At 40.7% G+C, this 63,294-nt stretch overlaps 1 protein-coding gene across 1 annotated transcript; it reads right to left on the reverse strand.

Annotated features, from left to right (window-relative positions):
• Positions 1-13,426: 13,426 nt before the first annotated feature.
• LOC122559372 (V-type proton ATPase subunit S1-like) lies at positions 13,427-59,780 on the reverse strand. Its single transcript, XM_043708822.2, has 10 exons — positions 59,665-59,780; positions 44,044-44,170; positions 43,878-43,946; positions 31,896-32,077; positions 27,714-27,754; positions 24,128-24,213; positions 21,915-22,156; positions 18,285-18,347; positions 16,643-16,880; positions 13,427-14,280 (listed from the first exon to the last, which is right to left on the reverse strand). Exons 1-10 carry the CDS (start codon positions 59,772-59,774, stop codon positions 14,071-14,073), a joined length of 1,368 nt encoding a protein of 455 aa, XP_043564757.2. The 5' UTR covers positions 59,775-59,780; the 3' UTR covers positions 13,427-14,070.
• Between the last annotated feature and the right edge of the window lie 3,514 nt (positions 59,781-63,294).

A 63,294-nucleotide genomic window follows, 5' to 3' on the forward strand; every position in this document is an offset into this window, starting at 1 on the left:
GCATATAAGTGTTAGCAATGCTTTTAACTTTCCATTCCCCTTCAAAGAATGTCTTCCCTCTATTTCGTCGTTAAATTTTGGTACTATTGCTTTGTAATATCTTACTCATACTTTTTCTGCATTTTTAATTAAGACCATAAGACCATAAAACATAAGTGAAGAATTAGGCCAGGTCTCTGGCGCTGTGAAGCAACAGTGCTAACCACAGTGCCACGGTGCTGCCCTTAGGAAGGCAAATACAATGTTAGAATTCATTGAGAGGACTAGCATAGAAGAGCAGGGATGTACTGTTGAGGTAGTATAAGCCTCTGATCAAACCGCATTTTGAATAACCAAGGGAAGTTTAGATTAGTTTACTTACAGTATGGAAACAGGCCCTTCGGCCCAACAAGCCCACATCAACCCACCGAAGTGCAACCCACCCAGACCCATTCCCCTACATTTACTCCTTCACCTAACACTACTGGCAATTTAGCATGGCCAGTTCACCTGACCTGCACATTTTTGGACTGTGGGTGGAAACCGGAGCACCCGGAGGAAACCCACGCAGACACGGGGAGAACGTGCAAACTCCACACAGTCAGTCGCCTGAGGTGGGAATTGAACCCGGGTCTCTGGCGCTGTGAGGCAGCAGTGCTAACCACTGTGCCACCGTGCCTCAAAAAAAAAGGGCAAAATACGCCTCTTAAAGCCATAGTATTGTCACATATTTCAGAATTTAAATGTTTGACAGAAATGGATCTGATTAAATTGTCCCAAAAGGCTAGGTATTGAATGTGCCAAACTATTTTTTTTGAGTGTTGCTTGAGTGTGCCAACATTTAGTTACCTCAGCCTCTGACTATTCCCCTTTCATACTGCAAAGCACCCACTGTTGACTATGCATGTGACTCTGAAATACAACTGCTTTGTTAACTCCAGTCACCTATGATGGGTTATCTAGAACTAAGAAATGATCACTGAGAACACTTAGGCATGATCCTGCACCAAAACACACTATTGGCAGGATACGGAAATTTTTATTCTTTTTTGTAATGCATTTTATCATAAATTTGAGATTTTAGCTCCCTATAATTCTCAGCATATCACCTTCTAGTTTCTCACTGAGGCAGAATCTGAATTGTACAACCTTTGATTTGACTCCCTTCAGAGTTTCAAAGCCAATTTCCTCTCCGTCATTAAATCTGCCTAATTCCACAAAAACAACAATCTCTGACATTCCAACTTTGTTCCATCACTGAAACCCTTGTCTACACCTTTATATAGAGGCTCAACTTTGCCAATGATCTTCTCAATGGGTTCCTGGGTTCTATTCTATATTAAATCCAATTCATTCAAATTTCCACTGTCCATGCTATTCCTGTGTAAACTCTCCAATCCCTATTACCTTTTTCCTCACTAATGTTTGTTGGATCTTTGCCACGCATTGAGTTTGAAATCTTTTATCCCACCTACTAATTGCTCTATGTCATATCCCTTCATTTCTCTGCAACCTCCTCGACTTCTGGCTCCAGTAAATGCTCTCTCTTCTTCAGACTCTATCGTTCTTCATTTTTCCACATTCCTCAACTGTACTTACAGGAGTGGACTGATTACTCACATTGATTCACACTTAAGAAATTGATCTTTCATGGTCACTGCCTTGCTCCTTATCTAGAAATGTTCCCTCAACATTAACTACTCTGACTTACGTTCAGTCATGTTTCCTAATTCTATGACTTTCCTCTGTCCATTTTACTTCTGCAGAACCCCTTGAGATGTCTTTTTGCTATGTCTGAATAAACCAATATCTACTAGTGGAGAGCATTCTAAGATTCTTGCTGCTGTCTTGATGCTCCATAATTCCACTCTTAATTTCCGTGGAAATTCAAAAATCACTGGTCTTGCTGAATAAGATGTTGTTTTGTTTCCTTACCCTCCTCCTCTGCAAAGCACCCCATCTCCACCAACTTCCAACAAAACACATGCTCACTCTCGTGGGTTGCACACAGAAAAACAACCATTGAGCTGGAGAACCTTGCCCCGCTAAGGAGTTCATGCTTTTGTGGTGAAGGGAAGAATTTGATGCACAATGAATTTAAGTCAATGATACAGAATTACAGGATTAATAAAGCATCCTTGACCTTCTCTAACACAACCAGAATACAAGTAAATAGTGTAAGCACAGCTACCATTGTGAAGAAAAGCCAGCATTGTGTGCTTTGGTATATGTAACAGTGTCATTATTTTGGTATAGCGCTATCTTGTGGAACCTATTTCATTCCTGAAACATAATATACTACAAGGTCAATTGGAATTTCTTTCAAGGGAAATATTTGATTAGATATTGCTGTGAGATAAATGAGAATTTTTTTTCACCCTGGATATATTCAGTTTTCACAAAAGAATAGCTCTTTATTTGGTCGAACCTGAAGACTGAACTGACAAGCCTGAGGAACATTCAACATTTTTTCAGAATTGGCCAATCTGTGGATCAATCTTGAACCAGACCAGTGTATCTCAAACAAATCACATTCCAGGAATAAATGGAGGTTCTGACTGCAAATCTGGATGATAATTTCTGTGATACAGGGCTCTGAAAAATAATAAGTATAAAAGGAGGTGAGGAAAATACTCGGTAGGTCTAGCAGCATCTGTGAAGACAGAAACAGAGTTAATGTTTCAAATACATTATGGCTTCTGTTTGGAACTGCAGCTTTGCTTTTATTTTCTGTAAAAGGTGTCTTACTTCAGTATCAGGAAATAATTACAACTATTATACCAGGCTGAACTTGCTTTAAGACGATGAAAGGGTTTTATCAGATACAATGGAGATATTACTTTTTGTTCCAGAGTTCACAACTAGAGGTTAGTAATGTAAGATAATCATGAATAAACTTAACAAGGAAATGTAGAGAAACAACACTGCTTGGAGAGTGGTTAGAAAATGGATCCACTTGGGGTAGTTATAACAAAGGTATAAGTCTGCTCCCAGTGACCAATGGTGGGCAAGATAACTTAATGGGATGAATCTAAAAATTACACTCTTGCCATCAAAATAAATTGGAGCAAGTAAGTCCTCCCGCCTCAGAAGGTGAGTCAACCTTCTTGCCATCAAGTGGTGAGAACCTAGTCACATGTCATTAATTGTACAACTTGCTGGAATTAACTTAGTATTCCAAATTAACTTCTTCCTAATCGAAATACTTGATCCTTCAGATACTTGGTCAGATTTGGTGACTTGTTCTTCAACTTCCAATCTGAGTAAATTCTCTGCTGTTTCTGCCATTAGCAAAACAGAGCAAGGGTTCATGTTTTTCAATTTGATTGTAAGTACTACAACTGCAGTAGTTGTATCCAAGGGTTTCAAGGGTAGGAGGTGTCCCTGGGCACAACTGAAGAAATGGCCATTCGTCAGCTTGAGACTTCAAGAGGGGGCTTAGCACAGAAGACAGCACCTCGTGACTGTAGTGTACAGTGTGACACTGATGCGAAAGGGTGGTTATTGGTGGCTGAAGTTCATGGTGCAGCTTCAATGTCAGAGACTATTGTTTGTGCTTGCAGAGCACATGGCAAATTACAAGTATAGCATGCAATTGGGAAGGCAAATGGTATGCTGGCCTTTGACACAAGAGGGATTGACTAAAGGAGCACAGAGGTTTTACTGCAGCTATATGCAGCCTTGATAAGACTACACCTGGAGTATTATGGGGCCTTGGTAAGACTACGCCTGGAGTATTTCATTCCTGAAACATAATATATTATGGTCTCCTTACCTACGAAGAATACCTGCCAAAGGTTCTCCAGAATGATTAGGAGTTAGCAGGTATCTTATATGAAGTGGGATTGGGTTGTCTGGGCCTGAATTCACCAAAAGAATGAGAGGGGATCTCATTGGCACATACAAAATGTTGACAGGTATGGACAGACTGAATGACAGAATGATGTTTCTCCTGACCAGGCCAGGCATCAGGCTCTCAGGATATGGGGTTGGCCATTTCAGACTGAGATGAGGAGAAATTTCTTCCCTCACAAGGTGGTCATCCTTCTCAACCACAGAAGGCTGCAAGAATGAACTCATGGGATATATTTCAGGAAGAAATAGATAAATTTCTAAAAGCTATTAGTGTCAACGGGCAAGGGCAGAGTTTTAAACATTGTGATTAAGTGCCAGCTATGATTATTGTTGAATGAGGAAGTGGGCTCAATAGTCTGAAAGATCTACACCTGCTCGTATTTTCAATGTTTCAAATACAATGTGTGCACTTGAAAAGCATGACAATATGTGAAGGTGAAAGGAGACAATTGGCTAGTAGATTGAGGATGGTCTCCTGGCAGTTGGTGGATACTACCATCAATCCAGGGAGTGAGCTATTTCTAAATTGAAAGGTCATGGTTAGTCAGGCAATGCGTTGAAATCAAGTGCAGGGCGTTAGCACTAATTCAGTCCAAGATATGGGCCACAATCAAACATGGGGAAAGGAGCAGAAACCATGGGGGGTATGGGGGTTTGTAATGTCTCTCCATGGGGACAAGGTACTGCAGTCAGTTTAAATCTGCTTGTATTAACAAAGGAATGGAATCAGGTCAGATCTGGTTGAATGGGGTGGTGGCTCATTAAAACTCCGAATGACTCTGGCTTTGATCTGGAGAAGGTACAGGGCTGACAAAAGCATATATACCTCGATTTTGAGAGCTACCAGGGTGAATTTGAAACATTGATCAACGCATAAGGGAGATTAACCAAAAAGTGGGGAAGGTGAGGATTATCAGGAAAACAGGGATTATGAAATAGTCAGGGAGGTACAAAATGAAAGTGATCTTTTGGGTCATGGGGCAACCTGTATATCTGCAGCGAATACAAATTCTGAAGCTCAGATCAATTACACTGAGCACTTATATTGTCAAGGCAACACAGAAAATGGGAGGACTAAGTAACATGTTCTTTTCTATATGAGGACAGGGTTGATGGCTGCAAGGTATAACCAAATGAGGGGCTATTTCAATAAGCAGTGATTAATCAACAGTCAATGGATCAGGGACACTCACACAAAGCCCTATCTTCTCCATAGGTGATGACAGACCTTCATAAGTAACTGCCTCCAAGCATCTGTGACATGCGACAAAGGGGCTGTCTTCTCAAATTACACAACAGTACAGAATCACATGGAGTGCATGCTGGTCAGGAACTTGGGCATGTGCAAAACTCACTTCTTGTAAGGGCGTAACCTACAGATAATCAGGGATAAGCTATCCTATTAATAGAATGGTGTGGTCTCACTTACTGTTCTCACAGATTTCCTGAAAATGAAAATGTGCCAAGATTCTTCGTGCATTCCTACAGCTCCACAGGGACCACTCTTGAAGGGTCCTGAGAGAACGGTAGCAGTAGCCACCACTTCATGCACAACCGATAGAGAGAAAAGGGGAGGGATTCATAGATCTGATGCAGCTGTCTCTAGATGAATGAGAGTCGATATTGGAGGAGCCTCTGGGTGTCCTGAGACAACATCTCATATTTATGTCAGCTGCTGAATGTGGACTTGCAATCATATAGACTGGATGGCAATTCATTTCCAGTAGTCCTAAACATAAAGGACCCCTTAATTTCAATACATCGGACCACATATCCTTCAACAACCACCATTGAAGAACAGATCTCCTGAAAATCAAATTCTGATGTCTGGATCATTCATCCAATATGATGCAGTGTATCCATTCAAGATGTGCAGCATCATGGCAGTATGTTGCACCATAATCACCAAAGGGAAAGCAACAGGAAACCTCTGAGGAAGATGATGTGGTGGAACCTGAGATGGGCAAGGAGGATTGTCAAAGAGATATTAAAAAGGGTAACATTCCAATGAGCCAGAGGGAACAAAGACAACCTTTTAGTGATCCACTTCCAAGATAACTAAGCTGCCCAGAGACAATTTCTGCACATGCTCTGTTCTGTTTATGCAGTTTGCTGCCAAGCATTTGCTTGCTGTATTCAACAATGCTCCTGGATTTAGATAAATTTTCATTTGCTCTATTTCTTCATTAAAAGCATAACTTTCATTTTAACCCATATTATGATCTCATCCTCTCTGAGGGGTAAAGTGCAGGTACAGACCTTGCCATGGACACATGAGCACTAATAGCGGCTGGGATTTATTCCCCACTTCTGTGACCATCATGAATAATATCAAGCTGACTGACATCCCAAAACTGTTCCTTCTGCACCTGATATTCTGCCTATCCCTGCGGTACTACGGAATGCAATCAGCCTTTGTTTACCTTAGCAATGCCTGAGCATCCTTAACAATGTTTCCCTCCTATCGAGTACAAAAGCATGTGCTATTCCCTCCAATAAACTCCAAAATTATGGTCATTGCCAATTCAAACCCTTAGGTTTTCTATTATGATTTTGAGAAGCAAGTCAAAGGACAGTCCCTTCCCTTCTGGAGCCTGATAGTTTCAAGCTGCTGAGCGTGGGTAGGTGAGCGTGTGAATTTCTTTGAAGTATGTCTTAATTAGAGTGACATAACATACATAAGCCTGTATTACAAATATATTTCAATCAAGAGGTGGAAACTCAAGAATGGAGCTAAAACAATTAGTCAAGATAAACTCAACCTCAGGATCTTGTCTTTCCTTATGACAATCCCAATGCTTTCTTTTCTTTTATTTATAGCAAGTCCAGAATTTATTGCTGAACCTTATGGACCCTCAAGAACACAGTGGTGAGTTAACATCTTGAACTGCTGCAATCTATATTGTGGAGGGACACCCACAGTACTGCTGGGGAGGACGGTTTGCATTTTTAAGCCAGAGGTAATGAAGTTGATATAGTTAAAAGTCAGAACGGTGTGTGTCATGAAAGGGAACTTTCAGGTGGTGTGTTCCGATGGGTCTGCTGCTCTGGTCTTCTAGGGGGGGGTTTGAGGTCTCAAGTTTGGAAGGTACTGTCAAAGGCAGCTCTTTTTGTACAGCTGCTGGAAACGAAGGAGTGAATGTTTAAGATGGTGGATGGGGTTGATCAATTGGACCATTTTGTTTTGGATGGTGTCAATGTTCTTGCACATTTTTGAAGGTCCATTCATCCAACCAATTGGAGAATAATCCATCACATTTCCAGCTTGATTTTTGTGGATGGTAAATAGGCTTTTGGTGGTGGGTGTCTGGAGGTGAATTTCACACTGCAGAATTGTGAATCGTTGGAATTCTCTACCCTGAAGGATTGTGGATACTTTTGTGTAGAATGTAGTTATGGCTGAGATAGACAGATGCTTGATCTTTCATGGAATCAAGGGATATAGAAAGAGGAGGAGCAAATATAGGTGAAGCCCAAGGTCAACCATGATCATATTGAAGAACAGTGCAGACATGATGAGTGACATGGTCTTTGCCTGCTTCTCTCTTGTGTTCTCATGCTGTGTCCTGAGACTGAGAATGGCCTCCAGTGATCATTCTGTGCATCAGTGTACAGGGTTATTATGTGAAAAACAGGAAGTCATTTTGCAAGGCTCACTTTCTTGGATGGAAATAGCAGCCAGACAAAAAAGACCATAATACTATCTGACTAATTCAAAGATGAGCATTCCTATTAGCATGGTTCAACACTGGGGCTGTGTTTTTTTTTAAATGATATCTGTTGTGTTATCATCTTTTTTTGTTCTTTCATTCAATTTACTGTTAACATTTATGCTGCTGACACAAGGATGATAGGACGGCAACAGAAATGAAGCTCCTGTTGACTTACTGTTTTTATTCACTGCCTTGCAGAAGGAAATCCAATACAAGAGTTAATAGATGGATCTTATGTTTATATCAATGAGCTTCTGTTGAAGACAGTGAAATTTTAACAGAGATTTTGGGCTTTTATGGAGCTCTCAGATAGGTAGGGGAGGGAGTGGAGGTAATACATCTGTCACCCTCCTGCTGCCAGTTGCCATTTTCCTTTCAGCAGGTAAGGTAACAGATAAGCCTTCCACCCAGCCACAATCATTAAATTTATTGCCTCAAGTTCTCCAAGTAAGGAAGCACATCTTCCTGCAGCAATTGGTATTTTACCAAACAGGTCCTTCACCACATGGGAAGGTTAACAGATATACCCTGGTGGGCTTCTTGCAGGTGGGAGTGGGCCCTCCTGATTGGTTACCCTGGGCCCCCTGATCACCTGTACAACTGTAGTGCCTGTCTTCAGTAATTCAGATCCTACAACCCCGTCCCTAACTGCACCGTGTGTTCTTACACCACATGGCAAAATGTCTTTGAAGAGGGCAGCTTAACACCACTTTCTCAATTTCAGTTGGCAATAAGCAATAAGTATTGGCCTAGTCAATGAAGTCACATCCTACGAATGAAAGAAGAACCACCCCTCTCCTTGCCAGGAGGTATCTGACTACACTGACTTCGAGGAGCTTGGCACTATTTACTTCGGTCTGTTTAATCACTGCAGCTCCTGCCTTGTTCAATGTCAAGGAGGGATCCAGAACAATGACGTGGTAGAACGAGCTCACCAGCCCCAGGAAGACAGAGGCTAGGTCCACGCCTTCTGCTTGCCTGTCCTTGTAAAACATCTGCTGTAGCTGTGTCAGACTACAACAATCTGCTGTTGTACCTCTTCCTGATGGACTTTCCCATACAGATGATCTATTATAAATGCTGCATACTTGCTCATGTTGAGCCCCTGGATGCTACTACTGAGCTGTGTGTCCTTAACTGATTCTTCAATTATTGGATCATTGAGTGTTTCCATTCTCCCTCAAAATCTGCTCATCTTCTGCAAATGATATCCAACAAGGATTGGCACTTTCTTTCTTCACAATGTGAAGAGAATACACTTGGGGAGTCTCTGGCTGGATTTTGCCTAAAAGTCTGATTTCCTTCACCAATGCCTGGAGCAATTTCTGTGGGATCTTGTGGGTTTCTGTATTTTACTGGCATTAGGTCTCCACAAGCATCAAGAGGAGTTGTGGTTAAAGTGGGAAACAGAATATCTGCAAAGAATTAAGCTGTTACTTCATATCTGGTTGGGAAACCCCTTTGTTGATCTCTCTCTCTCTCTCTCTTTCTCTCTCTATGTGATCTCTTACTGACAAAGATACTCTTTCTTCCATCAAGGGTCCACTCAACTGCTTGAGTTACCTTTCTTGGTTCCCTTCCTTACCATGGCCATTCACTACTGAAGTCCCTGTTACATTATCCGGTCTTTCTGGCTGATGTGCATATCATGGTTGAATAACTGGCAATGTGTATAATTTATGCGATCTGGGTATAATGCTAACTATATGAGGGTGAGGTGAAAGTGTGAGTGTTAGGCATGAGTTCTAATTGCTAAAGACTGGTAGTAGGTGAATGATACAGGTCTGCTGATTAAGTAGCAGTTGAGGTTAACAATTGCAGTTATCAAACATTCACTGACCTTGACTACTTGAGTGAGATTGTTGAATTTTTTGTGATGCAGCATCTAGGTGATTGGAACTCAACTGCTGGTATTGACCTCACAGTACCCAGTCCCTACACCTTTGGGTATGGACCTGAAATGTTTCTGCCCCACCATGGTCAGCTCTCCTCCTCTCCACCAAAACCTCCAATACACAATCTGAAAGGGTTGGAGCCTACTCTTTGCATGTTGTCATTCCTCACTCTTTCTTAGACTTCATCCAAGTCTCCAAGTACGTGTGCCAGCCACAATGCAACTCCTCTTTAAGAGAAACAGAAATTGCTATAGAAATTCAGCAGACCGGGCAGTATTTGTGGAGAAAGGGAGGACTGCAGATGCTGGAGATCGGTCGAAAAGTGTGTGCTGGAAAAGCACAGCAAGTCCAGCAGCATCCGAGGAGCAAGACAATCGATGTTTTGGGCATAAGTCCTTCATCAGGGCTTTTTTTTCAGTGCCACACTTTTGGACAGTATCTGTGGAGAAAGAAGAAAGTTAACATTTTGAGTCTGGTATGACTCTTCTTCAGATCACTGGACCCGAAACGTTAACTTTGCTTTCTCTCCATAGATGCTGCCAGACCAGTCCTTCACAATATCTGATTTTGTTTCAGATTTTCAGCACCCACAGTTCATTGCTTTATTTCTCTTGAAAAGATGCAGGTTTGCTTTGAGCAGTGTCATCAAGCTATGCTTTGGACCATCTGCTGAGGCTTGCAGCAGCTAACAAATGGCAGGGTTAACACTGCGCACACCAATCATTATAATGATTAGGCAAGTGAAGGTTGGTCTGCTGCTTTTATCTTGATCACTGATAGCAAAATCCCATGCATTTTCAGGATCTATTTAATTTAACTCTGATGGAGTGTTTCTTCAGTTTTACAATCACAGGCCTGGTACAGAGTGAGCATTCTTTACGTCAAACGATGTCCCTAACTTGGGAATCTGCAACCATTCCATTTATCTGCTCTCTTTTTAAATTCTGCTGGCAACTCTAAACAGGTAACTGATCACGTTGCTGTTGGATTGTTGTCAATTCTGAACTGGTTCAGTGAAGGAAGGAAATCTGCAAATCCTATGCAATCTGACCTGTCATTAACTGTTGCTTTTGGGCTCTTGAGGTGCACTGGTAGTATCATGAGACCTGGGTTCAAGTCTCACCTGTTCCGAGGTGTGTCGTAACATCTCTGAAAAGTCAGCTTAGAGAAAATGTCTATTAACTCTATTGATCAACTTTTATCTCCCTGACAACTAGGGATAGACAATAAATGCTGACCTGGCTCATGAAGAATATCCAAAGTGTCAATTTTTTAAAAAAAATGCACTTACAGTTATAATGGCTTTCTGAATATATAAGGTGTTAATAGTCAGATTCCAGTCAAAGTTAATTCTTTCAGTTCCAGATATAATTAAAATCTGCGCTCTGATTTTCACACCTTAATTAACTGATATGTTTATAGTTAAAAGGGATTGCAAGAAAAATTATAGGAACATTTTTCCACCCAATTATTAATATTTTCATTCAGAGCTTCTATTTTTAAAAACGGTGTGAAAATTCATCTACCAGCAGTATAATTTGGAAATTTGAGTGTTGGCTTGTATTTGTCATATTTTAACTAAAGTCATACAAATTGTTTCACTTTAAATAAATTCCAGCACTTTGATAGATTACTAGAGAAAATATTTATTGCTGAAGATCACATCGTCATTAGTTGACATGACATTCCCAGCATGTTCCAGCATCTGATTCCATCACCACAAATTTTAATTATCTTACAAAACCATAGTACATGAGGTTACACTATCATGGATAATTAACAGTATCTTGCAGCCTAGTCCTTTTTCAGCACAGACTAATGTATAGATGCATGCCCAGTTTACTACTAGCACAAATAATGATAGGTTGTGAAATTAATCTGGAGGGACAAGCCTATTTCAAACTTGGCTGCAGAGAAAGACAGACTACTGCATATATAAAGTGAAACTTAGTACAGTCTAATATTTCCTCCACATTGTGCAGTAACCACAGAGTCTGAGAATTAAGGCTATGTCACATTTGATTTACATTTACAAAAAAAAGTCAAACAAACACCATCTTTAATGCGTTAGCTCCATTCTCTAGTGATATATATATATAGTGATGAATCAAAAATGAAATTGCAAACTTACTAACCTCTATATTTGATTGATCCCTGATGACTTCAAAAAGTAGAGTTGAAAATATTCTGTATTTATTTTGCAGTCAGCTAGACAAATCGGAACATAAATATGACATATCTGCATCCTGCCCAACCTTGTGTTACTGAGCCAACTTCACTACTAGAGACAAAACAAACTGGCAAATAATCCATTTATGATTCAGAAGTGTTGAGAAGTAGCCTCAGTAGTTCTGGGGTTTTTTTACATCAATGACCTTCTCCAGTTCAGATTTGGAACAGCTTAGTTTGACATACATGCTCATTTTCAACATGATATTTCAGTAAGTTCAGCCAATGATGCCGCTGTCTATACGAAATTAAAGGAAGAGAATTTTCCCCTGCAGTGTTCGAATTAATTCTGCATTATCATTTTAAAACTTGAGTAAATGATCCCAAAATTTGTTAAAATAAATCCGTGTCTACTTGGACAGCATTCCATCCCATCCTACATTAGAGAATCATTGCCAATACTGATCATCTAGCAACAATAATTACTTTAAATTGGATTTATTTAACTAGATTGTCAGAATTTAATTTTGCACATAAAGATTTTCAGGACAAAACACACTTTTCACAAAGATGACAACAAGAGACCCTTCTAGCTCCATTCCTGTCATTGGCCCTTCCTTATTGCTACCAACCAGATTCATTCCTCCCATTGACCAACCAGGTCATACCGTCTACCTGTGTTGACGTATCCCCACTCTGTCCCTACACCCCCTTGATCTGCAGCTCCCTTTACGCCCACCCCCAGTCCCGATACATTGACTTCACCTCCTGATGCTGCCTGGCTTGCTGTGTTCTTCCAGCAGAAAGTGAGGTCTGCAGATGCTGGAGATCAAAGTTGAAACTTTATTGCTGGAACAGCACAGCAGGTCAGGCAGCATCCAGGGAACAGGAGATTCGACGTTTCGGGCACAGGCCCTTCTTCAGGAGGGCCTGTGCCCGAAACGTCGAATCTCCTGTTCCCTGGATGCTGCCTGACCTGCTGTGCTGTTCCAGCAATAAAGTTTCAACTGTGTTCTTCCAGCCTCTTGCCTGTCTATCTTAGATTTGAGTATTTGCAGATTTTTTGTCTCTAAAGTAAGATGATTTGGCCAAGCTATGTTATGTAAGGAATACTCACTAAGTTAATAAGAATATTTGAAGCAATAAAGACGTTTTAAACAGGGTTTAATGTAATTTAAAGAATGCTTGCCAAAGTGGTAAGAGAATTGGAGAAAAAAAAATCACTTTACTTTGGCTCAGTAACACAATGTAAAGTTTCAATTACTTCAACTAATCATTCATCACTAAATATGGAAGAACATATCCTACTGCAGCAGTAAATGTTCACTGCTCACTATCAGTCTCACTGATTTTCATGCTATTGACAATTTTCTATATCACCTGCCTACAGTAATTATACCATTAAGTTATGTTGGGCAGTTAAATTTCATCTGTTGCTAACAGATTTTACCTAAAAACTTCGAAGTAACTTTATATCATTGTAAATTGACATTTTAATTTTAGCTGTTGCGGATATGAACATAAATCTCGCGGGGGGGGGGGGGGGGGGGGGGGGGGAGGCAATTACCAGAAAGACAGTGCTGCAAACAATAAATGCTGCAGATCAGGCAGCATCCGTGGAGAGAGAGCAAGCTAATGTTTCAAGTCTGGATGACTCTTCACCAGAGCTAAAGTTCAGAAAGACAATGCATCTGTTAACACAATTACATCAATTATAATGTGTCATGTGGATAACTAATTTAATTTACTAAATAAGTCAATCTACTCACCATAAGAATACAAATGGTGAGTAGATTGACTTATTTAGTAAATTTGAAATGTTTTACTTAAATAGGAGTTTCACATTGACTTTGGACCACTCTCATATCATTATCGTAATTAGTTTAAATGTAAGTTCATTTAACTTCTGTCAAAAAAAATCAGTGGTTTCTATAAATTGCTATAGGTTGGAGTGCTCAGTTTATTTGCCTTATTTAGGTTTTCAATTTGTTATCTCATTCTCTTGTTTACTAATGGAGCAAGATGTGACTTCAGACTATTACTTACATGGCAGACCTAAATTAATTTCAAACAAATACATTTCATTTATATTTGTTCTTTATTTTTATCCTCCATCATCTCCCTACTTTCATGTATCCAAACTGTCATTCAAAAGGTTCTATACCCTGTGAGCATTTTTATGGCTGTTCTTACTTCTGCTCTTTCATAGCTTGAAAACTGTAGTGCTTAAGCGATTTGTATGGTGTCTCCCCAAGCCAGTGTTCCTCAGGCTTTCGAGAAACATAGTGTACCATACATATTTGGTCAGTCTGAGTTTTAAAGGTCCAGTACACGGATATTATAATCAACTTCATCATACTGTGAAGGGTAAAATCTGGAAAATAGGTCATGTAGATTTGATTCAGGTAATGAAAATGATAATTAAAGGAGATAAATCAAATTCAGCTCAATGGATGAACCTAATCAGTCTGGGGGATTGTTAGAGCTTGTCCTTTTGGATCATCGAAGCGATCATTAGTTGTCAGCTGCATGATCATATGGATGCCATAGATAAGGATACACAAAAGGACCAGAGATGTCATCATGGCCATCCAGATTGCATGAGTGAAGAATGAGGTACAGTCAACAGCATAAGAAAATAGGTTATTCTTCACATTGAAACCCTGAATCTGTAGAAGAAAAGAAATTATCATAAAAACAACAAAATTTGAAATACAGGTTACTATTTTAGTCAAGAGCTTGCATTAACTTCTATACAAAGCAATGCAATAAATCTTGTAATATGTTGACTTGGCTGGAGTTCTGCACTGCGAGAGGTGCCAATTTTCCAATGGTAACTAAATTCTGCAGGAGACAGAGATAGAGTGGTAATACCACTGGACAGCAGCCCAGACTGTGCTCTGGAGACATGTAGCTGATGCTGGTGGAACTTAAACTGTAGCTGGTGGAACTTAAACTCCATGAAATTAAAAGCTAATCTTGGCATAAAACTATTATCAATTGTTGTAAAAATTCAACTGGTTCATTGATATCATTTAAGGAAGATTATCTGCCATCCTTACTTGGTATGGCCTATATCAATGTGGTTGGCTTTTAGGTGCCCTCTGCAACATAGCAAGCCTTTCAGTTCAAGTATAATTGGAGATGGGTAACAATCACTCTTATGCTGTCTTCTGCAGATTTCGGATCCCATTGATAAAATGACACCTCTCACAGTGCAGAACTCAAGCTAACTCAACATATTACGAGATTTATTGCATTGCCATATCCCACAAAAGAATTAGGCTCTGTTGTTCTTTTAAGTTGACATTCAGTGGGACCTTGTTATTTGCAAATTAGTTGTCCCATAACCAGTGCTATCTGGCTACATTTCAAGAAGTACTTTCTTAAATGTGAAGGTTTTGGACATCCCAAGTTTGTGCAATGTAGCTCATGCTAAGGAGCTACATCTTCAATTCTTCTTAATCAGCAGATCCAACGGCAAATGGATGCCATTGAAATGTAGCTCACTTGCACACTAGATTGCAGATTCTACTATTTCCTACTCCACATGAGGCAAAGGATAGCAGATTCTGTTCACAACTTGTGAGTTGTGAACAGTGCTGGAAATGCGTTGCTGGAAAAGCGCAGCAGGTCAGGCAGCATCCAGGGAACAGGAGAATCGACGTTTCGGGCATAAGCCCTTCTTCAGGAATGGGGAAAGTTTGTCCAACAGGCTAAGATAAAAGGTAGGGAGGAGGGACTAGGGGGAGGGGCGTCGGAAATGTGATAGGTGGAAAGAGGTCAAGGTGAGGGTGATAGGTCAGACTGGGGTGGGGGCGGAGAGGTCGGGAAGAAGATTGCAGGTTAGGAAGGCGGTGCTGAATTCGATGGATTTGACTGAGACAGGGTGGGGGGAGGGGAAATGAGGAAACTGGTGAAATCCGAGTTCATCCCTTGTGGTTGGAGGGTTCCTAGGCGGAAGATGAGGCGTTCTTCCTCCAACCGTCGTTTTGTTGTGGTCTGACGATGGAGGAGTCCAAAGACCTGCATATCCTTGGTGGAGTGGGAGGGGGAATTGAAATGTTGAGCTACAGGGTGGTTGGGTTGGTTGGTCCGGGTGTCCCAGAGGTGTTCTCTGAAACGCTCCGCAAGTAGCTGGCCTGTCTCCCCAATATAGAGGATATGCAGGTCTTTGGACTCCTCCATCGTCAGACCACAACAAAACGACGGTTGGAGGAAGAACGCCTCATCTTCCGCCTAGGAACCTTCCAACCACAAGGGATGAACTCGGATTTCACCAGTTTCCTCATTTCCCCTCCCCCCACCCTGTCTCAGTCAAATCCATCGAATTCAGCACCGCCTTCCTAACCTGCAATCTTCTTCCCGACCTCTCCGCCCCCACCCCAGTCTGACCTATCACCCTCACCTTGACCTCTTTCCACCTATCACATTTCTGACGCCCCTCCCCCTAGTCCCTCCTCCCTACCTTTTATCTTAGCCTGCTGGACCAACTTTCCCCATTTCTGAAGAAGGGCTTATGCCCGAAACGTCGATTCTCCTGTTCCCTGGATGCTGCCTGACCTGCTGCGCTTTTCCAGCAACACATTTCCAGCTCTGATCTCCAGCATCTGCAGACCTCACTTTCTCCTCAGTTGTGAACAGTACCAATCTTGCATGAGCAGTTACAGGAAGCAGCATTACTGCCTCTTGTATTGACGATACTGTAATGCATCACTTTTCAGAAGACCTCATTTTCATTTTCTCTGATAAGAAAGCGCAAACTTCAAAACCGGAAGTGACCGTGTGCTGGCTAGTGATGTAACCTGGACTGTATTGGCTTCTCATAACAGTTAAAATTAGTATGACTTTTAAGGCAACTCACCCAAAACTATTGTGAATGAAAATTTTAGCTTTTATTTAGTTGAACATTATAAGGTTTGGGAGAAAGCAAACATTTTTGAATTTCTCATACCTGCCATTAAATCAACAATTGTGCTTCTTAATAATAAAGAGTTCCATGGATGAATTTATTCATTGTCACCTAGTTACCTGAAATTCAGAAATGGTGATAGTCCAAGCTTCAGCTGCCTTGTTAGCAGGGATGAATGTCACACCGTCAAGCCAGCTGGTTCCTACAAGTTGACAGTGAAAGGAATACTCCTGTGGTGCTGAGATACCAGACACATTAAATGCTGCGACATGGAGCTCATCCTGCACAATTTCAACAAAATCCAGTTTGAACCAGTTTCGAGCTGATCCAGTGTAGAACTTGTTCCTCATTAAAAACCTTTGAAGGAAATCAAAACATCCAAACCATTTTGCACACCATCGTAATGCTTGGTAAATGAATTGTTCAAAAGAATTTAGTTTTCCTATAATGTGGCAGAAAAACTACCATGCCAATGGATCAGATTAACAATGTTCATGAGTTGTTAGGCCCTTGTGACAAATTTGCTTCAAATGACAATGAAAACAGTGAATAAATTAATTTATAAAAAATTAGTTATAGGTGAGGACTGGACGAGACAGTGATAGCAGCCAATGAAGTTCAGAGAGGCCCACATTCATTGATACATCATGCTGTGACATTGAATAGTGATAATATGAAGTAAAAGTGTATATATAAAGGAAAAAAATGTATGAACCTAAAATTGTGAAGAAATTATGTTTGAACGTCTTGTTACCAATATTACCTATCCACTAATCCCATTGCACTTAAATATAATGTATAGTCTTGATGATCGTCAATAAGTAACATAGAGCATCCAAACTTGTTTCCCGTTAATTTCTTACATCAGAACCTTCAATGTCCATATTAATAATGGAGGATGCCCTTGTAACATTTTTAACTTACCAATTGCTGCAACTATCAGATTTCATAATTCATATGTTTTTTGAAAAAAGCAGCTTTTAGTTGATGAACTGAATTGATATGTAAATAAATGCAAAATACTAACTTTGTCAGACATCACATATTACAGGTCTACGTTGCACTTGGAGGAACAGTTAGTGAGGAGAAAAGAGGCTGCAAGTTTTCCCCAACTTGAGGCTACAGGGAGAAATCTACAGTAACAGTTACAATGAACAGCAGATAGCCCGAGAATGTATTGGGAAAAGCAATTCATGTCTGTTCAAAGCCAAGACAAGGAACAAAATGGCCGTTAGGAACTGTAGGCATGTCCATGAGTTTTAAAATCACTGAGCATGTATGAAGTGAGGCCAAATTTGAATTGTGAAGTCCTTAGGAATGAGGTTTTGATGTTAAGTTGGAGGGTTGTTTGGCCAAAAGCTAATAGAAGGATCTCCATGAAGTTTTATACCTCAGAAAATATATGAAACATTGCGAAGAAATCAAAGTGTGACAAGTTTTTTTTTATCCCAGCAGGATAAGTAGACGGACCCTTAATAATGTATAAGAGAACTCTCGTGTGAAATTAAGAAGTAAGGAAGGAACTAGGTTTAAGTACAGCACTGACAAACTGTGGTGTTACATTAGTTAACTAGTTTTATATAAGTAAAATTAGTTTTGTTTAAAACAGATGTAACTACATATTTGTCAGGAGCCAGCTGCTATTTAAGGCCTTTATCAGTTCAATTTGAAAGCTGTTACCATATTAAATAGATTTAGAAAAACTTTTGATTGCATAAAAGCAAATCTCTGCCACTAAATCAGAAATGGCATGAAAATTACCTGATCTCCAGAGTATTAACATGGATGAGTGGAATTTTTTGAAGTGAATACTTGAGCGATAATCTAAAGTAAGATATATAACATAAGGTCGCTTTATCAAAATAAGCCTTAAACCTGAAGTCAGAAATCTAAACTTAAATTTGAAAGCACGAGATAAATATAACTTGTATCACATTGGAATATTAATGTCCAATGAAAGCAGAAAGTTGTATGATTAGAATAAAAATATGACTGACAAATAATATAACCTCCTACAGTACCTACAGAAACACGTCCAGACTGACACCTCACTGCAGGTTGGAAGTGTGCACCGCAGGTGCTTGAGATTAGAGTGAATCTGGAAAAGCACAGCAGGTCAGGCAGCATCCGAGGAGCAGGAAAATCAACGTTTCGGGCAAAAGCCCTTAATCAAGAATGAGGCTAGGAACTTGGGGGTAGAGAGATAAATGGGAGGGGGGGTGGGGCTGGGGAGAAGGTAGCTGAGAGTGCAATAGGTGGATGGAGGTGGGGGCAAAGGTGATAGGTCAGAGAGGAGGGTAGAACAGATAGGTGGGAAGGAAGATTGACAGGTGGGACAGGTCATGAGGACGGTGCTAAACTGGAAGGTTGGAACTGGGGTAAGGTGGTGGGAGGGGAAATGAGGAAACTGGTGAAGTCCACATTGATGCCATGGGGTTGAAGAGTCCCGAGGCAGAAGGTGAGGCTTTCTTCGTCCAGGCGTCGAGTGGTGAGGGAGTGGCGATGGAGGAGGCCCAGGACCTGCATGTTCTCCACAGAGTGGAGGGGGAGTTGAAATGGTCAGCCACGGGGCAGTGGGATTGATAGGTGCGGGTGTCCCGGAGATGTAGTCTAAAGCACTCTGCAAGAAGGTGTCTGGTCTCCTCTGAAGCACTCTGTGAGAAGGCACCCGGTCTCCTGGCACATTCCCCTGCCACTGCAGGAATTGCAAAACCTCCGCCCATACCTCCTCTCCTCACCCTCCATCCAAAGCCCGAAAAGAGCCTTCCACATCCATCAAATTTTCACCTGCACTTCCATACATTTATTGTATCCATTACTCCCGATGTGGTCTCCTCTACATTGGGGAGACCGGACGCCTTCTCACAGAGTGCTTCAGAGACATGCAGGACACCCACACCTATCAACCCCACTGCCCCATGGCCGAACATCCCCCTCCCACTCTGCTGAGGACATGCAGGTCCGAGGCCTCCTCCATCGCCACTCCCTCATCACCCGTTGTCTTGAGGAAGAACACCTCATCTTCCTCCTTGGGCCCGTTCCCCCAACCTGACACCACATTGCAGCCCTAAAACAGTACAGAAATGTCATAGGCAACAGTACACCATGCCCTTAGAAAATAAGCATTCCTATACATTTAGAAAATGATAAAGTTAGCAAAGTAAAGCTCACAGTCATTGTGATGTTAAGGGACAAATTCAGAGTAAAACGTAACTCAGATGCCAGATATTTATTTCTTGCATATTGCCAGCTTCCGAAAGAGATAACATTCTCTTGCATTGTCACACACATTTATGCTGTTCTAGTCCCACTGTTTGTTATAGGGAAGCTTGCACCTACAAAATAATCATCTCTCTGCAGGATATCATGGAGCTGTACTGTACTTCCAAACTTATCAAGTTAAATGGGGCAGTTTTCCAGTTCATTGCAGGATAACTTTCAGGATCATCAGTGACCCTTTAAATTCTGCTGAGATCCATTCATCAACTCTTCAATTTGTAATACCCCCAGTATGTGCTCTGTGCATTGGAAGGTCAAATCTATAGAGAGCTAGCCTGAACGTTACCTCTAAAATAAGGGTCTGAGGAGCTGGGATGAAGATGCTCCTGGAGCAAAGGGGATTAAGGGGAGATCTGATAATATGGATAAAGTAATATGGATAAAATATGGGCGGCAGGGTGGCACAGTGGTTAGCACTGCTGCCTCACAGCGCCAGAGACCCGGGTTCAATTCCCGACTCAGGCGACTGACTGTGTGGAGTTTGCACGTTCTCCCCGTGTCTGCGTGGGTTTCCTCCGGGTGCTCCGGTTTCCTCCCACAATCCAAAAAAATGTGCGGGTCAGGTGAATTGGCCATGCTAAATTGCCCGTAGTGTTAGGTTAAAGGGGTAAATGTAGGGGTATGGATGGGTTGCGCTTCGGCGGGTCGGTGTGGACTTGTTGGGCCGAAGGGCCTGTTTCCACACTGTAAGTAATCTAATCTAATCTAATTAAAGTTCTTCCAATTAGCTCATAGAACCACAGAGAAAGCACAGACTTAAGGCTTTGTGCAAGAGATACAAGTTTACTGTTATGGACCAGATCAGATCACCTCAAATTATAATAAGAAGGTAGCCTAGACCCTGACGACTTCTCATTTTAAAGGTAAGTGTGAAGTGCTATGTTCCAGATGCAATTACATTGGTCAAACTATGCAACCTAAAGCAAAAAACAATTTAGTCAAGCACTGTAGTTAAAATACAACAAAAGAAAGAGGAACTTGGAATAACTTAACTCTATTGGAAAATATATCAGAATAATAGATTATTTTAATACTGAACAATAACTGTTCCAATATAGTAACATTTCATAAACACAACATGCAAATTCAGAAAAACAGAAATTGTTGCACATGCAACTCCAGCAGCCTAGGATGAAAAACGTCCAGAGAAAACTAAGAGAGAGAGAGAGAGAGAGTGAGTAGCAGCCAGGAGAGATTCCTGATGAAGGTCTTATGTGCGAAACATCAACTCTCCTGCTCCTCAGATACTGCCTGACCTGCTGTGATTTTTGCAGCACCAGACTCTAGACTCTGATCTCCAGCACCTGCAGTCCTCACTTTCTCCTAGGAAAGATTCATTGCTTTCCAATCTTGTTGAGACCCCAGCAAAGCAGCTGAAAGTTAAATCTAAAATCCTTGGTTCTATGGGAGCTTGACCACACCCATTCAGACTGCTTCTATTGTTCGAACCTTTAAAAAAAACACCCACAGTTTAAAACATTGCTTCTCTTCTCATAGATTGTTTGGCACCTGTCCCCTTATCTCTCTCTAAAAGAAACCAGGACAAACACATCTCTTAAAATCACAGCATCATCACAGTAATGATAAGGAAAAACATTTCTTACACAATGAGTGGTGATAAACTGATGATATCTACCCAGACGGTTGTGGTAGCTGAGGTGATCAACAATTTGAAAATGAATTTGGATAGGAACTCAAATGAAATGTATTTGCATGGCTATGGGGATAGAGTGGGTAAATGGGACTGACTGTATTACACCCAGAGAACTGGTATAGACATGAACGGCCAATTTGCATCCTTCTGTGTCCTAATGCATCCACTCTAGAATATGAGGCCCAAGTATATGGGAAAAGAATACTTTAGAATTATAACCAAATTATAATCAGCAAAATGAAGTGAACAAGATAGCAGGATGGACTCATACCCATACTCTCAACACCTCATAAACTTGGACAAACTCATACCCATGCTGGTAAAAGTGCGATTCAGACAGTTGTTACCAGGTATTCAGGAATATGACCTCACATTGCAAATTGTTTAATGAGGTGGGAGAAAATCAGCTGCTCAGCCAAAAGGAAGTGGTGTCTGTCTTTATTATTTCTTCAACTTACGTGGTATTAGTGGTTGAACACATAGAGTTTGTGGAGTCCACTGAATTGGATATGAAAGTTTTATTGGTCAAGTCAATCAATGATCCATTGGCTGTTAATTGCAGTCCGGTTGCATGGAATAGAATGCATGTATTTGTACCATTTGTTACATTCAGGGGTGGGTACAGCACAGAGCTAGTTGAATCCATGGTCATTAATCGCCGTCCAGTTTGAACAACTTCATTGCTAGCCTTTCTGATAACCTGAAACAATAAAGAGAGAATGGCTGGTGAAGCAATTTGCTGACAAACAATGGCAATATTAACAATGAATCACTCCCTTACTTACCATTTAGATCCCTATTACAGCTAAATAAACCATCATTGCCATGGTACATAGGCTTGCTTCAGTGTCCATGTGTTGAATTTTGTAGGCCCTCTGCTGGTCTATCTGAAGATGAGGGGCACATAAAATAAAGCACGTGGCCAGTCTCTTGCCTTTTTGTCTACCATACACTGTCCCTTGTTGAACAGCAGACAGGTAAGGCAGCATGTCTACACTAAGGCCTAATGAGAGCTCTGAAGGAGAGAATTAATGGTCATTTAAAGACCTCATTTTCTCTCAGCTGCAATTCTTTGGTCTGCGAGGATGGGTAGAGACTGGCAAACATCCCAGCATCTTTTAAAGCACAGGCTTTTGGCAGGCAAGACAGCCCAGTACTCCTTCTGCGAGTGGGGGAGGGCTATCATCTGTGCTCCTTGAAACAAATCCTAATATTATACTCTTCCATGTATCCCTCTGCCAGCATCTAAAATCCTCTGCCACTTCTTCTCACTGTCCAGATGGGAACTATTAAATGAAATATACTTTCTTGTTATATTCTTTAAGAGTCAACCACATTGCTGAGGGTCTAGAGTCACGTGTGGGTTTTTCGGCCAATTAACAATGGATTTATAGTCATCACTAGACTCTTAATTCCAGATGTTTTTATTTTGAATTCAAACTTCACCATCTGCCATGGTGGGATTCAAACCTAAGTCCCCAAAGCATTACCTGGCTCTGTGGATTAATAGTCAGACCAATAATACCACTCAGATATCACCTCCCCATACTGATCAGAATCATTTTGTAATCCTCAAGATGGAAGATGACTACAATTTGCATGTTAATTTCCAATTACATTCTCTTTCACTCTGGGTGAGGTGTGCAGGGAGCTCTAAAGTCCCCAGATTTATTTCAGAACCTACATTAAATCACACAGTGGGGACATCTTGTCCTTAAGGTCCTGCTTTGATTCATTAAACACTGTCTCCAGCCTAATATTTCAGCAAAGCAGTTGGATATTTCTAGTTGACGTGATGTTGACAGAATGTATCCGCATGTTAGTGTGCATGTATGTATGTTCTTGTGTCCCTGTGCCTGTGACTGTGTGTGCTTATGTGTCTGTGTGCCAAATAATGCATTTCCCAGTAAACTTTGTCCCTTTTGCACCATTTCTGTTCGCAACAATCTTAATCTTGTCGATTCTAAATTAAGACTCACAACATGTCAGGAATACTTTCTATCTACCCCAGTCTTCCTCTTTGTAAGTTTACCAAAGTATTTGCTGCTCCTAAGTATCATCCTGGTGCCAAAGAAAAATCATGCAGCGTGCCTCAAAGACTACTGCCTGGTGCCTCTGACATCCATAATTATGAAGTGCTTCGAGAGGTTGGTCATGGCTGACATCAATCCAGTCTCCCAGACTGCCTTGATCCCTTGCAATTTGCCCACCGGCACAGCAGTCTCCCAATCACCCAGCTGTCAGTACCAACTCTGTCCTGAACCATTTTTGAGAAGATCAGGTCAGAGACAGGACATGCTGCAAGCAGGGGGTGGCAAGCTCATGTAATTGAGGGACCGATTCAGGAAGGTTCCAGAATCGCGGCTTCATCCCATTGGGATCTACCCTCCTCAAACCCCCCATAGTCAGAATGAATGCAATCTTAAAGGATCCCACAGAGAGTAAAGATTGGAAGAAAATTAAAAGTGGGGGGTTTATACAATTTTTGCTTAGATGGTTTTGAGACATTAATCATCTAATATTGCTTGAAAATAAAATGAGATAGCAAATTCAAACTATTTATGTAACAAAACATATAAACCATTAATGGCCAATGGGCTGATGCTATATATGGAGGAATTTACAATCATACATAAGAGTTTAGAAGTTTTGTTCTTATGCTATTACTCACCACATTGGATCTCAAAGCTGTATAAATGCCAGTAAATGGTAATCCTTTTTTCCTCAAAGTATTGGTTACCATCCCAATCACTTTATCTAGAAATTGAACTGAAATGATTTATGATACCCAGGACACATATTTAAAAACAAAAATAGGGCAGACAACTCTAATGTGATTGAAACACATTGACTTTCCCAAAATGATGAGACTGAATACTGCTGGCATCTGAATGAATGCTCAGCTGATATAAGACATCGGATAAGATATAAGAATGTTCACTTGAGAATATTTGCACAGTAAATTTGCTAAATACAATCAATTCAGGGTCACCACTTCGAACTCATGCATATATCAAACTATTATATTTTGCATATGTTTTGAATCATAAAACTCTTACAGTGCAAACAGGGGTCATTCAGCCCATCAAGTCTGTACCAACTCTCTGAAGAGCAGCTCACCTGGACCCACTCTATTCCCTGTGCTCCAAAATTTACTAACAGACCTACCTTGCACATCCCTGGACGATTTAGCATGGCCAATCCACTGTGGGAGGAAACTCACATAGACAGGGAGAATGTGCAAAATCCATTTAGACAGTCACCCAAGGTGGAATCAAACCCAGGTCCCTGGTGCTGTGAGGCAGCCTGCCATCCAGTGTAAGTATTAAGTGAGAAGAACAGCAATTGTTTTACCCTTATGTACAAATCAGTTATCTATTCTGAAACAACATATTTTAAAATCAATCCCGCTAAAGGTTATAGAACTTGTGCAGATGGGGGTGGAGCGGCATGAGTAGGAGAAGGAAGGAAGTGATGAAAAGCAGTGTTTAAATCTTGTCTGAAGTTCTCAGAGATCTATTGGAATAGCTGTTGTCTGGAAAGTCTCAGCTCAAGGATGAAATGGGGTTGGAAGTAAACTTTTCATTTAATTTTATCTTTTACTATTTTTGGAGGAGATCAGTGGTATCTGCAGTTGGAAGACGTGTGTGTGGCGGGAGGCACAAGCAATGTTGACAAAGAAACTTTGTCCTCTTTGCCTAAAGGTTTCACTGAAGTTCACTTCCAGAATGTAGACCTTGAACAAAGGTGAACTCACTACTTTAGGAACACATTGCTTTGTTCACTCAAGCGTACCTATATCTCAACGCATACATACAGCGGAAAGGGGAAAGTCGGTGCAGGTCTACATCATTCTTGAGCAGCCCACCTTGTTCTGGAACATTTCCAAAAATGCAACATAATATTAAGCTGTGGGATGCTATTTGAAACAAATTTCAACTTGTGCTGCAAGCTTTATCAGATTTCTGAATTACAAAAAAAAACCACAATTATAGGTGACAAGAGGAATAGCAATGCTAATTTTGTGGTAAATCATAAATAAATGTTGCAATGTGGCAGGGAATAGTTCACCTAATTATCTTCAGACTATACTGTGCCAACAATTTTCATTGTAAAGTACACAATGTCTTCATAAGTAGTTCGTAACTTATACTGACTTAAACGCATGTTAACATTTATATTTTTTGGTGTGCGAGGACATTTGAAATTTTTTTCATTCATTCATTGGATGAGGACATCACTGGCTAGGCCAGCATTTATTGCCCATGCCTAATTGCCCAGAGGGCAATTAAGAGTTAATCACATTGCAGTAGGTCTGAAGTCACATTTAGTCCAGACCAGTTTTGGATAGCAGTTTCCTTCCCTAAAGGACATTGGTGAACTAGACGTGTTTTTCTGACAATTGACAATGGATCCATGATCTTTATTAGTTTGCCCATACTATTTCTCATCTATATATTGCCCTCAGCTGCATCACATGAAAACACAGCATTAGGTTTCATATGTACATTGAAGACACCATCTCTATCTCATTAGCTCCACTCTCAACTCCTCACTGCAGCTAAATTATCAAACTGATTGTCTAACAGAAAATTCCCTCAGTTATATATTGGAAAGACTGAAGCCGTTGTATTTGGTCTCTGTTCCAAACTCTATTTCAGTGTTCCGAAGTTCGTCTCTCTTTCTCTCTCTCTCTCTCACACACACTCTCTCTCTCTCTCTGTCTCTCTCTCTCTCTCTCTCTGTCTCTCTTTCTCTGTCTAGCCACCATCTGTGATGGAACCAGTCTGCTCACAACCTTGATGTCACATTTGAATTTAAGATGAGCTTCTGACTAATATTTGCATGCCATGACGAAGACTGTGTCTTTCCACCTATATAACCTGAACTAACATTACCTTATGTCTCAGTTGCTGACAAATCCTCAATAATTCTTTTGCTTGACACCGGACTCTACCAGTCTACTCCTGGCTGATCTCCCACATTCCATGCCCCAAAAACTTGAGGTCATCCAAAACACTACTGCCCCTGGTTTACCTATCACCTCTATGCTTGTGGAGAGGCTGAATAGGCTGGTGCTGTTTTCCCTGGAGTGTTGGAGGCTGAGGGGGGACCTTATAGAAGTTTATAAAATTATGAGATGCATGGATAGGATAAATAGTCAAAGTCTTTTCCCTGGGGTAGGGGAGTCCATAACTAGAGGGCATAGGTTTAGGGTGAGCAGGGAAAGAGATAAAAGGGAACTAAGGGGCAACTTTTTCACGCAGAGGGTGGTGCGTGTATGGAATGAGCTGCCAGAGGAAGTGGTGGAGGCTGGTACAATTACAGCATTTAAGAGGCACCTGGATGGGTATATGAATAGTAATGGTTTAAAGGAATATGGGCCAAGTGCTGGCAAATGGGACTAGATTAATTTAGGATATCTGGTCGGCATGGACAAGTTGAACCGAAGGATCTGTTTTCATGGTGTACATCTCTATGATTCCATGACATGAAAAATTCTCCTTTTTGTTTTCAAAACCCTTCCCAGCTCTGTAATCTCCTCCAGCCCTAGTACCTGCCAAGACAGCAGAGTCCTCTAATTCTGGCCTCCTGTGAATCCCCAATTTTGATGCCTCTTGTTGGTAGTTGCACACTCAGTTGTCTTGGCACTAAGCTCTGGAATATTCTCCCTACACCTCTTGGCATCTCCTTTCCTGCTTTAGGGCATGCTTCAAAACCTATCTATTTGACCAAAATGTTGGCCATCTGACCTAATATTACTTTAGTCCATATTTTGTTTTTTACTGCTCGTATGAGTTGCTGGGACATTTTATCACATTAAAGGTGCTATATAAATATCTATTTCCACTGCTGTCATCACCTTTAATTAGATGTAAACAATGACAAGTGTAGACTCTTTAGCAAACTGAGCACATGACCCCTAGAAATAAAAGAAAGGAATTCCAAATGACCTGCTTTTGTAATCTATTCTAAATGAGCCATATCTCAAGGATTTAATATCTTCAGCAATTATTACTCATCAATATTCATATAAAACACTCTTATTATCTGTCACCATCATCTCAATTATTACCCTGGCTTGTTACCTGCTGCTGGCAAAATCCCACTCCTTCTAGTGTTAATTTAGTAACTATTATATCCTGCAGACTGCTTAAGTACATCTATCAAAACTCACTAAGTAGACAAATAAATGGAAATTCAGTCATTAACATATGTAAGACAAGAGAAGGTAGCAAAATTAGAATCAATCATACCATTATCCATTAGTGTCTGTGCCAATTTTGAATCAGTTGAGCTGTTCATTAAGATGGAAACACTTGTTAATATAAATGTGCTAGAGTAATAATTATTAATGCAATTGCTCAGCACAATTCAATACTTGCACACTTTGAGGTTTATATTTCAAAATTCATTCATGGCTGATGAACTGGGTCAGCGCCTCTCACAAAGAGTTTTGCTGTACTCTTCGAAGGTTAGTCCGAACTCATTCTGTGTTAGTCCACACCTTTCACCCAGCTGTTACCTGAAACTCCAAGTCGTTGTTAACGTGTAACATTGCCACACCCCAGTAAACCACTTTGACAGGCAGGGCAAACCAGTTGAGGATGACCAATGGATCTGCAACATCAGTGACCTAGAGATTTATCTATCCTAGTATGAGAGGATCAAGACTGGCCAACTGAGCAGGTGAAAGCAGTCTATGATTCAATGGTCTTCATGCTAGTGCAGGACCATGTTGTGAAATGCCTAAAGCATGGTAGGACAAAGAAGATGTCCTGATCACCTGGTGCATCAAGATCTATATCCAGCAATTTTTGTGACTGGACCAATACAAATTAGTTTGAGAAAGTGAGACTGGCAAGGCACAGCTCTCCCTCACTATAATCCAATACAGAGCAGAGAAGCCATGTTCATCTTTGCTCCATTATCTGAATTCCATCCTTTGATGCTCCAAATCTTTTAATGGTGAGTGAGCAATGTTGAAACAAACTTGGAGTCTCAAGGAGCTGGAACTGGTGAACCTGCCCACTGGTGGCTCAGGCCAGAACGTCATATCTCACTGTCGAAAACAGAAGCAGACGTCAGCAGCTCAATGTGTGACTGTCCAACCCCTTTGCCAATGAGGAAGGTGCTGGAAAATGTGCCCAAAACATTGTTCTGTTTCACCCACTCTTGCCAACATGTTCACAACTGGCCTGGAACCCACTAATGTGGCTTTACATCAGTCTCAAACAAACAGTGATTACCATTGGTACATGGATGATTGGCAACAGCCAACAGATTTGAGAGAAGAAATGGAAATAGAAAATGTTACAGTAACTCAGCAGGTCTGTCAGCACCTGTGGAGAGAGAGAATTGAAGTTAATATTTCAAGTCCACTATGACTCTTCTTCAGAGACTTGAGGAAAGTATTGTTCTTGCTGGTAGAAAGTTAGCTCAGTAAAATATCCAGATATTCACCCTCACTGAGATTCATCTACTGGAAGAGAGTGACCTCAAGGAAATCAGTGCAGTTTACACATTCCTTTGGAATGACTGTAGAAAAGAGGAATGGTATAAAGCTGGTGCTGGCTTCACTGTCGTGATTCAGTATTCAGTCAATTAACTTTACCAAGGATGCTAATGGTCATCTCATGCTGCTTCATTGCACCATTGTAGCAGGCTCAGGACAGAATGTTAGCATGAGGGCGAGGTGGTTTATTTAAATGGCAAGCAACTGGGAAGTCAAGACCATTTTTATGGACCAAGTGGAGATGTTATCCCAAGCAGTCATGCAGTTTGCTCAGCACAATTCCATGTGCCCAAAGATAAAGGTGCCCAAATTGTGATCAGTGAATATAGTGGATTAGATTGTATTAAGTCCAAGTAACTTGTTGCTTCACCTAAGAGTTGTGGTCGGACCCTTGGACAGTGAAGAGTGAGGAGGTGAAAGGGCAAGTGATATACCTGCCGTGATTACAAGCCAAAGTGCCAATGGGGGAGGGAGGGCGCATTAGGAGTGATGGAGGAGTGTGCTGTGGTGTTGCAGAGGGAATGGTGTCTGCAGAATGCTAACAGTAGAGGGGAGGCAAGAGATAAATAAGCCTCGCTTCAGCGGCTTGGGCACATGCACAGGATAGAAGGTGGCTGCTTCTCCAAGAACGTGTATACAGGAAGGCAGCCTATGCCAAAATACCAGCAAGCTATCCAAAACTCCAATTCAAGGATACTGTCAAAAGAGAAATGGAACTGTCAACATCAATCCCGACAAGTGGGAAGCTTGAGTTGACAATCCATGAGAATGGCAAATCCAGCTCTGGGCATGAGCATGCTATGCCTAGTTCACCAGTACAATGAAATGTGGTTTCAGAAGCTTCAAAGCAGATGGCAGCCCACAAACAACATGCTCGTAGAGATTTTCCTACAACTCTGACAAAGGCGAAGGTCCTCTGTGTGGCACTTGTGGGAGACTCTGCTCAGCTAGAATCTCTTTTTCAGACATCAATAGACATGCTGCAGATAACCTAATCAAAAGACTTAAATGATACATTCTCTGTTCTTCCCCATGAAGATAGAATTTCACAAGATTATACTTGTAAGATTCATCATAGGTTTTTTTGCCCTTCTTTTCAAGGTCACATTTATATGTTCGTGGACAAACAGCTCTGAATCAAATACCAAATGAATTAACTTTATCATCATCTACTTTATCATCAGGTTTATAATCACATTTGATGCATTAGAATTTAGTGATGTGATTCTACAATTAACACTTTGACACACTGGATATAGGTTTGCTCGCTGAGCTGGAAGTTTCATTTTCAGATGTTTCGTCACTATGTTCGGTAACATCTTCAGTGAGCCTCTGGATGAAGCACTGGTGGTGTCACCCGCTTTCTATTCACATGTTTGAGTTTCCTAGGGTTAGTGATGGCATATCCTGTGTTGACATCATTTCCTATGGTGATGTCACTTTCTGCGTTTTTTCTCAGGGGGTGGTAAATAGGATCCAAGTCAATGTGTTTGTTGATAGAGTTCCGGTTGGAATGCCATGCTTCTAGGAATTCTTGTGTGTGTCTCTGTTTGGTTTATCCTAAGATGGATGTGTTGTCCCAGTTGAAATGGTGTCCTTCCTTATCCATATGTATCGATCGAATGAGAGTGTGTCATGTCGTTTTGTAGCTAGTTGATGTTCATGTATCCTGGTAGCTAGTTTCCTGCCTGTTTGTCCAATGTAGTGTTTGTTACAGTTCTTGCAAGGTATTTTGTAAATGACATTGGTTTTGCTTGTTGTCTGTATTGGGTCTTTCACGTTCATTAGCTGCTATTTTAGTGTGTTGGTGGGTTTCTGGGCTACCATGATGCCAAGAGGTCTGAGTAGTCTGACAGACATTTCCAAAATATCTTTGGTGTAGGGGAGAGTTCTAGGGTTGCTGGACATGTTTTGTCTGCTTGTTTGGGTTTGTTGCTGAGAAATCAGCGGACTGTGTTCATTGGGTACCCATTCTTTTTGAATACACTATACAGGTGATTTTCCTCTGCTCTGCGTAGTTCCTCTGTGCTGCAGTGTGTGGTGGCTCATTGAAATAATGTTCTAATTCAGCTTCATTTGTGGATTTTGGGATAATTGCTTCCCAACATCAAAGACTTCTCAGAAATGACTGCCAGACTACTCAGACCCCATGGTATCATGGTAGTCCAGCAACCCACCAACACACTAAAACAGCAGCTAATGAACTTGAAAGACCCTTTACAGACAAGCAAAACTAATATCATTTACAAAATACCTTGCAAGAACTGTAACAAACACTGCATTGGACAAACAGGCAGAAAACCAACTACCAGGATACATGAACATCAACTAGCCACAAATTGACATGACCCATTCTCACTAGTATCCTTACAAATGGATGAGGAAGGACACCACTTCGACTGGGACAACACATCCATATTAGGACAAGCCAAACAGAGACACGCACAAGAATTCCTAGAAGCATGGCATTCCAACCAGAACTCTATCAACAAACACATTGACTTGGATCCCATTTACCACCCCATGAGAAAAAGCACAGGAAATTACATCACAATAGGAAATGACATCACCAACCCAAGGAAACTCAAACATATAAATAGAAAGTGGGCTACACCACCAGTGCTTCATCCGGAGGCTCACAAAAGATGTTAGCTAGTAAGGTGATGAAACATCTGAAAATGAAACTTGCAGCTCAGTGATCAAACCCACATCCAGAACCTCAACATGAGCGACAAATTTTCTCAAAACACGCTAACTTTGAGATACTTTCAGTAACAATGAAAGGATCAAAGACAAAATCTCATTGAATGTTTCAAATGCTTTATAAGAGGACTTGCTATTCAGATGTTCCTTTATCAAGTCACAATTTAAAAATGAGGTGCCAATGCACCTGGTGGAAATGGCTAGGTACTTAAAAACATACCTGTCAGCTGCTGCTAAATTTATGATGATTAAGTTTGGTTTTGAAGTATTTATTTCCAGTTCTGACTTGTCAAGTTGGTCAATTTTAACTTTGGTCCAATTTTGATGTTCCTGCAGATGCTTAATAGCTCTCTGGTCAACGGCTGGCAGAATCAGGGATGAGTTGGAGGATTCAAGCAATTGCTGAAAAAAATACATTTGACGGATCAGATCCAGAGAGTAAACTTCACAAATCAATTTGTCAGTTAAGGGAAACATTGAAAAAACTGACCAGACACCAACGACAATGGTATATATTCTGTTCTGTGGGTTTATGGATCTAGAAATAGTCAAACTGAAACAAATTTATTCCTTTATGACAAGACATATTAATTATTCTCCTACTCTAACGTTGGTGTCAGAAATGTAGTGAAATAACCATAACCTGTCAATATCTGGAAAGGCCTTAATAAGAAATGTTTAATGTTTTGTATTTGGACAGGAACCAAACAGAATTTTTTTAAAAGGAGATCTACAGGTTATAGGAGCAAGTTAAAGTAGATGCTGAAAACAAAAAAAAATGCTACAAATCACAGTGGGTCAGGCAGCATCCATGGAGAGAGAGCAAGCTAACGTTTCGAGTCTTGATAACTCTTCATCAGGGCATAAAGTACCACAGATGCTAGAAATAGGAAACTAAAACAGAAAGTGTTGGAGAAACTCAGCAGGTCTGGCAGCAGATTGTGGAGAGAAAGTAGAGATAATATTTCAGGTCCAATGACCCTTCTTCAGAACTCTGTTTGTACCAAATACAAAATGTTTTCTGAATTTCATTTTTAAAATGAGAAGTTAGCAGTTCAAAGGAAGGCCAAGTAGGTCTCTTGCTCTGTTGTCCATGTGCTTTGCTGTTATACAGGTTTGCACGATATGCCATTGCAAATTATACAAAGGGGATCAGGGAGAGGAAACTTGGATGCATCTTAACAAATTATAATATTGGAAATGGTCACGTAAATTACACAGTAACCTAAAACAACATGTGTGTAAACCTTATTGTTTAGATCATTTGGGTCAGGACTAGAATGGGGATGGGTTTTGTGGGAAAAATGGACTATTTAGAGGAAACCAATTTAATCTAAAAAATCAAATTGACTCTAATTAATTAGATTCCCTACAGTGTGGTCCACACCAAGCCCCCCAAAGAGTAACCCATCCAGACCCATTTCCCTCTAACTAATGCACCTAACATGATGGGCAATTTAGCATGGCCAATTCACCTGACCTGCACATCTTTGGATCTTTTGAAGAAACTGGAGCAAACCCACACAGACACAGGGAGAAGGTACAAACTCCACACAGACAGTTGCCCGAGGCTGGAATCAAACCGAGGCCCCTGGCACTGTGAGGCAACAGTGCTAACCACTGAGCCACCATCCCACTAATTAAGAAACTTCTAAACTGAAAAATGGGAGGCTGATGACAGAGAAGCATAAGCTAACCGAAAAAAATACAATAACTGGTTAAGACCATAAGACATTGGAGCAGAACTTAGGCCTTTCAGTCCATTGAGTCTGCTCTGCCATTCAGTCATGGCTAATAAGCTTCAACCCCATTCTCCCTCTTTTTCCCTGTAACCTTTGATCCCTTTATCAATCTCCATCTTAAATACACTCAATGACCTGGTCTCCACAACCTTTTGTGGCAATGGTTGTGACGTAGGAGGCGGTGTTAAGGAACAAAATTTACCAACAGTCCTTTGGTAGGAGACCTTGACTATTGCTGAGAAAATACACATTTGGTCTATTGTTCATTCTACACTCATGTGGGCAAATTAAAAATCTGCCTAGCTTAGACTTGAATATACTTAATGAGCCAGCCACAACAACCCTGTCTGTCACGAATTCCACAGATTCACTAGTCTCTCAGAGTAGAAATTTCTCCTCATCTCTGCTTTAAATGTGTGATCCCTTATTCTGAGATTATGCCTTCTTGTACTCAACATTCACATGAGGGGAAACAACTTACCTGCATTTACCTTGTCAAGTCCCCTAAATATTTTATATGTTTCAATAAAGGTCCCTCATATTTTTCTATATTCCAGTGAATACAGGCCTAATCTACACAACTTCTCCTCATAACATAGTCCTTTCTTACCTGGTATCAGTCTACTGAATCTTCTTTGGACTGTTTCTATTACCAGCATATCTTTCCTTAGATGATTCCATCTGTATTCTGACTGGTACCTTTTTAATGAAATCACTCTGCTTTTAGGTTCCATTCTGTTTAAATAAAGGCCAACATTTCGTGAATCTAATTGCTAGCTTTTTGTGATTCATGGAGGTGTTTTCTCAAATCCCTGTATGCTGTTGCTTTCTGCAGTCTTTCTCCATTTAAATAACATTTAGCTCCTCTATTCTTCCTGCCAAAGTGCATAACCTCACACTTAGCCACATGATATTCCATCTGCCAAATTTTTGCCCATTTGTTCAAGCTTCCTACATCCCTCTGCAGACTTTTTTGTAACAACATGGAGATGAAATGTAATCAAAAATTTGGTGGTGTGCAAGAGCTGAGGGATTTAGATGTGCAGAAATTTACCAGGATAATATCAGAGTTTGGAACGTCAGTTGAATGGAATAGATAGAGCAGCAGGGATTGTTATCCTTCAAGCAGAGAAGACTAAGAGGAACTCCACTGAGATATTTAGAATTATGAGTGGCTTTGATTGATCAAGTAAGAACAAATGGTTTTCTCTGCTAACTGGATCAGCAATGAGAGTTCAAAAATTTAAACAAATTAATGTAAGAACTCGAGGGGAAGTGAGGTGAAATTTCTTCACACATTGGGTTGCTATGATGTGGAACATAAAACTGAAGGGATTGTGGGAGCTGATTCTAGAAGAACAATCAAATGGACATGTACTTGAAGAGGCCTATTTTATAGGGTAATGGGATAAAAGCATGCGCCTGGGGCTAGAATGGACAGACCTTTCAAGCTGGTAACACTGGGCTGAGACTTCCTTTGATGCTGTCAAATTCCATCATTCTATATTTTAAAAACTTATAATCAATTTTTAAATAATGTCACAGTTCAAGCATCATGGCACTAATTTAGTCCCTTTATAGAAAAGCACAATAAAATTATTAAAGGTCACTGCAGTTCCCCTTTCTTTTTACATATGCAAGTAAAGCTTCTCAAATCCAATAACGTCATGACCGAGTCTGTGTCAGACTTTGGTTCTTGCAGAAGTTGGATGCTTAGGCCTTGGTTCAGGCCTATGTGGGATGGGTGGGGTCAGAGGTTGCTGGAAGCATGACATCCAAGTGATGAAGCAGCTAATGGGTCTGGTTACCATGCCATTTCAAGCTGATCTGTCTGGATAGGCTAATTTTAATCAAGAAGAAAACAAAATGATGCACAGTCCAACGTAAAAAATCTCTGGTTATCAGATCACTCTGGTTCTTAGACAGCTGGTTTGTGAAAGTGTATAAGAAAAAGATGATCGTCAATATGACCATGATCTGTTTTGACTGAGATGAGGAGGAACTTCTTCACTTAAAGAGTTATGAATCTTTAGAAGGGTCTACCCCAGACAGCTATGGATACTCAAAGATTGAGAATATTCAAGAAAGAGGCTGATATATTGTTGGGTATGACGGTTTTGGAGAGAGTATAAGAAGGTGCGGTTAAATATCAGATTAAAACTGTGAACTTCTTGAATGACAGAGCAGGTTTGAAGAGTCAAATGATCTCCTGGAACTCTATTTCTCACGTTCTTGGGTATTAAAAACAATCAGTTCTGCTAGAACATGATAGTTCCATTCTCATGCAATCCCGTGTTATAAGAAAATCATCTAATGACAGCACCATTTAAACTAATGGGGTTGAAATTGCATTATAACTGATACACACTTTAAAACCTCATGCTTTAGAAACAGTGCCCCCAATCCGTCAATCGTGTCATAGTAAATTTGTATAATGCGCATTACAGCGGAATGACCTGTAATTTATTACAACCCTCCACAGTGAATATACTGGGGGCTAATTTCCTTTGCATTTTAAAAGTTCAGCACATTTTCCTTAGTTTCTTACATGTTTATACTGTAATCTGTAGTTCATCATTTAACTCTGGACAGAAAATATGCAGCATAACATGTATGAGACTTATTATTCCACAGCTAATAGAACTAAGACAGGTAAACCAACAACAATTAAGTGTTCTCTGGTAGGTAAAACTTGACAAACACTATGGAAATTTATTAGGTGTTACACTGTTGGTATTATCAGATTTCCAGCCTTCGTGCGCTTTTCACTGTTATATTTTTGATATTTCACATTTTTTTCTCCCATTACTGTTAATGAATTTAGGCATCACAATTTTGATCGCAGAGAATTTGCTGCCAGCTCAGATTCTGATTGTCCATTGTTACATTTTTATCAAAAATAACAGAAGAACTTTTCTTCCTCTTCATTTCCCTTTCAAAATGAGTCAGCCATTTTGTCCTTTGCTGTAGATCAATTCTCATAAAAGCTGTCAAGTAAATTCCATTAGAAATGAACAGTTGAAAATCTTTTCAGTACTATGTATAAATGAGCGAGCTTTTTTTTTTACCTTACTTGCTGTTCTCTATATGTACAAGGAGCTCCATTTTAATCAGCACAATGCCATGTTTGTGACATTTTGTAGGTTTCAATTTAACTGCATGACAAAAGGTCAGCCTAAAGTGAAGACTTCATTCATACCTTATTAAGCCACTGGAACTCAAGTGAGAGAAAAACATCTCTAAGTATCCTGTGCTGTCAACGTCATGGACAATCCTGTTTACTAATGAAATTGATTTAATTGTTTGTGATAGGTTACACAGTTAACTGGAAAAACTATTCGGGACTTTATGAATCATCTTGTCAGTCACTGAAAGCTTACATTCAAACATAAATTAATTGTGAGAAATCAATCCTATTGTCTAGCCCTTCCCATAAGGGTACTAATAAAGGCATAGCACAGTGGTTAGCACTGCTACCTCATAGCACCAGGGACCCAGGTTTGATTCCAGCCTCGGACGACTGCCTGTGTGGTGTTTGCACATTCTCCCTGTGTCTGTGTGGGTTTTGCTCTACGTTCTCTGGTTTCCTCCTACTGTCACAAAGATATAGGAGGTTAGGTGGATTAGCCATGTTTAAATTCGTTTAACAAGGGAGGGAGGCAGAAGACATGAAACAATAGTCTGGTTAGCCTAATATTGGCCATTGGCAAGATTTTAAAGTCCATTATTAAGGATGAGATTGCAGAGGACATGGTAGAAGTGCCTGGCAAATTAAAGAGTCAGCATGTCTCCATCAAGGGGATGTCATGTCTGACAAATCTTTAAATTCTTTGAGGAGGTGATGAGCATGTTAGACAAAGGAGAACCAGTGGATGTGAATTAAGGCCTTTGACAAGGTGCCTCACAGGGGCTGCGAAATGAGATAAAGCCTGTGGTGTTGGGGGCAAGGTACTGACATGGATAAAGGGATTGGCTGACTGGCAGGAGGCAGAGGGCTGGGGATAAAGGGGTCTTTCTCAGGATGGCAGCTGGTGACTGGTGTTGCCACATGGTTTGGTGTTGGAAACACAACTTTTCACGTGGTAAACTAACAATCTGGATGAAAGTACTGAGGGCATTGTTGTTAAATGTGCAGATGACACAAAGATAAGCCGAGGGACGGATAGTGTTGAGGAAGTGGGCAGGTTGCAGAAGGACTTGATGAGACTAGGACAATCGGCAAAAAGTGGCGGATGGAATACAGTGTGGGAAAGTGTGAAGTTATGTACTTTGGTGGGAAGAATAGAAGCATAGACTTTTTCCTAAATGGGGACAGGCTTCAGAAATCTGAAACACAAAGGGACTTGGTATTCCTAGATCAGGATTCTCTTAAGGTTAACATTCAGGTTCAGTTGGCATTTAGGAAATCAAATGCAATGTTAGCATTCATTTCATGAGGGCTAGAATCCAAAAGCATGAGCATACTGCTAAGGCTTATAAAGCTCCAGTCAGGCTGCATTAGGAATATTGTGAGCAGTTTTGGGCCCCTTGTTTAAGGAAGGATTGGTTGGTATTGTAGGAGTTCCAGAGGAGGTTTACTAGAATGATCCCAGGGATGAAGGGCTTGTCATATGAGGAGCACTGAGGTCTCTGGGGTTTAGAAGGATGAGAAGAGGTGTCTGACTGAAACTTACAGAATACTGAGAGGCCTGGATAGAGTGGACATGGAGAAGATGTTTCCACTACTAGGAGAGACTAGGACCTGAGGGCACAGTCTCAGAGAGAAGGGATGACCCTTTAGAACTCAGATGAGGTGGAATTTCTTCAACCAAAGGGTGTTTAGTCTTTGAAACTCATTGCCATAAATGGCTGTGGAGGCCGCGTCGTTGAGTGTGTTTAAGACAGAGATAGCTAGATCCTTGATTAGTAAGAGGATAAAGGATTACGGGGAGAAGACAGGAGAATGGGATTGACAAATAAATCAGTCATGATCAAATGATGAAGCAGACTTGAGAGGCTGAATTGCCTAATTTTGTTTCTATACCTTTTGTACCCTTGACTGATAACTATTGACAACTTTAGCAAGCCTCCTTGCTTAATCTCAGCGTTTTTAGGCAAGACAGAAACTCTTTCATCCTTACAGTTCAGGCTTGGGGCAAAATGCAAAAATGCACTCAAGGCAGTGATGCTGTGAGCATCCAAGTTGTTGTAAAGTGAGTATACACTAAGAGAGTAAGAGAGGAGTCTTGAGGTGCATTCAAGTCAATTCAATCAATAGGTTCCTGTACCCATATGCAAGGTGTCCTGGTAAGTCATTACAATGAAAATGGCCGTGCTCTCCACAATGCAACATTGAGGTGCAGAATAGTATTTTACGTGGATCAGACGCTATGGTAAGGCTGACACATGTCTATTGCCAAATTCTGTAGACAGATAGGGCTTGTATGGTTGCTACCCTCAGATCATGCCCTCAGATGTGACTAATGCCCATGGTGGAGGGCTGGAGGAGCAAGTGGCATTTTGGAGACACCAAGTAAATGCTTTGATTTTCATGTTAGGAATTGTCGCTGTCTACTTTCTATCCAATGGGAGTTAGAATGGGAAACTGCATATCAGAGAGGTGAGAGTTACTAATAATGGCACACTAACGTATGCTCTGGATGTAAATAGGCCTCTCACCATTTAATACTGAGATACCTGTCTCACTGTTCAAGGCTGGCTTGGCAAATAGGACATTTGGCCTCAGTGTTGAGAATCTCCCTACTGCTGTTCTCACCCTATTTATTGAACTTTCTTTCCAATGCCATATTGCTCAGTGTTGGGAAGATTCCAGCCATGATATGGGCATTTATCTCATCACTTTTATTGGGAAATTGGTTTGTGCAAATTATAATCATCAAAAATACTTAATTGCCTGAAGAGTGCTTTGACCATCCCATACAAACTGATAATTTTAAAAAAAAGGAAGCCCCACAAAGCCAACAGAAAGAAAATCAGTGGGCAAGAGTTCAATTTTTAGAATGTCAAGGCAGCAAATCAATTTATCAACATAGTCTATTCATTCATTAACTGGTGAAGTTTATCATATTGGAGAGGGTGCAGAAAAGCTTCATCAGGATGTTGCAGGATTGGAGGGTTTGAGTGATGAGGTGAGGCTGAATAGGCTGAGACTTTTTTACCCTGGAGTGTCGGAAGCCGAAAGATGACCATATGGAGGGTTATAAGATCATGAGAGGCACGTTTGGATGAATAGCAAGGTCTTTTTCCCAAGAGTAGTGAAGTTCAAAACAAAAGGGCATATTTATAAGGTGAGAGGAGAAAGATTTAAAAGGGAGCTGAGGAGAAAGCTTTTCACACCGAGGGTAGTTCATATGTAGAATGAACTGCCAGAGGAAGTAGTAGATGCAGATGTAGTTACAACATTTAGAACATAGAACATAGAAAAGTACAGCACAGAACAGGTCCTTAGGTCCACGAAGTTGTGCCGAGGTTTAATCCTAATGTAAAATATTTTAACTTAACCTACGCACCCATGAGCATGTCCAGCAGTCGCTTAAATGTCCCCAATGACTCTGCTTCCAACACCATAGCTGGCAACACATTCCATGCATTCACAACTCTCTGCGTAAAGAACCTACCTCTGACGTGTCCTTTATACCTTCCTTTTAATATCTTCAAACTATGACTCTTCATACCAGACAATCCTGCCCTGGGGAAAAGTCTCTGGCTATTGACTCTTTCTATTCCTCTCATTATTTTGTATACCTCGATCAGGTCTCCTCTCTTCCTCCTTCTCTCCAGAGAGAAAAGTCCAAGCTTATTCAACCTTTCTTCATAAGGCAAGCCCTCCAATCCAGGCAGCATCCTGGTAAACCTTCTTTGCACCCTCTCCAAAGGCTCTGTATCTTTCTGATAGTCGACCAGAACTGGACACAATATTCCAAGTGTGGTCTCACCAGGGACTTGTAGAGCTGCAGCAAAAACTCGCAGCTTTTAAACTCGATCCCTAGTTAATGAAAGCCAAAAAACCATATGCTTTCTTAATAACCCTATCCACTTGGGTGGCAACTTTGAGTGATCAATATACTTGCACACCCAGATCCCTCTGTTCCTCCACACTGCCAATAATCCTGTCTTTAATCCTATATTCAGCATTCAAGTTCGATCTTCCAAAATGCATCACTTCGCATTTATCCAGGTTGAACTCCATCTGCCATTTCTCAGCTCAGCTCTGCATCCTGTCTATGTCGCGCTGCAGCCCGCAGTAGCCCTCGATACTATCGATAACACCTCCAAACTTTGTGTCACGTGCAAACTTACTAACCTACCCCTCAACCTCCTCACCCAAGTCATTTATAAAAACTACAAAGAGCAGAGGCCCAAGAAGAGAGGCCTGCAGGACCCCATTCAACACTGACCTCCAGGCAGAATACTTTCCATCTACAACCACTCTTTGCCCTCTGTCAGACAGCCAATTCTGAATCCAGATAGCCAAATCTCCCTGTATCCCATACTTCCTGACTTTATGAATGACCCTACTATGGGGAACCTTATCAAATGCCTTGTTGAAGTCCAAATACACCACATTCACTGCTCAACCTTCGTCAACCTGTCTTGTCACCTCCTCAAAGAACTCAATAAGATTTGTGAGGCATGACCTGCCCCTCACAAAGTCATGCTGACTGCCTTAATCACACTATGTTTTGCCAAATAGTCAGAAATCCTATCCCTCAGCATTCTTTCCAAAACTTTGCTGACCACAGACGTGAGACTAACTGGTCTGTAATTGCCAGGGATTTCCCTATTACCTTTCTTGAAAAGAGGAACAACATTCGCCTCCTTCCAATCCTCCGGTACGACTCCCGTGGAGAGTGAGGAGGCAAATATCCTCACCAGCGGCTTAACAGCCTCTTTTCTCGCTTTCCAGAGCAGCCTAGGATAAATCTGGTCTGGCCCTGGGGACTTATCAATCTTAATATTTTCCAAAATCTCCAGCACATCAACTTCATCAAGCTTGATCTTGTCAAGACTATATCCCAGCTCCTCAAAGTTTTCAATCATAACAAGGTCCCTTTGCTTGGTGAAACAAGGTCCCTTTGCTTTGACGAGAAGCTCCTCTGTTCTCATCATCCAAGGTTCCTTCATCTTATCCCTTCTTGCCTGTCTCAGAGGAACAAATTCATGCATCACTCGCAACAACTGCTTCTTAAACAGTCTCCATGTCTGCTGTGCCCTTTCTGTGGAACAATTGCTCCCAGTCTGTACTTCCCAACTCCTGTCTGATAGCGTCATAATTTCCTTTTCCCCAACTAAATATCTTCCCTTGGTAACCGCTCCTTTCCCTCTCCATGTCTATGGTAAATGTGAGGCAGTTGTGATCACTGTCACCAAAGTGTTCTCCCACCACGAGATCTGACACCTGTCCTGGCTCATTGCCGAGCACCAACTCCAAAATGGCCTCTCCCCTCATCGGTCTATCTACATACTGAGTAAGGAAACCCTCCTGAACACACCAGACAAAAATGGCTCCATCCAAACCATCTGCACTTAGGAGGTTCTAGTGGATATTGGGAAAGTTGAAATCACCCATAACAACAACCCTGCTACTTCTGCATTGTTCCAGAATCTGCCCGCCTATGAGATCTTCAATCTCTCTACTGCTATTAGGTGGTCTGTAGAAAACCCCCAATGCGGTGGTTGTTCCCTTGCTGTTCCTAACTTCCACCTATAGTGACTCAGTAGACAAACCTACCTCAACAAGTTTCATTTCTGTAACTGTGATGCATTCTCTGATTAGTAATGCTACACCCCCTCCTCTTTTTCCACCCTCCCTGTTCTTTTTAAATGTTCTAAACCCTGGAACATCAAGCAAACATTCCTGCCCCTGTGAAACCCATGTCTCTGTTATGGCCACAACATCGTAGCCCCAATTACTGATCCATGCGCTAAGTTCGTCACTCTTATTTCGGACACTCGTTGCATTAAAGCAGACACACTTCAACCGATCACTTTGTTTCATCGTGTGGGAAACCTTCCCAATAGATTCAATACATCCTGTCACTGTCCCATCTGCAACTGTCCCCCTCTCAGACATGTAGATTTGGTTCTCACCCCCACCCTCCTCCCAGCACCCCCCACACCCCCCCCCCCCCCCCCCCCCCCACCTCCGCCGGCCACCGGCTAAACTAGTTTAAACCCTTCCGAATCACACGAGCAAATCTCCCATCCAGGACATTTGTGCTCCTCCAGTTCAGGTACAACCCGTCCTTCAGGTACAGGTCCCACCTTCCCCAGAAGGCATCCCAATGGTCTTTAAAAGATATTTGGACAGGTGCATGAATAGGAAAGGGTTCGAGGGATATGGTAGCATGATATAGGAGAGGGATATGGCCAAATGCAGGGAAATGGGACTAGTTTCGTTTGGGTAACTTGGTCGGCATTGACGAGTTGGATTGAAGGATCTGTTTCTGTCCTATGTGTCTGTATGGCTCTATAGATATATTTTTAACAATAAGGCCAAATTCACTTCAAATAGTTAATACAACAAAGAAAAGTCCTATGTGGTTGCAAGCACTCACATTATTTCCCACACAAATGTGGAATCTTGTAAAATTTCTTCATCTTTCCAACTCAGCCTCTGCTATGTCGAATCTCTTATTTCCCATTCAACAGTTTTGGCTTTTCGGTTACATTAACCAGCAGCCATGTTCCAACAAATTTACTGGGACTTGAGCAAGATTGACATGGCACACATCCATGTAACAGCTCGGATGTGGGTCACAACAGTCCTGCTGACACAGCATCGCCAGAGGCTACCTTCAACCCTTTTAAAGCATCTGGTGGGGCTTTAGAAATAGTTGCAAAAGATTTTGTCCAATTAATAATCTCCTGCTGTCTTCTGCTCTCTGGCCTTTCCAACTCTCACACCAACATGGTCTCTGGTCAATTCTCAGAGCCCTGACTGAACATCATGAGTTGTGCAAAGACTGCAAAATATAAAACAGATCCATTCCAAGAGGACCTTGAATGTTCAATTTTAGACAAATCATCAGCATGCTTAGAACTGCCAGACTGAAAATATTGGCTAATCTAACTGCATTGTAGTTAATCTTGTGTTTACCCTTTGCCTCTGAGGTGTTCATCCCCGTGGCAACCTCAGGTCATTTTATCATTTCTTGGAACCTAATGATGTCTTAATCAGGAAATCAATTAACCAATGTTCACCAGCCTATGTTAATTCTTAATGTGGCGTCAGGCTTTCCTTACGATCTGGGTCATCACAATCCCAAGGCCATAGAAGGTGGTATAAGAATGCATTTTCTTTCTTTCTTTATGTTTTGTCTAAATGCAGTCACAGCTTAATAGAGTTTCTTAGAAAGACAGAAAATAGCTGTCATGGTCACAAGCATTGAATCAAAAGCATGGAATATTTTTTCACATTCATACATAGCACTGATACTATGTCACTTAGCTGTATTTACCTGAATATTGTAAAATATTTCTTCACTTCCATAATCAGGACCATAACGCATGAAGTCTTCGACACTAAGCTAAGGTACAAATGGCAAGATTTAGGCATAAACTTCAGAAATCATTTATCAAAAAATGATACCTTAACATAAATCATAACAAATTTCTATTACCAACCTCATTCTGTAAAAAGAGAAGGAGATTCTGAGAATCTTGCTTAAAAATTGGTTTCAAGAATGTTTGCAGCTCATGGGTTTTAATGATTTGACCTTCGTATGTTGCGCTTTTCATATTCCTTAAGGAGCTGAAAGTGAATCACAAAAGGTGGGTTTGTGTAAGTATTCTCATGCAAATACAATAAATAGTTCACTCAATATATTATTACTTAGCTCACAGAAAATTAAAGTCATTTGCATGTTTTATTTGGCTATTATCCAAAATATTTTTTTAATTGTAAAATCAAGTGTATCTACAAAATAAACCCAAAATCGTGTACATAGAGTCATAGAGATGTACAGCATGGAAAACTAAAAGTTGATTTGACCTGGAAAAAAAACTGTCTTAAAATATTACTATTCCCTTGACAAAAAATGCTAGTGTTGAAATTATACCTAGGCCTAGGTATTTCTCCATATATTTTAATACACAGGACAGTGTCTAGTGTTTGCCCCTGCATGCCTTTTTGTTTTGCTAAAACCTAATAATTTGCCACCAAAAATTTTAAACTGGTGTTTATTTTATCATGTTTGCTACATTATTGCAATGACTATATATCAGAAATAATTTTTTGCCTGTAAAATATTTTGAGACAAGAGATGGACAAGTAAAGAGCTATATAAATGAGTCTTCCTTTTTACAAAACCCGTTTTTCAAAGTGAACTTGGCCTGTGAGGATCAGTTTTTCCTTTGTACATGCTTTCTGCAGAGGTTTGGCTTATAGCTGCTAGAATTTACATGTATTCTTCAGGAGGCCGAAGAACGCCCAAACCAACAATGCTAATCTCTTAAAAGGATCACAGCATTAGATGCATGGGCAATGTTCCCTTTCAAGACAGGCACCTTATAGATTTGGATAAATATCACTCACTCTTCATCACTGTTAGTTTAATGTCCTGCAACTTCTGAGATAACACCTTCACTACTCAGACGTTACAGTATAAGAATCTGGCTCAGTGCTAACTTCTCAAGATGACTCAGTGACAATAGGTGATAAATGCAGAACTCTCTAGTCCCAATCAAATCTGAGGATTGAACAGATAGTTTCTATAAAAATCTGCAGCAATTATTCAACGTTTTAGCTGATAAAGCTGTCACGTCATATAGAGCTTAGAAGTTCTATATAAAGCAGCCACAATCTAATTCTATAAACATCCTGGGATGTGAAGGTGCTGGTGTTGGACTGGCATGGATTTAACCTGGTGAAAGCTTGTGATTTCAAGTCAACCTGTTGGAATATAACCTGGTGTTGTGTGACTTCTGACTTTGACAACATCCTGCGGGTTATCATTGATAAGAAACTGAATTGGACCAGATGTATAAATATTATTGCTACAAAGCAGGTCTGAGGCTAGAAATCCTGCAGCGAGTAACTCACCTTCTGCCCCTAAAGGCTGGCTTCCATCTAAAAGGCACAAGTCAGGAGTATGATGCAATACTCGCCACTTGCCTGGATGGTTGCAGCTCGAACAACTTGCAAGAAGCCTGACACCATCTAGAACAAAGCAGCCCATTTGATTGCTACCACATCCACAAACATGCACTTCATCCACCATCGACACTCACTACTAGCAATGTGTACTATTAACAAGATGCACCATAGGACTTCACAAGAGATGTTCAGCTGCATCTTCCATCCATGACAAAGCAATTTACTAGATTGGCCCAATATCACATTCACTCTCTTCACCCCGATGCACAATAGCAGCAGTGTGTATCAGCTACAAGAAGCTCTGTAGAAATTCACTGAGTACCTTCCAAGCCCACTATCACTTACATCTGGAAGGACAAAGGCATCGGCTACACGGGAACACCACATCCTACAAGTTCCCCTCCAAGTCACTCACCATCCTGATTTGGAAAAAGTATCTCTGATTCTTCAGTGTCATTGGGTCAAAGTTCCAGAGCTTCCTCCCTAACATCATAGTGTGTCGATCTACAGCACATGGACTGCAGCGAGTTAAGAAGACAGCTGACTAGTAATTTTCTCAAAGGCAACTACATCTGGGCAATACATACTGGCCCAACCAGTCATACCCATATCCCATGAATGATGTTTTAAAAAATGATTTGTGGAACATGCTCAAGGAAGTCCAATACCTGTATCTTTTCTCATTTTTTGAAAACTTATAGAACATATGTGGGTACATTGGAATGATATTGGTTGCATGAGTTTAATGCAACTTTAAAAATGCAAACAGGTGTGTGGAATTGACCCCATTTGTATGCAATGAATACATGGAAAAGTCTCCCCTGTACTGTAATAGGTATTTTAAACATTCCCCAAAACATGCTTAGAGGAATAGATATTGTTTTTGGATTGTAATCAGGAAGCATTGTATAACGTTATTCTCATTCACACACCATTTTGTCACTGTTCACTTAACCTCAAATTTCCTGCCAATATTCAAAATATCCATAACAATTCAGTGTAAGTAATTAGGAATCCAGGAATTTCTCCAAACTTATATTATTTGTTCTCCTTTTTAAGTAAACAATGAAAGGATCAAGCTATCTAAATATAACTTACAGAGAGAAAACAGCATTAACGTTTCAAGTTCAGTGTCCCTTCTTTGGAGTTGATGCTGCCAGGCCTGCTGAGTTTCTCCAGCAACTTCTGTTTTTGTTCCACATTTCTAGCATCTACAATTCTTTGTTTTAATTCACTGTTTAACTCACTGCTACATCTCTTCCAGGTATGTCCACATTGAAGTACTGCTCCTCTCTATGACAGGATTTCTGTTCTAATCTTTCTTCTTTGTTTGCCGTCATTACCTTCTTGTTTCTCTTGGTTATTGACAAAGCATTTCCCAACCCCATTTCCAAAGTCACATCTCATAGATCAGTGACTGCTTTCGGCTCAGTCTCAGCCCTGAATTTCACCCAGGATCACAGGCATCTCCGTGATGTACAATGCGCCACAAACCGCTGTTCTTGCAATATCCCGAGATCCATACTCAGTGCCATTCACTGCCATAGGCACATTGTTGACCTCGGTCTCTCCATCAGCACCACATCACGCTATCTCAGAGATGTCCTGCCCCCAATTCCACTTCATTCTCCAGTTTGTTCAATGTTCTAACAAGAAACTTTTTCTTTTCCTTTCAGGAATTAAGGCACATGAGCTTCAACAACTTAGAGATACCCATACCCTTCTGGAACCTCCCTCCCCACCCCTTCCCTTCACTCTAACTCCACCCCTTCTCCTCTTGTCGGATAGTTACTATCTCTTCTGACTTTCCACTCTCCATTGCTGAACGTTCTGTATTCAGATAAAGTTTCAGATATAACCCTCTGCATCCTAACCTCAATGAATTTTGGGCATGCATTACATTAAACTCTTCTCCCATCTCCTCAGCCTCTGTGCCCATTTCTTTGGACAAGAGTCCTGTCCCCACACTGCAGACTCCTTCACTCACCTCCAACACTCACCCTTCTCTTGGAGCCCTCCCTCTGGCCTTTTACCTACACTAACCTTCTCAATGAGAACTGTTGATGTAACGTCAGTCGGCTTAATTTCTCTGCACGCCCCTCCCCCGCTCCTTACACATTCCAAACTATCTCCCTCTGAACTGAATGCATTTTCTGCTTTCAAATCCAACCCTCACCTTGTACTCAAGCCTGTCGACAAGGGTGGTGGTGCTATTGTTGTCTGGTATACTGACCTCGACATTGTGGAGGCAGAGTGCCAGCTCTTGGACACCTCCTCCAATCTCCCCCAGGACCATGAACCCACCATCAAACATCAGGCAGTCCACGACAGTCTTTAATCTCATTTTATTTTGAGATTTCTCCAATAAAGCCTCCAAGTCCCCAACTCTGTACAGCCTGGTTCCAGCTTCTTCAGCTCTGAAAAGGGGTCACTGGCCTCAGAAAAGTTAAAAATTACACAACACCAGACCATAGTCCAACAGATTCATTTGGAAGTACAAGCTTGTGGAGCACTGCTCCTTTGTCAGGTAGCTAGTGGAGCAGGATCATAGGATACAGAATTTATAGTAAAAGATCAAAGTGTTATACAACTCTTGTGATGTTTTGAACAAACCCAGATTGTTGTTAAGTGTTTAATCACTTAGAATGGGGATGCAGGTTTTAAGTGATTAATATGTGAATCCCAGAACTTCTTTCAAGTCACAGTCCCAAGATAACTTAAGGTTTTATATAAAGAAAAGTGACATCTCAACTCAGACAATGCATTAAAGGTGTGAGGTTAGAGTCTGCCTGCATCCTAACCTTGAGTCAGACTGGTTCTATTTCCAAAGTAGGATTTTATCAAATGTCACATGGACTGCCTGCCTACAGATTGTGTACTTTTTGCACAAAATAGAATGAATCTGCAAAGCTGCAAGTGTAAATTCACCCCATTGACTTATATGTGTGTGTGAGACATCAGAAGTCACGTAAGATCAAGGGAGTGGTCTTTGCAAGCTATTCAGACAAATCTGCTCCTCTAACATTACATGCCTTAATTAAACATTAGTCCACACGTTTAAAATTGCTGAGCTATTTCTGCCAATTTTACCCAGATTGCCAAGATATTACCATCACAAATGAACAGACACTATACCTCACTTCGGGTGAATTCCAAAAAAAAATCATAGCTCAAATCTCTCAGTATCCTTATCATGGAAACCTGGATAGAAGTTCAGAGATAAGCATTAAGACATCAAACAAGCCGTTGTTCAAAATATTAATTTTCGTAGATTATGTACGTGCATTCAATTTACCTCATGTCAACTGGAAGGTTTTAAATGCTTTTAAAAATCTAGCCAACGTTGAGAGCTTATTCTCTGTAGATGTACTTTTCAGTGGAGGAGACAAATAATAATCCTGTTAAGGAATTTATTCATTTAGGTATTTCTAATTTTGAGAACAAGCAGAATTGCATCCGGCTATTTAGATTAGGCATGCCAAATATTTAGAAAAGGAGGTTCGTTAAATGTTTGCATATGAATTTTTGACTTAATACAGAACTGTCTAGATAAATCACCCACGTTCTAATGAGTTATATTTTGATGGCAAGTTAAGCAAACTTAAATGTGGGCATAACAAAACATTTGCAGTATTAATGTTTTGAAAGGTACTGAAGCAATTGCATACTGTGGAAAGATGATCCAAAATGACAATATGTTCAATTCCAGCATAGCAACAGTTGCTACTGATGTTTAAAAGTAGGGTTTAGTTTTTTGCTTTCAGAATGTGCTTGAAATTGCAGTGCACAGGTTACAGTTCAAATTTTAATAGAACTTGTTTGCATAATCACAGATGCAAAATACTTAATGGTCCAGTGAAGCCAAACAATGTGATAGAATGTAATAGTTTACTTGATTCTTCTTTCCATTAAAAATTGCTGCTTGATGGATTTAAGAGTAACAATTTGGTGGTGTCTTATTAATGCAGCTGAAAGTGGATTTGGCATTGTAAATAATTTGTTTGAATAAGAATGCCCTCAAGCTGTGATGAAACTGATTTATAACTATTCAAAATGACTTAAAGACAAACTACACTAAACAATTTATTAGTTCTGTTAATAGTCTCTTAACAGTTTCCTTTATTTAATATACTTTTTTTAAAATCTGTCTGAGAAACAATGAATCATGCCCATTAATGCTGAAAATGTGTTGCTGGAAAAGCGCAGCAGGTCAGGCAGCATCCAGGGAACAGGAGAATCGACGTTTCGGGCATAAGCCCTTCTTCAGGAATCTTTTCCTGATTCCTGATTCCTGAAGAAGGGCTTATGCCCGAAACATCGATTCTCCTGTTCCCTGGATGCTGCCTGACCTGCTGCGCTTTTCCAGCAACACATTTTCAGCTCTGATCTCCAGCATCTGCAGTCCTTACTTTCATGCCCATTAATGCCAAGTCTTCCTGAACCAAGCTCATTGGCCTAAGGAAATGCCTGCTTTGTGGGCCACGCTTGATCCAGGAAAGAACAAGGCAATAAAATTGACTTCATAGTTGAGTGAAAACACACAACTGGGTTACTTTAAGCCTAATCTAGATGTTTAAAATTGCCTGAATTTTTTGTGTTATTTCTACCAACTGTCCCCAGATTGCCAGGATCTTACCATCACAAGTGAACAGAGACTCTACCTCACATTAGGTGAATTCAACAAAAATCATAGCTTAGGTCTCTGTATCACGGAAATCTGGATAGAAGCTGGGAGATGTTCAGCATTAGGACGTCAGAGAAGTCATTAAATATAGAAGCAGAATTCAGCCCCTCAAGTCTTGTTTTACACTTGCAGAGGCAGGGTTTCCACCTTCATTTCCAAGCTCCAATGCAGCACCGCTTTAAATAGTTATTTTGGCTTATGGTACAGATCAACAATTGTATGTTTTCAGAATTTCTTGGCATTTTAATTTGGGAAATAAACACTGAAAACTCAGATACAGCTTTTCAAAGTAGAAACAAATGTACTTCAAAAATAATTAAAATACGAAAGCCTTGAAGAGGGAGAAACCAAAACAGAAATATTTTGCAAACAAAGTAAAAAATGAAGACAAATGAAGTCAAAAGTCACATAAGGTCAAGGGAGGGAGCGGTGGTCATTGCAGACTATTCAGATAAATCTGCTCCTCGAACATCACATGCCTTATCACGGTATATATTTCAGATATATTTGTATCAAGTCATAGTTGTGGTTGTGAAGGTCATGTAATATCTATCCCTGTTTGTTCATCACATACTGGTTCTTGAACAGGTTTAGAGCAGTAAAACCAGTTACTAGTTACTAGTTCCTCAAGGCTGCACTGAACAAGAAAGAATCTTCAACTGAACACAGACATGTTTCCAATTCAAACAGAGCTTGAGCATTAAATAAATGTATGCATTCCTGTTTATTTTGAGACACAATCTACACAAAAGTAGTTATCATTCTATCTGCATTCCATGGATCATGGTTAAAAGATTGATTTCAAACATTTAGTGTCTTTAGTCAGCATTGTGCTCCCATGGAAGCTTATCCCAATGTATATTAAACAAAAATGTTGGAAATAAAGATAGCATCTTTAGAATGAGAAATTATGTTAACATTTTACCAGAACTGGGTAAAGTTAGAGCTGTAACAATTTTAAAATGAGTAAAATGGGGGGAGGAGGGACATAAAAAGGTCTAGATTGATGATGCCCTCCAACTTTCTCCTCCCTAACTCTGAATGATCCGTGTGACAATGCTGCTGCTTCAACAACGTTATGTTGTCCTTGGCTTTTTTTTCCAGAGAGGTTGTAAAAGACACAGACTCTGAAAAGTCCAAGTTGAAGGGTTTTAGGGCCAGTTTGATAATAGCTAACAGATACTGCCTCAGGAAAAAAGGCTTCCAAGATTTTGAACAAAAAGCACTTGTACAATGAAAGGGGAGTGGCCAGTTCTCCCAGCTCAACCTTTCTCTGGTTTAGTTTGGTTTTAGCACAGTAGTGTTCAAAACACTGCTGGACCTAAAGAAGCAGGTCCAGCTGATCCTCCTCTCTCTCCTGTAAGACACTAGGTTTGATTTTATCTTTTGTGCCAAGGAGTGTTTATGGGGATTGTTGGAAGAATTGGGAACAGCATCATTAAGTTGGAATAATCTGTTGGGTTTTCAGAGAGGTTAAATTATTTGGTATTCTGCTCTCTTTTGTTTGTGTTCCATTCGGTAATCTTGTAAATAAATTCTGTTTTGTTTAAAACAAAGTGGTTTGAACAATTGCATCTCTCCTGGAATAGCCACTGCACACCTGTTTAAAACAACTAGCAAAGTTAGGGTCTGGGCAACTATCTTAAATGTTTTGAGGGGGTCTGCCTGGTCCATAACATCTGTCATTAGCAAAAGTCTCAGCTTCGTCCCCTTATGCCTCAATCTGAATTCATTCCAAGCTCAATGTAACACTGAGGTCTGCTGCTTTCACCTCTGCAACCACATCTTTATCCAGGAGTTCTCCCAAGTACAGTGACCTCTTTTACCCTGCGCCTCTCTCTCTAGCCTGGGAAAAGCCAGCATGAGATATACATCTCTATTTTTCTGCTTCACTCATTCTAAACCTGTTTCACCCTGACCTCCATTATTATCTGAGGTCAGTCCCTGATGTTTTAAAAAAAACCTGCTGACAAGGTGGTGCTGTTCCCTTGCGAATTGGCCTATACAGTCATATGATCACAGCCATATTCATTTATTACACAGAAGCTGCTATTCACTGTTGACCCTCTGCAGAGCAATCAAACCAGTTCCACTCAATGGACTCATAGCCGTAACATTCATTTCTTTCAAGTGCCCATCAAAATCCTTTTGAAATCATTGAATGATTGTGCTTCGCACCACCCTGATTGGCAGTGACATTAGAAACTCACTGCACATAAAGATTCTTCCTCACATTCCCCAGCATCTCCTGAGTAAACTCTTCGATTTGTGTACCCTATCCTTATACCATCAACTAACCTTTTCCTTGTCTACATCATCTAAGTCTATGATGATCCTGTATACCTCCATCAAATCTCTTCATCATCTCCCTTTTTTCAAAGGAGAACAATCTAGCCTTTCCAAACTAACCTTTGAACTAAAAGCCCCATTCCTGGTGCCATTCTGGCAAATGTCCCATGCATCCTCTTAAAAGGTCCTTCACATCCTTCCTCAAATTTGGTGATCAAGACAAAATGCAGTACTCTTGTTGTGGCCTAACCAGGTCTTTATAAAAATTCAACATCGCTGTCCTGTTTTTTTTTTGTACTCAGTGCGACTATTAATGAAGCCCATGACTCCAAATACTTTTCTAATCGTCCGCTCACAACATCCTGCCACTTTCAAGCTTCTATGCACATGCACCTCCAGGTTACTCTGAACTTGCTGACTCATTAGAATTGTGCCATGGTATCCACACGGCTTCTCCCCATCCCTTCTGACAAAATCTATTATCTTAGCTTATCTGCTAGGTGCTGTATTTTGTTAGCCTAACTACGTTCAAGCAATTCATTTGGCAATGATTACCATACCTCTAAGTTTGATATCATTTTTTGAAACAATTTTTGAAACTTTTCTCCATATTCCAAGATTCAAATCATTTAGATATAATCAAAAGTAACAGCGGTCCTTGCACAGACCCTTGGGAAACCCTCCACCACCCTTCAGTCTGCAGTATATATATCTCCCATGACTCTCTGCTTTCTATCCTTGAAACACTTTTCTTAAATCCAATTCAACCATGATCTTCCAATTCTATTACTGGAGGTCAAACATCAATTCTCAGATGTGTCCTCCTACTTCCCCTGGACAACGTCTCTTGTATCAAACATCAAACTACTGATTCTAGGACAGTTACTCTGGAGATCTTCCCTCCACAGTCTCAAACCTCATAGTCCTCCAAACCTGAATAACCTACTTCTAAACTCCTTTCCAAAATCCATAGGATAAACACAGAAATATGTCCAAGCAGATATATTCCTTTAGCCTGTTTTCCATCTCACCGAAATGGTTTCTTCCTAACTGGACTCTACTTTTCTCCCTTTACCTAGTCCCTTCCCATCTGTATGTGTGTTCCTTGTGATGCCCTTGCTCACTTTAACAATTTCCAATTTCCTGGATCTGTATCGACTTCACTATGTATATTCAATTGCACTACACCTCCACTCTCCACCAGGTGATATTAGGGTTCTCTATTACTCCTACGAACAGAGGTCAAACCGATTCACAACCTTCACTGCCTGGCTGAGTTCATATTGAACAAATTCACCTTTGACTTAACTCACTTCCTCCAAATAAATGCTATTGCTCAAGGTAGAGTTCTAGCAATGAGACCTTCCTAGTCTTGCTTTTCTATGGGTTATACGACATTCCCTGATCCCGCCTGGAAAGAGTCAGATCCATTGAAGATCAATTCCACAGTCAACTTCATGAAAATGGCAATAAGATCTTTGGCTTGTTTCGAGGCGCAGCTGTGGTAAAAAAACAAATGCCAGATTTTCGAGAGAACATCCTTACTGAAGCCCAGAAATATCACATATTTGTTATATCATGATTTAGGTAAAAGAGATGCCCTCTGTAAACATTGGGTGGATATGGTCTCCTAATTTGACAGGAGTTTTCAAAATTGTGAGCAGGTTGAATAGAATTGATAGGGAGAAGCTGTTCCTGTTTGTTACAAGAAAAAGAAAGGGCACAGGTTTAAAGTGGTGTGAGAAAAAGCTTTTCACACAGCGAGTAGATAGGGCATGGAATGCACTGCCTGAAACTGTGGTGAAGGCAGGTTCAATAGAGGCATTCAGGAGGGCAATTGGATGATTATTTGGATAGAACTAGTGTGCAGGGATATGGGGAAAAGGCAGGAGATTGGCACCAGGTACCAATAACAATACCAGTGCAGGCACAATGGGCCAAATGGCCTCCTTCTGCACTGTAACAATGCCTTGATTCTGTAATGGGAGCTTCTTCTCCAGCATTGAGTCGCTTGCCCTTTTCTGCATAGGTGTCTCTGTATTCTCTACGTCATGCATTCCTTGCGAAAGGCTTATCAAAATGTGCATGAATGGGAGCAAGTGGTCTGTGCAGAAGACCTAAGCTAGTAAAATCTCCCCGAGCACCTAACACACCACTCCTTACTGATTTTTGCAATATTGAATATTTATAGTAAACACACATAGCTACCAAATCATTGCAAAAACCAGAAGAAATCGACCAGCAACGTACTTAAAAGATGTCGACAGTCTCTTTAAGTAGGATTGGTGGAGGATCATTCCTGCTGCTAAACACATGCTCAAATGTGTTAGATTACGAGAGGAAGATAGCGAGAATGTTGAACTCCAAAAAAACCAGTGTCAAATCTGCATGGTACAATGAGACCATATTAGATACTGCATTCTGTAGAAACAGATCTGAATATGATCATCTTTCAGGAAACGTTTTGCTTTAAAAGGTTTAGCAATTCAGTTTTTTAGTTTGCTTATCCTTGGCTTGTTAACTCGCAGACAATGAGCAAATGTTGTTTTAATTAATGTCTGAACAGAGGTGGTAACACTAAAAGAAATTCAGTCATGATAGGCACTTCCAATTTGCCATGGTCTGACTCTGCAGTGGATTAAGTGAATTGATCAGTAACAATAAACCTCAGTCAGAGATCATAGAATAGAATCCCTACAGTGTGGAAGCAGATCATTTGGCCCATTGAATCCACACCACCCCTTTGAAGAATATCACAACCAGTATTAACCCCTCTACCCTATTCCCGTAACCCTGCATTTCCCCATGGCTAACCCACCTAGCCTACATATCCCTGAAAACTATGGGCAGTTTAGCATGGCCAAACCCACTAACCTGCACATCTTTAGACTGTGGGAGGAAACCAGAGCACCCAGAGGAAACCCACGCAGACACGGGGAGAATGTGCAAACTCCACACAGTGTCACCCAAGGGTGGAATTGAGCTCCGGTCCCTGGTGCTGTGAGGCAGCAGTGCTAACCACTGAGCCACCATGCCAATATTGTCATTGAAATTTAAATCACATTTACTCTCATTGTGATTTTTGAGAAGATTTATTGCTCAGGTTGATGATAAGTATGTAAGTTAGCTCGCTGAGCTGGAAGATTTGTTTTCAGATATTTCGTCACCATACTAGGCAACATCATCAATGAGAGTCTCCAGTGAAGTGCTGGTTGTATGTCCCGCCTCTCTATTTATAGGTCTTGGTTTCTTAAGATGGGTGATGTCATTTCTGGTGTTTTTTTCAATGGAAGGTAAATGGGAGACTTCCCCAACTGTACAGTTTCCTTGGCATCATGGTAGCCCACAAACCTACCAACACACTTAAACAGCGACTAATGAAACTAAAGGATCCAATAGATACCACCAGCAAATTTAACATCATTTACAACATGCCATGCAAGAACTGTAAAAAAAACTACATCGGACAAACTAGCAGGAAACTTGCCATCAGTATACACGAACACTAACTAGACACCAAAAGACACGATCCACTATCACTAGTTTCCTTACATACAGACAAAGAAGAACACCACTTTGACTGGGACAACACATACATTATAGGACATGCGATAAAAAACACGCACGAGAATTCTTAGAGGCATGGTATTCGCACCAGAACTCCATCAATAAACACATCGATTTAGATCCTTCCTACCTTCCCTTGAAAAAAAAGGAACCAGAAATGACATCACCCAACTTAAGAAACCAAGACCTATTAATAGAGAGGCAGGACATCCCACCAGCACTTCACCAGAGACTCTTAGTGATGATGTTACCGAGTTATGGTGATGAAACATCTGAAAACATATAGAGTCATAGAATCATAGAGATGTACAGCATGGAAAGAGACCCTTCAGTCCAACCCGTCCATGCTGACCAGATATCCCAACCCAATCTAGTCCCACCTGCCAGCACCCAGCCCATATCCTTCCAAACCCTTCCTAGTTATATACCCATCAAAATGCCTCTTAAATGTTGCAATTGTACCAGCCTCCACCACATCCTCGGACAGTTCATTCCATACATGTACCACCCTCTGCATGAAAAAGTTGCCCCTTAGGTCTCTTTTATATCTTTGCTCTCTCACCATAAATCTATCCCCTCTAGTTCTGGACTCCCTGACCCCAGGGAAAAGACTTTGTCTATTTATCCTATCCATGCTCCTCATAATTTTGTAAACCTCTATAAGGTCACCCCTCAGCCTCCGACCCTCCAGGGAAAACAGCCCCAGCCTGTTCAGTCTCTCCCTGTAGCTCAGATCCTCCAACCCTGGCAACATTCTTGTAAATCTTTTCTGAACCCTTTCAAGTTTCACAACAACTTTCCGATAGGAAGGAGACCAGAATTGCATGCAATATTCCAACAGTGACCTAACCAATGTCCTAACTGCAACATGACCTCCCAACTCCTGTACTCAATACTCTGACCAATAAAGGAAAGCATACCAAGTGCCTTCTTCACTATCCAATCTACCTGCGACTCCACTTTCAAGGAGCTATGAACCTGCACTCCAAGGTCTCTTTGTTCAGCAACACTCCCTAGTCCTTATCATTAAGTGCATAAATCCTGCTAAGATTTGTTTTCCAAAAATGCAGCACCTCGCATTTATCTGAATTAAATTCCATCTGCCACTTTTCAGCCCATTGGCCCGTCTGGTCCAGATCTTGTTGTAATCAAAGGTAACCCTCTTCGTTGTCCACTACATCTCCAATTTTGGTGTCATCTGCAAACTTACTAACTGTACCTCTTATGCTGACATCCAAATCATTTATGTAAATGACAAAAAGGAGAGGGCCCAGCACCGATCCTTGTGGCACTCCACTGGTCACAGGTCTCCAGTCTCAAAAACAACCCTCCACCATCACCCTCTGTCTTTTACCTTTGAGCCAGTTCTGTATCCAAATGGCTAGTTCTCCCTGTATTCCATGAGATCTAACCTTACTAATCAGTCTCCCATGGGGAAGCTTGTCGAACGCCTTACTGAAGTCCATATAGATCACATCTAGTCATCCAGCATTCCCTATACCTACCAGCCTTCCCTTTCACCCTGACCGGAATATACTTTCTCTGGATTCTTGTTATCTCATTTCTGAAGGCTTCCCATTTTCCAGCCATCCCTTTACCTGCGAACATCTGCCTCCAATCAGCTTTCGAAAGTTCTTGCCTAATACTGTCAAAATTGGCCTTACTCCAATTTAGAACTTCAACTTTTAGATCTGGTCTATCCTTTCCCATTACTATTTTAAAACGAATAGAATTATGGTCGCTGGCCCCAAAGTACTCCCCCACTGACACCTCAGTCACCTGCCCTGCCTTATTTCCCAAGAGTAGGTCAAGTTTTGCACCTTCTCTGGTAGGTACATCCACATCCTGAATCAGAAAATTGTCTTGAACACACTTAAGAAATTCCTCTCCATCTAAACCTTTAACACTATGGCAGTTCCAGTCTATGTTTGGAAAGTTAAAATCCCCTACCATAACCACCCTAGTATTCTTATACATAGCTGAGATTTCCTTACAAGTTTGTTTCTCAATTTCCCTCTGACTATTGGGAGGTCTATAATATAATCCCAATAAGGTGATCATCCCTTTCTTATTTCTCAGTTCTACCCAAATCATTTCCCTGGATGTATTTCCGGGAATATCCTCCCTCAGCACAGCTGTAATGCTATCCCTTATCAAAAATGCCACTCTCCCGCCTCTCTTGCCTCCCTTTCTATCCTTCCTGTAGCATTTGTATCCTGGAACATTAAGCTGCCAGTCCTGCCCATCCCTGAGCCATGTTTCCGTAATTACTATGATATCCCAGTCCCATGTTCCTAACCATGCCCTGAGTTCATCTGCCTTCCCTGATAGACCCCTTGCATTGAAATAAATGCAGTTTAATTCATTAGTCCTACCCTGTCCCTGCCTGCCCTGACTGTTTGACTCACTTCTGTTCTCAGCTGTACCCGTCTCAGATCGATCTCTTTCCTCACTATCTCCCTGGGTCCCATCCCCCCCAACCTTAAGAGTTTAAATCCTCCCAAGCAGTTCTCGCAAATTTCCCTGCCAGTATATTAGTCCCCTTCCAATTTAGGTGCAATCCATCCTTCTTGTACAAGTCACTTCTAACCCAACAGAGATTCCAATGATCCAAAAATGTGAATCCTTCTCCCATACACCATCTTCCAGCTCAGCGAGCTAACTTACCATACTTATTTACTCTGACTTTTTAAAATCATAAATATACACTGTCTTTCAGTTCCGATGTAAAACCAAAATCCCATCAGCTAGTTCAACTCTATACGAAAGATCCCATTGTATTTTTCAATAAGAACAGTAAGCCTTTTACACATCAATGCTTATGTTCTCCAAGACCACCATCAAAAAAAAATCTCGTTAGTTATTAATCCCATTCATTTTGTGGACCCTTATTGCCACATGTATAATAACAGAGGTATTCACTGTATATGAAGTGTAATATAACTATTTCACAAAAAAGAACTGTTTCTTTTTAGTCTTTTCAGTAATAAAATCTAAATAGTGACAGATTTTATTATAATAACCACAACCACCCTATTATTCTTACAGATAGCTGAGATTTCCTTACAAGTTTGTTTCTCAATTTCCCTCTGACTATTGGGGGGTCTATAATATAATCCCAATGAGGTGATCATCCCTTTCTTATTTCTCAGTTCCACCCAAATAACTTCCCTGGATGTATTTCCAGGAATATCCTCCCTCAGCACAGCTGTAATGCTATCCCTTATCAAAAAATGCCACTCCCCCTCCTCTCTTGCCTCCCTTTCTATCCTTTCTGTAGCATTTGTATCCTTAATTTATTTGGGTTAATTGTAATGAAGAAAACAGGAACAGCCACTTTGAAGTTAACATTATCCAGTTTCCCCAAAGGAAGTTTGCCCATGTTTAGACAATCTTGTTGATTGGTGATTTAGAATATATTTCCTGACATCAGTTGACTCTCCAAAGTGAAAGTTACTTTGGTTTCACTTGAAGCTTGCTTCCCCCATTTCATTTTGCAGCAGAATCTGACTCACAGTGGGATGGCTGTAGATATTAAGAATTTACAACCTGCCGATTTTTCTAGTTGAAAAATACTTGTGTTTTCTTCAAGCAGTGGCCTCAGACTCACCTGAAGGTCGACCACATCAGCACAGGAACATGTTCGAGAGCAGCATTGCCATGAAAAAAGTCAAGTAAAGCACAGTAAAGCACAAACTGCAAACAACGATCTCCAGCCATGGCACTTCCAGACCCTTGCCTCCAAAATTATGACACACTGAAATGAAAAACATAAACGTATTTTTGTTAAAAATCAAACTGCCCTGGCCAGATTTCAGTAATGCCCAGAACCAACTAGGTTCATCTGGTATTCTCTTGTTTTGTAGAAAACACTGATAAAATACGTGGGCGGGAAATGAAATTAACTCAAGAGCACTTTGGAGAAAAAAAGACATGACAAAGAATTCAGCATTTCCGAATGCAAAATGAAGCAGTGACATAAGGAGTGTGTGTTGTTTTCTAATCAATAATGAGAACATAACATCTTAACTTTAAAATAACCAAGCAGCTAACGGCTTCAAATGTAAATACTCCTTCCATTTCTCATGTTTCATTTCTGAACTGATTTTCTGGAAAAAAAGAGTGTCAGAAGATCCACAGTGCAATAACAAGTTTACAGTATTTTCAGAATAAGTTATAAGAAAAATTGCAGTGCAGATTTCCTGCACGCACCAACTAAATCATAAATCAATCCCTCATAAATGGTTTAGCATTTTATTACACAGCTCTCAGAGGAAATCCACTGCTTATGACATTTTGGATTTCAGAGCAGAAAGCAGTTCATTCTTCAATAATAGTTAATTAATGGTTAACCTTGTTCCAAACTTTGTAACCATAACATCATCAAAAAAATGGTGGACAAGAACTGACCTACTGCAATTTCAAACAAGCTCTACACAGACATTAGGGTGAAATATTTCCACATCGCAGATCAATATGGGAAATGGTCAATATGAACAGTTTTCAATAAGAATCACACCAGCTTCGAAATGTTAACTCAGTTTCTGTCTCCACAGATGCTGTCAAACATAGATTCATGGAGCTGTACAGCATGGAAACAGACTTTTCGGTCCAATTCGTCCATGCTGACCAGATATCCTAACCAAATCTAGTCCCGTTTGCCAGCACCTGGCCTATATCTCTCTAAGTTCTTCCCATTTGTGTACCCATCCAAATGCCTTTTAAATGTTGTAATTGTACCAGCCTCCACAACTTCCTTTGGCAGCTCATTCCATACACGTACCACCCTCTGTGTGAAAGATGTGTCCCTTTCGTCCCTTTTAAATCTACCCCCTCTCACCTTAAAGCTATGCTCTCTACTTTTGATTTTCCTATCCTGGGGAAAAGACCTTGGCTATTCACCCTCATGATTTTATAAACCTTTATAAAGTTTGCGTGTAGGTTTGCTCACTGAGCTGTAGGTTTGATATCCAAATGTTTCATTACCTGGCTAGGTAACATCATCCGTGGCGACCTCCAAGTGAAGCGAAGCTGTTGTCTCCTGCTTTCTATTTATATGTTTGTCCTGGATGGGGTTCTTGGGGTTTGTGGTGATGTCATTTCCTGTTCGTTTTGTGAGGGGTTGATAGATGGTATCTAGATCTATGTGTTTCTTTATGGTGTTGTGGTTGAAGTGCCAGGCCTCTAGGAATTCTCTGGCATGTCTTTGCTTAGCCTGTCCCAGGATAGATGTGTTGTCCCAGTCGAAATGTTTTTTTTCCTCCTCAACCTGAGCTACAAACCTTCACAAACCTTGCTCTATAAAGCTACCACTCAGCCTCGAACGCTCCAGGGAAAATAGCCCTCGCCTTTTCAATCTCTCCCTATAGCTCAAGCCCTCCAACCCTGGCAACATCCTTGTAAGTCTTTTCTGAACTCTTTCACGTTTCACAACATCCTTCCAATTGCAGGGAGACCAGAACTGAATGCAGCACTCTAGAAGTTACCTAACAAATGTCCTGTACAGCTCAGCTGCAACATGACCTCCCAACTTAATGCATTGACTAATGAAGGCAAGCATACCAAACACCCTATTCACTATAATGTCTACCTGCAACTCTACTTTCAAGGAACTATGAACCTACTGAGTTTCTCCAGCATTCTCTTTTTTCATTTCAGATTTCCAGCAGTTTGTCTTAATTTGAAACACTGGTCAGTCAATAGGCCAGCTAACAGTAGCTACATGGAAGGACAGTCTTTAAATCAAGAGATAATGAGGGCATGAAAAAACGGCTGTACGTTAATCATGCATGGTTTTAACCTTAATGCAGATTAGGAAAGTCAGATTGGCAGAGGTAGCCAACGTGGAAGAATTAATTGGATACAGTGCCATAAAATTTTAAAAAACACAGTCGATGCTGGAAATCTGACAGTGAAACTTAGAGAAACTTAGCAGTTCTGGCAGAATCTGTGGAGAGAAAGCAGAGTTAATGTTTCATATCCAGCGATCTTTCTTCAAAATCCCTTAGGCCCCTTAGTAACTGAGGCTGGCAAATTAATAAGGGGGAACCAGGAAATGGGAGAGGAATTGAATAAATACCTTGCAATAGTCTTCACCACAGAAGACACTAACAATGTTCCAAAAATTAAATGGGAAAAGGGGAAATGGAAATTAATGCTCAATAGAAGAAAATCTATTAGGGAAACTAATGGGGATAAAGACTGATAATCCCATGGGCCTGATGGGATATATCTTAGGACATGAGAAACAAAGTAGCTACAGAGGTGGTGGATGTATTGGCAGTAATCTTCCAAGAATCCTTAAATTCTGGAAAAGTGTCAGCGGATTGGAAAAATGCCAGTGTAACACCTTTATTCAAAAAGGGAATGAGACAAAGAACTAGAGATCGGTTAGCTTAATGTCTGTCATTGGAAAATTGTTAAAGACTATTATAAAGAATGTAAAAGTACAGAATTCAGTTTTACATAATATCAAGCAGAACCTTCTGAAAAGGCAACAAACAGTACAGACAAAGGAGACATAGTGGATGTAATCTATTTGGATTTTCAGAAGGCATTTGATAAGGCACTGCATGTTAGTCAATGTAACAAAATAAGAATCCAATGGGTTGGGGATAGTATATTCACATAGATAGAGGATTGGCTCACTAACAGGAGACAGAATTTTGAAGTAAGGGAGGCAGCCTGTAACAAGTGGAATGCCACCAGCTCAGGTTTGGAGCCACAATTATTGACAATAAATGACTTTGATTAAATGTACTGATTGAAACTTAAGGAACACTGAGAGGTCTGGATAGAGTGGCTGTGGAGAAAATGCTTCCAATAGTCAGAGAGACTGGAACCTGAAGGCACAGTCTCAGAGTGAAGGGACAACCCTTTGGAACTAAGATGAGGAGGAATTTCTTTAGCCAGAGGGTGGTGAATCTGTGGAACTCACCACTACAAGGGACTGTGGAGGCCAAGTTACTATGTGTGTTTAATCCAGAGATAGATAGGTTCTTCATTGGTAAGGGGATCAAGAGTTACAAGGTTAAGGCAGGAGAATGTGATTGAGAAAAATATCAGCCACAATTGAATGGTGGAGCAGACTGGATGAGCCAATGGCTTAATTCTGCTCCTACATTTTATGGTCTTAAAGCTATATTTGCGGATGACACAAAAACAGGTGGAAAGGCAAGTAGTAAGGATAACACAAATTGTCTATAGAGGGATATAGACTTATTAAATGAGTGGTCAAAGA

The sequence above is a fragment of the Chiloscyllium plagiosum genome, unplaced genomic scaffold (genome assembly GCF_037043375.1).
Source record: "Chiloscyllium plagiosum isolate Xiang-an unplaced genomic scaffold, Cpla_swu_hap1 HiC_scaffold_19, whole genome shotgun sequence".
Classification (NCBI taxonomy): domain Eukaryota; kingdom Metazoa; phylum Chordata; class Chondrichthyes; order Orectolobiformes; family Hemiscylliidae; genus Chiloscyllium; species Chiloscyllium plagiosum.

What these genes read in the sequence shown, in the direction of transcription:
- LOC122559372 (XM_043708822.2), bottom strand. Translation starts at nt 59,774, where the DNA reads ATGGCTGGAGATCGTTGTTTGCAGTTTGTGCTTTACTGTGCTTTACTT. An exon ending in CTGATGTGGTCGACCTTCAG is followed by an intron (nt 44,171 to 59,664) that starts GTGAGTCTGAGG and finishes ATTCACTTTCAG; the next exon opens with CTCCTTAAGGAATATGAAAA. An exon ending in CAGCTTTGAGATCCAATGTG is followed by an intron (nt 22,157 to 24,127) that starts GTGAGTAATAGC and finishes TTATTGTTTCAG; the next exon opens with GTTATCAGAAAGGCTAGCAA.